The sequence below is a fragment of the Betta splendens genome, chromosome 9, assembly GCF_900634795.4.
Source record: "Betta splendens chromosome 9, fBetSpl5.4, whole genome shotgun sequence".
NCBI classification, from domain to species: Eukaryota; Metazoa; Chordata; class Actinopteri; order Anabantiformes; family Osphronemidae; genus Betta; species Betta splendens.
In genome coordinates this window covers 1948893-2020981 of record NC_040889.2, presented here as the reverse complement: position 1 = coordinate 2020981, position 72089 = coordinate 1948893, and the positions used below count along the sequence as shown (strand labels likewise).

Below are 72089 nucleotides of genomic sequence, written 5' to 3'. Positions count from 1 at the left end.
GCCGTGAGTCAACCTCGTTCAGTCTCCAGTTCAGCCGTGTTTTGCCCAGTCTCCAGTTCAGCCGTGTTTTGCCCAGTCTCCAGTTCAGCCGTGTTTTGCCCAGTCTCCAGTTCAGCCGTGTTTTGCCCAGTCTCCAGTTCAGCCGTGTTTTGCCCAGTCTCCAGTTCAGCCGTGTTTTGCCCAGTCTCCAGTTCAGCCGTGTTTTGCCCAGTCTCCAGTTCAGCCGTGTTTTGCCCAGTCTCCAGTTCAGCCGTGTTTTGCCCAGTCTCCAGTTCAGCCGTGTTTTGCCCAGTCTCCAGTTCAGCCGTGTTTTGCCCAGTCTCCAGTTCAGCCGTGTTTTGCCCAGTCCCCAGTCCAGCCGCGCGCTGTTCAGTCCCCAGTCCAGCCGCGCGCTGTTCAGTCCCCAGTCCAGCCGCGCGCTGTTCAGTCCCCAGTCCAGCCGCGCGCTGTTCAGTCCAGCCGCGCGCTGTTCAGTCCCCAGTCCAGCCGCGCGCTGTTCAGTCCCCAGTCCAGCCGCGCGCTGTTCAGTCCCCAGTCCAGCCGCGCGCTGTTCAGTCCCCAGTCCAGCCGCGCGCTGTTCAGTCCCCAGTCCAGCCGCGCGCTGTTCAGTCCCCAGTCCAGCCGCGCGCTGTTCAGTCCCCAGTCCAGCCGCGCGCTGTTCAGTCCCCAGTCCAGCCGCGCGCTGTTCAGTCTCTAGTCCACGTTCCAGCCCAGTCGAGTTCAGTCCAGGTTCCCGTCCAGTCGAGCCCCGTCCACGTTCCAGCCCAGTCGAGCCCAGTCCGGGTTCCCGTCCCAGTCCAGTCGAGTCCCGTCCCAGTCCAGTCGAGCCTAGTCCAGGGTTCCGTCCAGTCGAGTCTAGTCCAGGCCCCCGTCCAGTCGAGTCACGTCCAGACCCCAGTTCAGTCGAGTCCTGTCCCAGTACAGTCGAGTCCTGTCCCGGTCCAGCCCAGTCCCGCGCAGGTCTTGTCCCAGCCAGAGGTCATCACCTGTAGAACAAGTGCTATGCACACCCGATCAGGCCCGACGTCTGCTCCGTCGAGCTCGGCAGCGGCAAGTAGCCATGCCAGCTCCAGAGGAGACGCCGTTTCAGTCCCTGCCGGCTCCTGTGAGGAGCCCGAGGGCAGCGCCGCCGGCTCCTGTGAGGAGCCCGAGGGCAGCGCCGCCGGCTCCTGTGAGGAGCCCGAGGGCAGCGCCGCCGGCTCCTGTGAGGAGCCCGAGGGCAGCGCCGCCGGCTCCTGTGAGGAGCCCGAGGGCAGCGCCGCCGGCTCCTGTGAGGAGCCCGAGGGCAGCGCCGCCGGCTCTAGTATGGACGCCGTTCCTGTCCCTGTTCCGGTTCCTGTCGGCCATGTCGAGGCCGTTCCAGTCCCTGTCGGCCATGTCGAGGCCGTTCCAGTCCCTGTCGGCCATGTCGAGGCCGTTCCAGTCCCTGTCCCAGTCCCTGTCGGCCATGTCGAGGCCGTTCCAGTCCCTGTCCCAGTCCCTGTCGGCCATGTCGAGGCCGTTCCAGTCCCTGTCCCAGTCCCTGTCGGCCATGTCGCGGCCGTTCCAGTTCCTGTCCCTGTTCCTGTCGGCCATGTCGCGGCCGTTCCAGTTCCTGTCCCTGTTCCTGTCGGCCATGTCGCGGCCGTTCCAGTTCCTGTCCCTGTTCCTGTCGGCCATATCGCGGCCGTTCCAGTCAGTCTCGGAGTGGCAGTCCCGGCGGACCTCCAGGAGGGGGTCGCGCCAGCCGCAGTCCCGGCGGACCTCCAGGAGGGGGTCGCGCCAGCCGCAGTCCCGGCGGACCTCCAGGAGGGGGTCGCGCCCGTCGCAGTCCCGGCGGACCTCCAGGAGGGGGTCGCGCCCGTCGCAGTCCCGGCGGACCTCCAGGAGGGGGTCGCGCCCGTCGCAGTCCCGGCGGACCTCCAGGAGGGGGTCGTTCCCGTTGCAGCTCCCGCATCGGTTCCTGGCGGCCCGGCTCCGACCGCACCTGCATCGGTTCCTGGCGGCCCGGCTCCGGCCGCACCTGCATCGGTTCCTGGCGGCTCGGCTCCACGTCTGTCTTCGCCTCTGGTTCCTGCCTCGTCCCCACGTCTGTCTTCGTCTCTGGTTCCTGCCTCGTCTCTGTCTCTGCTGCCGGACTGGTGGCCTCGCCCTCGGCGCATCCTGCTGCTTGGATGGCGCTGCCTCCTGCGGCGCCGTCCACCTCGACTCCTCAACCGCCTGGATCAGCGTCCGCCAGGAGGACATCGCCGTTCGGGGGGATCCCCGTGGACGCTGGCCCAGCCCAAGGGCACTGGGTGTGCCCCTCTGCCTCAGCGGCGGCTGGGCAGGATCTCGCCGCGTCTCCACCCGCCTTAAGAGGGAGCAGCGAGACGTCGTTGTTGTTGTTGTTAATGCACCCTGGACTTACCTCATGGACAACCAATGCAGTTTTCTTTGATTGAGACTCGTTCTTTGTTTTTCTGGTCGGTCAGGTTCGGCGTGTGTTTTGTTTTGATGGGGGTTCCCGTTTTGCCCTCCCCCAGTCCGCCCTCCGCCCGCCCTGTCGGTGTTCCGTGCGGGTTGTTTTTGGTTCTTGCCCTCCGCCGGTCCTCCCTCCGCCCGCCCTGCTCGTTTTCCTTTTCTTTGTTGTGGTCGTCTGGAATCCGCCCTTGGGAGGGGGGTACTGTCACGATCTGAGGTTTTGTTTCTTGTTGTGTCCCGTTTTAGCACCGTAGTTCCTGTTTTATTTTGGTAATCTCCCGGTCTCTGTTTTTGGTTCTAGCTTCACCTTCCGGTTTACGTTACATCACAGCTGTTCCTGCTTCACCCGGTCATTGTACACACCTGCAGTTCATCAGTCATCACTCACTTTGTATTTAAGCACCACCTCTAAGCCCAGCACCTTGCCAGATCGTTGTTTCGTGTGTCATCGTTGTTCCCCCAGTTCATTGTTCCTGTCCGGCCGTGTTTTCATGTATCCTGGTTTTGCTGATCGATCGTGTATGAACCTTGCCTGTCCCTGCCGCTGTCTCTGCCTAAACCTGGAATAAACCACCCTTTTGATCACCGTCAACCTGTGTACGCTGTGCATTTGGGTCCTCACCCGAGCGTTCCTGACAAGGGTTCCTTATCTCTGGGGAATGGAAAGGACGTAGAGGCTCTTCAATGAGGGAGTTAGGTTCACATGTAGGTCAGGTTACCTCAGTCCAGACGTGGATTGCTACAGTCACCTTACCTTATTGTGTACATAATGTTGATAACCTGTGGAGTTCTAAGTTCTAATTTATAATAATTATTGTGCTATTATTATTATTTTGCAAATTATCATTTAACTTATATTGTGGCCAAGCCTAGGCAAATAAGTTAAATGAGTTCCATCCATCCATCCATTTTCATCCGCTTATCCGGGGCCGGGTCGCGGGGGCAGCAGTCTGAGCAGAGAGTTCCAGACTTCCCTCTCCCTGGACACTTCCTCCAGCTCTTCCGGTGGGACCCCAAGACGTTCCCAGGCCAGCCGAGAGACATAGTCTCTCCAGCGAGTCCTGGGTCTTCCTCTGGGCCTCCTACTGGTGGGACATGCCCGGAACACCTCCCCAGGGAGGCGTCCAGGAGGCATCCGAACCAGATGCCTGAGCCTCCTCAACTGGCTCCTCTCGATGTGGAGGAGCAGCGACTCTACTCCGAGCTTCTCCCGGGTAACAGAGCTCCTCACCTTATCTCTAAGGGAGCGCCCAGCCACCCTGCGGAGGAAGCTCATTTCAGCCGCTTGTATCCGTAACCTTGCCCTTTCGGTCATGACCCAAAGCTCATTACCATAGGTGAGGGTAGGAACGTAGATTGAAGTTAAATGAGTTTTTCAACACAATTTATTCTGCCCAGCCCCCAGTCTCCATCTACATGGCTCCCTCTTCACAACTCTACAGTCCAGGCGTCTCCTCCCAGCTGCAGTTGTTCACACCTCAGCACCACGCAGCTCACTCTGCCCTTCCTCCGACCACAACAAGGTTAACTCCCTCTGCCTCTACTACCTATACTAATAATTTTGACTTATGCTTTAATTCTGAAAGGATTTGGGGCATGTGTGTGCTTAACTGCTAAAGTTAAAACTGTCACAGTCTGGGTGCTTTGTCACACATTTCCTGTTCTATTTTGTAGTCACTTCCGGTTCCTGTTCAGTCATGACCTTTTTCCTGCTTTACGTTTTAGTCACGTGATCACACAGTTGTTTTCAATCCGGTCGTTAGTTTAGTATATAGCCAACAACATTTTTTTTGTTCCCTGCCATATCATGAGTTTTGTAAGAGTTCCATTCCAGCACTTTGATTACTTGCCTGCCTGTCATTGTTTTTGCCTGTCTGACTGTGGTGAGTGAGCTCTGCTGCTCACTCGAGACGTGGAACGCCGTGCAAAAAACAACCAAAACAAAGATGGCTTGCTCGCAGATGGTGAGTTTATTCAGTCCAAAAGTATAGTGCAGAAAAGAATTAGGTGCAGTATTTACAGTTGCTCCAAAAACCCCGCGGGTGCAACAGACAAAAAAAAAAAAACAGAATGATAAGGACAACTATGGATGAGGAAATCAACCTGAAAAAAAAAACCTGCTCAAATAAAAGGAATGTCTCTTCTCTTCGTCAACACTCTCTCACCAACCAACTCGCTCTCCGTCCAGTCCACTCTCCCCCACAAGGGAGTTTGGCCACTCTTCTTAAAGGCCTGGCCCCGCCCCCTTCAACTGGGTGGAACCATTCTCCAGAACGTTCTGGAAACTAAATATTTATAATCCCAATATTCACCTTTAAACAAGTATAAATCAATCACCCATATTCCCACAATAATTCTCAGATTCATAACACAAGAATACCCCACAAATAATGACTAGGACCAAATAATAACAACAAACAAAAGTGGTTTCGTCTGACCCGCGCCTCGCGCCGAGGCGACACTGCAATGACGTCAAAAGTGAGCGTCGCCCAGCTGTCCGGTCTTGCCGGCGCGACGCGGGAGTCCGACTACTCGACACGTAAGTACGGACACAAGAAACCAAAACCAACAAAAGTGACAAGTGTATGTGGTTAGTCTAACGGCGTAACAAGATGTAATGGTGGTGAAATGTCCAAATGGCCGCACGATTGCGTGTGCACCCGCTCTCTGCGGCCAATCAGCTGGTGCGTGTGTTGTGTGTGTTTGTGTGTGCGCACAGTCCGGGGCTGCTCAGTGGGAAACAAACTGGCGGTTTGTCACACCACCTTCCCCCTCTCCTAGCAGAGTGCCTGTCGGGTTCCTTGACAGGTAGTCTGCTACCACATTCAGGCGTCCAGGTCTGTGCCGAATTTTAAAGTTGAACGGCTGCAACGACAGGTACCATCTCATGACCCTGGCATTGTGTTCCTTTGTGGAATGCAGCCAAGTCAACGCTCTGTGGTCCGTTTCAAGGTCGAATGTCCTTCCCAAGAGGTAGTACCTCAAGCTTTCCAAGGCCCACTTGATGGCCAGGCACTCCTTCTCTACCGCTGAATAGCGGGTCTCTCTCTGTAATAGCTTGCGACTGAGGTAAGCTATCGGTTTTTCTTCTCCCTTGGGCCCCTGGACCAACACGGCTCCTAGACCCACCGCTGACGCGTCTACTTGGACCAGGAAACCTTGGGAGAAGTCCGGGCTCTGCAACACTGGCCTGGAGCACATCTTCTCCTTCAGGGCCCTAAATGCTGCCTCGCAGTTCTCAGTCCACCGAATGGGGTTTGGTACCCCCTTACCCAGCAGATCTGTTAGGGGTGCTGCTATGGAGGCGAAGTCTGGGATGAACCTCCGGTACCATCCCACCAGGCCCAGAAATGACCTCACCTCCTTCTTGGTCTTCGGCCTTGGGCTCTGGCAGATGGATTCCACCTTATTGACCTGGGGTCGTAGCTGTCCATTGCCCAGATGGTACCCCAGGTATTGTGCCTCCTGTTTTGCCCATTCACATTTCCCCATGTTTAGGGTCAGGCCAGCCTCAGCAATCTTCTGCAGCACTTGTTGCAGGTCATCTACCCGTGGCATCGGGTAGGCGTCGAACTGGGATTGGGTGTTGATCTTCCGAAAGTCGATGCAGACACGGATAGACCCGTCTTTCTTCGGGACAATCACCACTGGGCTGCACCACTCGCTTGTAGATGGCTCAATCACTCCCAGCTCCTTCATCATCCTAATTTCTTCCTTCAATGGAGCCACCAAACGTTCCGGTACCCGATACGGCCTCTGCCTGGACGGCGTGTTATCTGTGAGGTGGATGGCATGGTGGATCAGCGCTGTTCGCCCCGGCCTCTGACGAAGCAACGCTGGAAACTGGTCTAATAGACCCTGCAACTCCTGGCACTTGATGTCGTCTAGGTGATTCAAATCCAACACAGACATCTTTCTTTCCGCAACTTCCACACTGTCCTCTTCCTCTTCACCCGTCACCTTCCGTACCAGCATGGCTGAGGTTTCTTCTCCGGTGACTCCTTCCACTCCTTCAAAAGATTGACATGATATGTCTGCTTTGCCTTTCCCTTGTCTGGGTGATGGACCTCGTATGTTACTGGCCCCATCTTGCGTACCACGGTATATGGGCCTTGCCATTTTGCCAGAAGTTTGCTCGTTGAGGTAGGTAGCAAAAGTAGCACTCTCTGGCCTGGTTGGTATTGCCGTAGTCGTGCATGCTGATCATACCACCGCTTCTGGTATCGTTGTGTTGCCTGCAGGTTCTCCCTTGCCTGGTCTCTGTACTGCTCGAGTCGCTCCCTCATCTCCAGTACATATTGCACGATGCCTCTCTCCTCTGGCTTGGCTGTCATACCCTCTTCCCAGCTTTCCCTCAGCAGATCCAGTGGTCCCCGTACCTGCCAACCATAGAGAAGCTCGAATGGTGAGAACCCGGTGGATGCTTGGGGGACTTCTCGGTAAGCGAAGAGGACAAATGGCAGCCATTTGTCCCAGTCTTTTCCAGTATCCACCACAAATTTCCGTAGCATGTTTTTCAGTGTCTGGTTGAACCTCTCTACTAGTCCGTCTGTCTGTGGATGGTATGGGGTTGTCTTGATGGCAGTGATGCCCAGTTGCCGGTACAACTGCCCCATCAGCCGCGATGTAAAGTTGGTGCCTTGGTCTGTCAGGATCTCTTCAGGTATTCCCACTCGGGAGAAAAGTTGTACCAGGGCAGGGACGATGTTTGGTGAAGTTGCTGTGCGCAGTGGAAAAGCTTCTGGATATCTTGTTGCGTAATCACTGATGACCAGGATGTAGCGATGTCCCGCACTGCTTTTCTCCAGCGGTCCCACAATGTCCATGGCGATCCGCCTAAAGGGCTCAGAGAGCACAGGGAGAGGGTGCAATGGGGCCCTGTGCTGCCGCGGCACAGCACTGGTCTTCTGACAGGTTGGGCAAGAGTTGCAGTAGGTGCGAACATCAGCATACAATGTTGGCCAATGAAACCGAGAGCTAACACGTGCAAATGTTTTCTGTTGGCCCAGGTGACCAGCCCACGGGACAGAGTGTGCTAGGTGTAAGACGAGTGGGTGGCAGCTAGCCGGGACAACAAGGCGAGATTTATCCCCAGCTTGTACATACAAAATGTCATTCTTAACCACACTTTTTTCTTCACACAGGTTAGAGGGTTGATCAGACATCGCTTTTTCAAACATAGCTTTTAACGTCACATCCCCTTTCTGTAGCTCCGCTATATTTTCTGGTTCTTGCCAACCAATACCCTCCGGGTGCTCTGCAGCAACCTCCGAGGTTGGTGTGCCCAGGTACTTCTCCAGACGTTTCAGTCTGCGCGATTTTTTTGGGCCTCTGTCTCCACCCTGCAACAGACTTTCATCCATGTCTGGTAGAGGTTGGAGTCCTGCCCTGGCTTGTGCCCGCGTAAAGGCCGGACATGACAGATGACCTGGTAACACAGAGTCAACATTTCCCGTGCTCCTCTCGGTGCTTTGTAATAAGTCACACAACACTGGCAAATCACGGCCCAAAATCATGTCTGTCGGTAGACTAGCCACTACAGCCACCTTTAGCAGGTATGTCTGCCCTTGTACTTCTAATAGTACTTCGGCCTGCGGATACCGCTTCACATCCCCGTGAACACACTGCACCCCAACTGTATTCACATAGTCTACATTTGACCCAAAACCTGATTTGACCATTGATAATGCACTCCCCGTGTCCAATAAAGCCTGTAGGCAGCATCCATTCACAGTCACATGACATGCTGAGAGACTCTCACGGCCCCTGCGCAGCTCGACATCCCCTTCTCTTGGGACATAGCAGTACCCCGACAGTTTAGCTTTGCGCGCTGGACACACAGATGCTTTATGCCCTGTCTGCTGACAGTAAAAGCACACCAGTTCTTTGGGCCTTCCTCCTGGCGGATTCCAGCCTGGTGCAGAGTCTGCTGGCATCGCACCTCTCCGTTCCACCCCCGGATGGGTGCGCCCAGTACCTGATGGTGGTTGAGTGCGAAGAGTCCCGCGATGAGCGTTCAGGTACTGTTGAGCCAGTTTCGCTGCCGCCACTCCTGCCGTTGGCTCATGCTCGCGAACCCAGGTGCGTGTCTCAACCGGAAGAACCCTTAGGAGCTGCTCCAGGATTATGGCCTCCTTGGAGTGTTCCCTCGGTCGAACCCAACGCTCGTACAGGTTCTTCAGGCGGTGGTAGGTCTCCGTCGGCGATTCCCCTGCCGGAAATGTGGCTGACCGGAACCTCTGTCGGTACGTCTCAGGTGAAATGTCGTACTTCTCAAGTAAAGCCTTCTTCAGCTCATCGTACACCTTTGCCTGCTCCTCGTCCATCGCCAGGTAAGCCTCCAATGCTCGTCCTGTTAGCAGTGGAACTAGCCGACAACTCCACTCCTCCTCAGGCCACCTCCAGGTCCTGGCTAGGCGCTCAAACCGTCGAAGGTAGTTCTCGATGTCATCGCCAGGTTGGAGAGATGGCATCGTTGGCTCCATCCGCTGGGGCGGCCCTCTCAGCACTGGCACACCTGGGGAGTCTCTGTGGTAGCCCGCTCTGCGCTGACTAGCTACCCTCGAAGCAGCTGGCGTTGGCAGCTCCAAACGTGGACTCTCTCCATCTGAGTTCGGCCTAGCTGCCTCCACAATGGACTCCCGTAGGCCCCGGAGCTCCAGCAGAAACCGCTCTTCTCTGCGCTGCTGTGCGTTCAAGAAGTGTTGCATCAAAGAGACCATTCCCTCCTCAGGTTTGGCACCAGGAATCACCGACTCTGCACTCCCGTCCGACTTCCAGTCCTCATCATCCTGCATCACAGCTGTCACCTTCCCCTGCGACCGCAGCCTAGGTCCAGGTTTTCTGCCTTTCGGTGCTGTCTTGCGAGTAGCCATCCCACTTCTGACACCAACTGTGGTGAGTGAGCTCTGCTGCTCACTCGAGACGTGGAACGCCGTGCAAAAAACAACCAAAAAAAAGATGGCTTGCTCGCAGATGGTGAGTTTATTCAGTCCAAAAGTATAGTGCAGAAAAGAATCAGGTGCAGTATTTACAGTTGCTCCAAAAACCCCGCGGGTGCAACAGACAAAAAAAAAAAGAAAAACAGAATGATAAGGACAACTATGGATGAGGAAATCAACCTGAAAAAAAAACTGCTCAAATAAAAGGAATGTCTCTTCTCTTCGTCAACACTCTCTCACCAACCAACTCGCTCTCCGTCCAGTCCACTCTCCCCCACAAGGGAGTTTGGCCACTCTTCTTAAAGGCCTGGCCCCGCCCCCTTCAACTGGGTGGAACCATTCTCCAGAACGTTCTGGAAACTAAACATTTATAATCCCAATATTCACCTTTAAACAAGTATAAATCAATCACCCATATTCCCACAATAATTCTCAGATTCATAACACAAGAATACCCCACAAATAATGACTAGGACCAAATAATAACAACAAACAAAAGTGGTTTCGTCGGACCCGCGCCTCGCGCCGAGGCGACACTGCACGACGTCAAAAGTGAGCGTCGCCCAGCTGTCCGGTTTTGCTGGCGCGACGCGGGAGTCCGACTACTCCCGACACGTAAGTACTGACACAAGAAACCAAAACCAACAAAAGTGACAAGTGTATGTGGTTAGTCTAACGGCGTAAAAAGATGTAATGGTGGTGAAATGTCCAAATGGCCGCACGATTGCGTGTGCACCCGCTCTCTGCGGCCAATCAGCTGGTGCGTGTGTGTGTGTTTGTGTGTGTGTGCGCACAGTCCGGGGCTGCTCAGTGGGAAACAAACTGGCGGTTTGTCACACTGACCTTGTTACCTTTTGGATCATCCCTGCTGGTACCGTAGCATACATACACCATACATGTATTGTAATCACATTGTATGCATTTATCCATTTTTGTATAAACGATGTAACATTTATTCTTTTTAAAAAAATAAAAGCTTGTGAATTTGTAAAAAAAAAAGGCTACTCATTACTGCAGCAAATGAATAAACTTATAACGCAGTAAAAAGTGTGCAGGGTGTTCAGAGTTGAGGTTTTTGGCAAAGAGAGAAGATGCCTCCTAAACTTGAAAACTTGATGAAGAAGATTTATTACAACCCGTCTCATCCGGGCAGTTATGGCAGTGTGGCTCCTTTACACAGAGCCGTAGAACAGGATTCTGGCAAGAAAATTAGTGTGGATCACATCAAAGACTTTTTAGCAAAACAAGATGCATACACGCTGCATAAGCCTGTAAGGATCAATTTCCCCAGAAATAGGGTGTTTGTGTCCAGACCTCTGAACCAATTTCAAGCCGATCTCTGCGACATGCAGTCCCTAGTGTCGACGGTTATAAATTCCTGCTGATCGTTATTGATGTATTCTCTAAAAAAGCGTACGTAAGGCCTTTTAAGAATAAGTGTGCAAAAGATGTGGCGACCGCTTTTGAGTCCGTTCTTGCTGAGAGTGTGTCAGGTTTTGGCCTTGGTTCCTGTTTTATTTTGGTAACACTTCCGGTTCTTGGTCATTATGTTAGTCTTAGTTTGTCATCCGTGTTTTGGGTTCCAGTTTTCGGTTTTATTTTGTAAGCACTTACGTTTCTTGTCACGCCACAGCAGTTCCCGCTCTACTTCCGGTTTTCAGTTACGCACCTGTGTCTCATCTGTCATTACTCACCAGGACATTTAAACACCACCTGTTTCCTTAGTTCTCCGCCAGATCGTTTGTGCATGTATGTCATCCGTCGTTCCAGCTATTTCCCTGTCTTGCTTACCTGGTGTTGATCCTGCTTCGTATCGCTGTAGTCCGACTCCTGCATACTCCCATACAGTACCGTAGCCTGATTATCTTCCGTTACCAAACCTTTGCCTGTTTTTGGAACCTGATCTAGCCTGCTCCCATTTACCGAAATCCTGAGACCTTCCGTGTATGATTTGGACTGACTGTGTTCCTGTGATAGCAGGTATCCCCGACAGCGTCACCCAGCGGATCCACCTCCACTGCTCCCCCCCGGTTGCGTTCCTCTGCCGATTCGGCAGCAGACCAGGGCACGAGGGAACAATTGTTTGAGGAGGCAGCCGCTCTCGTACTGAGGAAACCAGCCACACCCGCTCCCGCGTCTCAGTCAGGTCAGTCATGTCACGCTCAGGTTTCAGTCCAGCCATGTCATGCTCAGGGTCCAGTCCAGCCTTGTCACGCTCAGGGTACAGTCCAGCCGAGTCACGCTCAGGGTCCAGTCCAGTCGAGTCAAGCTCCGGTCCAGTCGAGTCACACTCGACAGGGGGCACCACCCGTCAGACAAGTGCTAGTCATACCCGGTCAGGCCCGACGTCTACTCCATCGAGCTCGGCAGCTGCAAGTAGCCATGCCTCCAGAGAGGACGCCGTCCCAATCCCTGCTGGCTCCGGGGAGGAGGCAGCGAGCAGCACCGCCGGCCCCCACGAGGAGGCCGCGAGCAGCCCTGCCAGCTTCAGCGAGGGAGCCACCCCCGTCCTAGCACTGCCGGCTCCATAGAGGAGTCCGAGGGCAGCACTGCCGGCTCCAGTCCCCGTCGACCCGGTAGAGGTCGTTCCCCTCGGCCCGGTAGAGGTCGTTCCCGTCGGCCCACTAGAGGTCGTTCCAGTTCCCGTCGGCCCGGTAGAGGTCGTTCTAGTTTCTGTTCCTGTCAGCTCCACGGTGGACGCCGTTCGAGTTTCTGTCAGCCTCGGAGGGGCCGTTCCCGCTGGCCCGAGTCCCGCCAACCTCCAGGAGGAGGTCGCGCCAGCTGGAGTTTCTGCCGGAGTCCCCGCCGACCTCCAGGAGGAGGTCGCGCCAGCTGGAGTTTCTGCCGCAGTCCCCGCCGACCTCCAGGAGGAGGTCGCGCCTTTTGCGGTTCCGGCCTCCAGCCGCATCTGCATCGGTTCCTGGCGGCTCGGCTCCGGCCGCATCTGCATCAGTTCCTGGCAGCTCTGCTCCGGCCGCATCCGCATCGGTTCCTGGCGGCTCGGCTCCGGCCGCATCTGCATCGGTTCCTGGCGGTCCGGCGCCGACCGCGTCTCCACGTCTGTCCTCGTCTCTGGTTCCACGTGTGCTCTCGCCTCGGCGTCCGGACTGGTGGCCTCGCCCTCGGCGCCTCCTGCCGTTTGGGTGGCGCTGCCTCCTGCGGCGTCGCCCGCCTCGGCTCCGCCGTCGTCATGGCCGCTCGTCGGGGAACGTCCCCTCCTGCCCCGACGATGGCGCGGCCTCTGCCGTCGTCGTCCGCCGTGACCCTGGGATCCCCAGAGCATCTCCGTCGGGAGGGGGCTGGACTCAGCTCTGCCCTCCCGGACCCCGCCAGCCATCGTGGCGGACTCCCCTACTACCACCCTCCCGTTGGGGACGAACTCCGTGGACTTTCTGTTTCTGCTTTGTGGACTCTTGATTCGGTCCCTCCTCCTGTGACCACCCTCCGCCCACCCTGCTTGTGTCCCCCCTGGGTGGGGGGGGGGGGGCTCCGTGGGCGCCGTGGTAGATGCCCTAGGGGGAGGGGTACTGTCAGGTTTTGGCCTTGGTTCCTGTATTATTTTGGTAACACTTCCGGTTCTTGGTCATTATGTTAGTTTCCGCTTTTGTTTTGATAGGTCTTAGTTTGTCATCCGTGTTTTGGGTTCCAGTTTTCGGTTTTATTTTGTAAGCACTTACGTTTCTTGTCACGTCACAGCAGTTCCCGCTTTACTTCCGGTTTTCAGTTAGATGAATCCTTGATCCTGCGTCGTATCACTGTACACCGACTCCTGCATACTCCCAGACGGTACAGTAGCCTGATGATAGGCTTCCTGTTTTTGGAACCTGATCTAGCCTGCTCCCATTTACCGAAATCCTGAGACCTTCCGTGTATGATTTGGACTCTTTTGTGACTTCGATTCTGGAATAAACCCCCATTTTTTCACCATATTCATCGTGTCCTGGCGCTGTGCATCCTCTCTCTGCCGTTCCGTGACAGAGTGGAATCCCTAAACGTATTCAGACAGATCATGGTAAAAAGTTTTACAACAAGCTATGTAAGGCTCTGATGAAAAAACATGAAATCACGCATTTCAGCACATCCAGTGAAGTTAAAGCGTCGGTCGTCGAGTGCTATAATAAAACTTTAAAACATAAACTGTACCGTTACTTTACGGGTAAAAACAACCTGAGATATGTGGAGGTTTTGCAGCAAATTATCAACAGCTACAATAATGCGTCTCACTCCAGAATTAAAATGAAGCCTGCTCAGGTGACGTCTGAAAATGCTTTAGGTGTCCTCCTTTGAAACACAAGAAGGCCTTAAAGATGAATTATAAAGTCAGGGACATTGTGTGAATATTAAAGCTGAGAGGCGTTTTTGACAAAAAATATTTCCGGGTTCACGGACAAGCTTTTTAAGATAACAGAATGCATTCCTAGGATACCTCCGGTCTACAAACTCTGTGATTACGATGATGAGCTCGTCGAAGGATCCTTTTATGAGGCAGAATTGCAAAAAGTAACAGTGTCCAGTGACAAGGCATTCAAGGTGGAAAAAAATCTGGGCAAACGCAAAATTGGAGGGGTGGAGCATGTTCTGCTTAAATGGTTGAACTGGCCCAAAAAGTTTAGCAGTTATATAAAGGCGTCAGAGATTGTAAACGTATAAGATATGGACGAGGATGGTTTTTACATCACCCTTCCATCCAACGCCAGTGGATGGCCCACAATACCTCAGGTGCTCGCCTATTTTAATTGGATGGATACGACCCTGTTTGAACTCTCAGAGCACCCCGCCACCGAGGACAAGGCAAAGCACAAGGTGCACCGAGAGTATTTTTGATATGGGTCCTACGATAAAGAGAGTCTTATGAGGAAGCTGAACAACAGGTTTAAAAAGCCTTAAAATGGACGTTGATCTCGGGTTTGAAACACATGTACATTATTTCGCATGGAACGGCAGCGGGCGCTATAAACTCCAGTTTTCTACCGGGCCTGGAAAACAACTGTCACAGCGTCCTGCTGATTTAATAGTATAGAATAGAATAGAATGCCTTTATTAGTCCCACAGCAGAGAAATTCCCATCAGCAGCCAGATTACCCAGCGCTAGTCCGACAGTGGAAGCAATTGCAGTACAAACAATAAAAAACACACACACATACAGTGGCACACAGTACAAGTGGAAACCTTGCTGGAGATTTTTCTTGGGTTCATCAGGACAGATAGATAAGGTTGGAGAGCAGACAGTGAGACTGTAAGGTGGGGTGGGAGGGGGTGTATCTGCATCAGTGTAGTGAAGTGTTGTTTATAGAAGTATGACCGAGGCCGACCAAGATGTTTACAGGTCAGTCCAACAGTTGTCCTTGAAGGGAGTCACAACAGGGGAAGAGGACAGATAGAGGCACAGCTGGTGAGCTAGATTGGACCCGGGAAGGGAGGGGTGAGAGAGAAGGGACAGAGTAATACACAGCCAATTCTAATACATTTTAACAATCCATGACTAATTTGTCTAGATCAATACTCCAATCGGTCAGAACTCAGGGCTTCATCGCCTCTTGTGGGACCATGGGTCACCCATGACATCTCCTCAAGCCTGTCAGACAAGGCTGTCACCATATTCACCAAGTGTTCAGTCTGTCTGCAGATGTTATCCCCCAGTCCCTTGTCTTCCTCCATCCCTCAATCCGGGTCATCCTCTGATGCAAATCATCCGAACGAGCTGAGATGTTAATTATCAGTCCTTCAATCCGGGCCATCCTCTGGTGTAATTCCGTCAGCCGAGTAACCATTGCCCCCATCGGCGTTTGCAGCTCCACGGCCGGTGGACATGACAATGAGCTGGCCGCAGATTTTCCAATCTTTCCAATCTTCCGATAAAGCAGGGCACCACCAAAGCCAATCATGAGTAGCCCTGTTATCAAAGTCCAAAATATGAATAGATCCTCTGTATCCTCAATGGACAGAGGCTCCAGACACACGGGGCACCAGGAATCCCACGCATCCCGCACGTACCCGGAGGCAAAAGTCCCCGAGGGGCAGAGTGGTTCTCCCGGAGATTCTTTCCTTTGTGAAAACATTTTGTCCAATGTGAACAGTTGATTAGCTCCATGTTCAAAAATTTTATTCCAGAATAGCAGATCAGGGTGCTCAGAAAAAGACAAGGACACTGCAAGCAAAAGCAGAGTGGGAGCAGAGAGAAAACACGTCTGCACTCCTCGAGAGGCGGAAGTACTGTAGAAGTCGGATTTTACCATTTATGGTTATTCGGCACCAGGTGGTTGGTGACTCGTTCGCTCCTCTGTGTCAAGTAACGACAGAGATCGGACCCACATGCACAGCGACCAGACGACAGACAGATGGTACAGTCCAAGGGTTTAATGCAGTTCTCGTAGTTACAGACGGTCCAGATCATGCACGGCAAAAACACGGGATAGAAGTACAGGAGGAGCAGGCGTGATCGGTTTCAATAACGGTAGTGGGTCAAAAAAACTCAGGGCTCAGATTTCCAGGCTTGAATCGGTAGGCTAAGACAGTTCCAGTAAACAGGCAGAGTTCGGCAACATAGACAACGAGTTTACACTACCGGTCAGGATCAGACGAGAGCGGTAATCAGGAACACGGAAACAGGTCGGCAACAGGGTAAGCTGAACGAGAGAATGCTGGACGGTGAAGTCATGGATTCAACGATCTGGCGGAGAACTAAGGAAACAGGTGGTGGTTAAATACAAGAGGTTGATTACTGATTTAAAACAGGTGTGTGTAATGAGGACCGGGAGTAAAGCGGGAACTGCTGTGGTGTGACCAGAAAAGGAAGTGCTTACAAAATAAAACCGGAAACTGGAACCAAAACCTGACAAGGTAAAACAGAAAAGTCCTTTCAAAATAAAACTGAGAACGAAAACCTGACACACTGCGTGACGGCTCAGGGTCAATACGGAGACGTTATCACAAAGACGTTCAATCCTCCGCATTACCTGCCACTGTCCAAGCATCATAGAGAGAACGTCTACATAGAGATTAAAAACGATCAAAACAAGCCCGTCAAATTTGCATACGGCAAGACGATACTCACGCTGCACTTTAGGCCCGTAAAAACATGATGCGCCGGAGATATAACCCGTATAGATTTGTCAGCTATTATGACGATCAGGTGGGGTCCGGCCTTTCAGGCTTTGCCGGAGCCCCCGCGCAGTATGGTAGAGGCATAGGTTCAATGTTTTCCAAACTTTTTCGTTTTGTAATGTCTCTGGTAAAAAGGGGATTTAAGCCGGACAGTCTTTTTTTTTCTTTTTGTTCTGTCCAGCAGTATAACAAGCAGCATATATTACGCTGAATGCCATATTGTATTGAGGAGTATATATAAAATATACATACTCTTCTTGATTTATGGTTTATTTAATGGTTTATTTAGCTAATCCCAAATATGTGAGATGTTGCTGTGTTGGTGGACAGGTTACGTTTCTGCTTTAGGGTGTGTGTGCGGGAGGGGGGTAGGGGTGCAACCAGCTGCTGAGACCAAGCAAATCTGTTAAGTAAACAATCGGTGCAAAATAAATAAGAAGCAGGCTTCACATTCATAACTAAACAACTGTTGTACTGTGGTTTACCTTGGAGATTAATACTAATACCAATAATAGTGTTAGGGTATGTGCACATACTCAATACAAACATATACATATCATATACATACACATATGCATTCTTATACATATCCCATACTACTTAATAAAAGTCATGACATACAAGAACTCACAATTTCCATATTCACACATTCTTGATATTGGTAGTGATAAGTATCAGTAATACTTACAGTTGGATTTGGAAAGCCTGTTTATCAGCTCAGGTGTTGAGTGTCCCACTACAAGGTTACTAAAGCTGTAGCTTACCATTATTCACCCAAAGGGTGAGGCAGACGTTGGTGCATGAACAATGCCACTTGTGGAAGCCAGGGTGATGTGAGGAGCTCGGCCACTACGCCCATCCAACAAGCAGAGGAGGCCAGTCTGAAGAGCCGCAGGAGGGCTCCGGTATTATAGTCTTAGCCCAAAGAGGCAGGAAATGTCCCCCCTGGGGCAGCGTCTACCGAGTCTCCAAAAGAAGATCCGCTCATAATAACAAATCAGTCATCCCGGGCGGGCAAAAAAAGCGGAGGTCCGCTGTAAAGAGCGGGGATATTTTTGTAATCATCATCACTCTTTTACACAAGAAGTCGTCGGAATGCGTCATGTCAGAGTTGGACTTGTTTTAGGGCCCGTTTTCACAGCTCACACAATATCTATGTTTGTATATGACAAACAATATGTGGAGAGTTCCCCAATCTCCTCCATAACAGACGGTGGTCCTTTTGAATTTTATGTACGGCGGAGGGGGAGCATTACCTAGATCTGAATGAGACGCTGCTGCTTTTAAGGCTGAAAATTACAACCGCGGATGGAACCGATCAGCATCATCAACTATTCTCTGAATACAAAATTCTACCGATGCGACGTGACTCTGGAGGATCGGCTGATCTCCCAGTCAAGCGCCACTCACGCTTACAGATCACTGATTAAGGCTTAGCTGAATTACTCCTCAGAATCTCTGAAAAGTCAGTTCAGTGCCAGCCTGTTTTATCAGGACACGGCTGGTGCCATGGACTCTCACGTGGTGAATCACGGGCCAAACAGCGGCTTTGTTCCGAGGGCCAGGTTCAGCGCTCAGTCGCGCGAATTCCATCTCCTGGGCCCCATACACACGAATATCTTTTTCTGCATAAGGCTGCTGTTAAATTCTATTGATTCAAGAATTAAACTCACAAGAGCCAGCAATGCCTTTTGCCTGATGCACGCGGCAAACGCTGATTTTAAGCTGCATGTGCTGGGCGCTTCTCTGTTTGTAAAGAAAGTGACTGTGTCCCCTGCCTTGCGCATAGGACACTCATCCGCACTGACCAAGGGCAACGCTTTGTATCCTTTCTCACGTGTCAATGTTAAAACATTCTCCATTCTGGTCAATTCCAAAATATGCACGCAGGAAAATATTTTTCTGGGCACTCTCCCGAAATATGTGGTTATAGGGTTGGTTAACCACAAGGCTTTTACAGGGCGGAGTACTATGAACCCTTTCAGGTTTATCCACGCCAATCTAGAGTTTCTAGCTTCATGCAGAGACGGGAGACAGATTGCAGGAAAAGCGCTGCAGCCTGATTTTGAGCACGGCTCCTCTATCAGAGAGTATTACATCTTAATCACCGCTACCGGGCGGCACCTGAAAGACTAGCCTCTGTGTTTTAATAGAAGAGATTATGAGCAGGATTATACACTTTACGCTTTCAACGTGGCCCCAGAGGAGGAGGGCGGAGTTTTTCCAGAATGTAGCCGGCCTTCTTTTGAAAATGAGGGTTAACGCCCATCACAACATCCTGCACAATTTTATCAAGGGGTTTCTTGTGAGAGGACCCCGCGTCATCGTCTGCCACAGCCGGCTCCACCTCCTTTGGCAGAGACAGCACAATCTCGCGAGAGGCGGCCCTCTTCTTTGCTTTTCTAAATTAAGGTAGCGATGTAACAGGAGAGTGTATTTTTTAATCTTTTTGTCGGGGGCTGAATTTTTCTGCTCTAAAACAACTCATCTGCTCTTCCAGGTCGCCCTTTGCCCTATCTCTGATATCACCACCGCCCCCTCCGGCGTCGTGAAGCCGGTTCAGCTGTTGGAGGGAGACCAGATACATTTTTCTGGAGGCCATCTAGCGGCGGCGCGTGAAACCACCTAGCGAAGGGCTTGTATTAGGCCGCTCACCAGATGACCTAGGATTGGTAGCACGGCCGTGGGTAGCGGAAACAGAAAGCCACCTTTTTGAATGAGCGTTCTCTTTTTTGCTAGAGCGGTGCGACTATCGCAGGATTCTAAAGCTGCGTTGCTGTCGTTTCAGCTTGGTGTACTGATTGCTGGACAGAGCGATGTTACTTTTGAGGAGGTTAAACGTTAGTTCGCAGATGGTTTTAACCAGATCGGGGAGCAGGCGGCCAATAGCGCTCGGCGCTGCCTTGGGGGACTGGAAACCAGTACCTTTAGGATGGGGGGATTGCGCCTGATACGTTCAGACATGGTGTTTTCTTCCGGGTAGATAGACGCAGGCGCTATCGTGTGGCAGCTCACCCGCCCTCAGCCTGAACTTGTCTGGGCAGACGGCTGTCAGATCAATCAAAAAATACCTGTGCGGCTGCCTGTTGGTGTCTTCAAAACTTTCCATAAAATACACCTTCTGCCCCGGGAAATATTTGCTGAGCCAGCGAGACATTTTGAGTTAAAGGTCCCTGCAAATGCAAAATTCACTTTTTGGACATTCTGGTACGTTTTTTCAACTCCCTGGGTCGCGTTAAGACATTCCTGGTGTATTAGAAGTACACCCCCTACTTATTTCAGATTTTTGAGAGTTTATCCAATCCTGTTCAAGAACCATCGTTTCAAATTTGGCGGCCTGGATACGTCTGCATTCGCGCTGACCAATCACAGAACCAGCTTCGCCCTCCCCAGACAACCCTGGACCCCTAAATGTACCTGAAACATTTCGTTTCAGTCCCTCCAGTCACAGACAAAAGAAGAAAAGGTCACTCACTGCGCAATCTACCATAGGAGGTGGCGCTAATGCACCTTTCAGTTGGTTACCACCCGCCATTTAAAAGACAAAAAGAAGAAGTCACTCAGGTTGAAGAAGCGCCCACTTGCTGCTTCTTCCCCAAATGTAAGTATATGCTTGATACTTATTTGATGTATGTACTCTAGAAGTTTCTCTGTAGCTTCCCTCCTGTGTAAGGAATGCTAATTGCTAGAACCGTTGAATCTAACAGCTACAGCGACAGCGAGAGAGACAGTGTTGCAAGGTGCTGACACGCAATTTGGATGAGTCCAAGCCTCTCCAGCATTTTTCCGGTTCGAATCGTGTGATATATGGTACTGAGGTCATTCACTCAGCTCACATTATAGCTGCTAGCGCGATGGTAGCGCAGCTTTAGCGGCTAGCGTTAGCGGCTAGCGCTAGTAAGTTGTGAGAGTCACCTGTGTTTCTAATTACTACCGAGCCTGTCGTGTGTATGTTGTAGCCCGAGTAGACCCGTGAATTTGGGTTATTGCAAGTTCCATCTAAGTCTAACGTGTGTTGTTGCTTATCTGGTCAGCTACTTTTGTTACGAACGAGGGTCAAACCGGACTGAACAAGATTCTAAAACACGCTCCTTGAGTGTGGAGACAAACTACAATGGCCACCAAACTGAACTGGGAGGACCCAAATGCACGACCCAGAGACAGGACTGACGACAAGTGGTTTAATAATAAAAAGAACATATAGACTGAGGACAATACAAACTAAGGACGCTGCAACTGCAGGATGAACCAGAAAACAAAACATGCAAACTAACACCTAAAACTCACAGGTAACTCAAAATCGCTGCAGAGCAGAAAACTAACTAACTATCCTAACACAAAACATGCAAACAACAGTATCAAACGTAATCAGCGAACAAACACACAAACCTGGACTGAACACGATGGCACGGTAACAAGTGACGAGTAACACATAACGAGTAGTGAGTAACAAGTAACAAGTAATACACCAACAAAGACTGTGCACAAACTGAGACCTTAAATACCAGACAAGACAGGTGAACCCAATCAAACTAATACAGGAAACACAAGACAGGAAACAAGGACACAAGAGCAAAAGGGTGAAACCAGGCTGCCCCTGGTGGCGTGGAAGCCGAGTCACAACAGAGCCCCCCTCTCAAAGCCGGCTCCCAGACGGCGAACTCGCACAAACTAGACGAGCCGGGCGGGCGGAGGGAGGCGAGGAGGAGGGCCAAACGAAAAGACAAAAACACAGACAGAAACGAGAACCCAACATGACAACCAGACAGTAAACACTCCAAACAAAAATAACCCATAACATCACAAACAGTTGTATGATCAAAACACAACCCCACTAACGTAACTCCCAAAAGTAACCAAGTCCAAAACAAACTGAGGAGTCCTCCACCAGTCTCATGGTGGGTGCCAACGAGGCAGGGTCCAACCCAGCAGCCGCTGGGAGTCGACTGGCACTCCTGGTGCCCCTGAACACAGGCCCAGCTCCCTGGGTGGGCGTCGACGGTAGAGGCAGAGCCAGCGTAGCAGCGGGTGATTACGGCGGCAAGGCGACCAGTCTGGTGGCCTAGCCCCCATGAGGCCCAAGGCCACTCGTGGACCACCGCGACGACGAACGGGAACCAGCGGCGTCCTCCTTGGACCACCGCGACGACGAACGGGAACCAGCGGCGTCCTCCTTGGACCACCGCGACGACGAACGGGAACCAGCGGCGTCCTCCTTGGACCACCGCGACGACAAACGGGAACCAGCGGCGTCCTCCTTGGACCACCGCGACGACAAACGGGAACCAGCGGCGTCCTCCTTGGACCACCGCGACGACAAACGGGAACCAGCGGCGTCCTCCCTGGACCACCGCGACGACGAACGGGAACCAGCGGCGTCCTCCTTGGACCACCGCGACAACGAACGGGAACCAGCGGCGTCCTCCTTGGACCACCGCGACGACAAACGGGAACCAGCGGCGTCCTCCTTGGACCACCGCGACGACAAACGGGAACCAGCGGCGTCCTCCTTGGACCACCGCGACGACAAACGGGAACCAGCGGCGTCCTCCTTGGACCACCGCGACGACAAACGGGAACCAGCGGCGTCTTCCATGGACCACCGCGACGACAAACGGGAACCAACGGCGTCCTCTTTGGACCACCGCGACGAAACGTGGCCTCCACTGGACCACCAGGAACCTCAAGGGTCAAACGTGGCTTGGCGACAGGAACCGTACGAGGTGCTGCCCTCGGGGAAACAAGAAGCAGCCCCACCATCAGAGAAGCGCCCTTCTTGGAGGGCAGACGTGGAGCCGGAACCGGAGACGAAACCAGACGTGGAGCCGGAACCGGAGACGAAGCCAGACGTGGAGCCGGAACCGGAGACGAAGCCAGACGTGGACGTGGAGCCGGAACCGGAGACGAAGCCAGACGTGGAGCCGGAACCGGAGACGAAGCCAGACGTGGACGTGGAGCCGGAACCGGAGACGAAGCCAGACGTGGAGCCGGAACCGGAGACGAAGCCAGACGTGGAGCCGGAACCGGAGACGAAGCCAGACGTGGACGTGGAGCCGGAACCGGAGACGAAGCCAGACGTGGAGCCGGAACCGGAGACGAAGCCAGACGTGGACGTGGAGCCGGAACCGGAGACGAAACCAGACGTGGACGTGGAGCCGGAACCGGAGACGAAACCAGACGTGGAGCCAGAGCCGGAGCCAGAGACGAAACTAGACGTGGAGCCGGAACCGGAGCCAAACATGAAGAGGTGAAGGCAACAGCTGATGTGCTGTCGCGCTGAATTGCACTGAAAGGCGCCGCCACCTTATGGCACCGTGGTGCAGGTACTGGGAAGTTCGGCTGCGGCGTTGACGTTCCACGCCGAGGGGCCGAAACCAGAACCAGATGTTGTGCAACGGGACTGCCCCGCTGTATTTCCACGCCCTGCGTCTCCTCCAAACGCTGGGGCCGTGGAGTTGGCACAGCAGTAGTGAACTGCCGATCTGCACCCGTCGACGCTTCCTCGTTGAAGTGCCTTGGTGCAGGTGTAGGAGTCTGAACAGCGGCATCCTCACGCTGTGACTCCCCATCCAGTGCTCCCTCCCAAGAGCACTGGGTAAGAGGGTCTCCCGCTGACACGGTTGCTGGCCGACGGCCAGCGGGCTCCGACACTTGGTCCTCCAAGTGCCGGTCTGGAGGAGCGAGAACAGCAGCCCTCCATTGCTGTCTCGTCGAGCGCAGCGTCCTCCGCCTTGAACGCTGACGTCTCGGGGGCTGTGCAACAGACGCAGTGAAGTTCGTTGTGCGAGCCGAATCAGGGACGCCCATCTTCGCGCCAACCCACGAGCTGGAGATGAGCGACTGTCCATGGAAGTCTGGGGGCCCGGTACAAAAACGAAACCCCGAGTCTGGAAGAGGGGGGCGAAATAGTGCGCGTTGTAGCTCATCGCGCATCGCACCCACCTCAACCCACAGCTTTGCCACACCCGGGAACTCAAACAACCAGGGTTCCTCCCACAAAATGTCATCCAGCAGCTCGACTGCTACTAACCTGGCCTCCGGCCTAGGAGCTTCAGTGGCTGCTTTCAAAATGACCCCGTAGCGCATCAAAAAGTGTGGGGACAGATCTGGTCTAGCTGGATCCATGGCACTGAACTCGAACTGGTTACACACACAGACAAACTAAACAAGTTGTACAAGCACGAAAACAAGACTAGCACCCAGTGAACACAAACACACAGCCTCACAAACAAGACAAGCTAACACGGACTAACACTTAGCTGGCTAGCTAACCTAAACCAAACACGAACTAAACAAACTATGGGTCGGCTGGGTCCAAATGGTTGGTGTATTCTGTTACGAACGAGGGTCAAACCGGACTGAACAAGATTTTAAAACACGCTCCTTGAGCGTGGAGACAAACTACAATGGCCACCAAACTGAACTGGGAGGACCCAAATGCACGACCCAGAGACAGGACTGACGACAAGTGGTTTAATAATAAAAAGAACATATAGACTGAGGACAATACAAACTAAGGACGCTGCGACTGCAGGATGAACCAGAAAACAAAACATGCAAACTAACACCTAAAACTCACAGGTAACTCAAAATCGCTGCAGAGCAGGAAACTAACTAACTATCCTAACACAAAACATGCAAACAACAGTATCAAACGTAATCAGCGAACAAACACACAAACCTGGACTGAACACGATGGCACGGCAACAAGTGACGAGTAACACATAACGAGTAGTGAGTAACAAGTAACAAGTAATACACCAACAAAGACTGTGCACAAACTGAGACCTTAAATACCAGACAAGACAGGTGAACCCAATCAAACTAATACAGGAAACACAAGACAGGAAACAAGGACACAAGAGCAAAAGGGTGAAACCAGGCTGCCCCTGGTGGCGTGGAAGCCGAGTCACAACAACTTTAGCTGTAAACGTGAAGTGTTTTTTTATACAGGCTGACGCATGCCAGCTACCGGAACGCGAGGAGGTTGCTTCTCAAACTGACACGCGGCTGGCTACCTTGTAGAAGAATATTAGAGTGCTCACCTCAGGAGCAAACGTATGTACATTTAACAGCAGTATATCATATCATTTGTTGGCCAATATGCAGTTTTATTTGACAGAGATTTTGCATTTCACATTTCAGTATTTTCGGTATTCATAATATGATCTATATTATTGTCTATGTATTTACTCTGTATGCAGTTGGTCAACTTATTTTGATATTTTAGTCTGTTGACGGGTAATTTGTAACTCTAGTGTTATGGTGCAGATTATGTGGAAAATGTAATGTGACCATCTTCAATAAAGTCCTGCTGGACTCAGGTTGTTCTATGGAGGATCTTGTAAACATCCCTGTCCCACCGGCCCTCTGGGCAGAATTTGAGCAACCTGACAGAAAGGAGGTCATTAATGTCATGCTAAGATTTAACAAACCAGCACTATAAAATAAGTTGAAAAGTCAAAAAGTATCCTCATATTAATAAAAGTAATAAACACATACAATATCTTGAAAGCAATATTTGCTGTCACACCATGCCTCTGTAGGCATTCACTGTTCCTACATTGGCACTTAATTACAGACAAATATGGCAAAATATAAGCTGCAGCTGAAGATCGCATTATAGAAAAAATATTTTTACACAGCAGCAGAACGAGAAATAAAAAAACATGTAAAAATAAGTTTATATTAGTTTATCAAGCTATGCTCCCAAACAAGCTGTAGTCGTGTTATGAATATTCTGTTGTATTAATTCAGGCTGCTAATTTGGAACCATTAGTATTAGCATTAGCAGCTAATCAAGTTGCGTATTATATAAATCAAATTCAATTAAACGTGAATCTGCCAGTTAGACGTACCTTGCGCCAGTTGAAGTGTAACCACTTCAACAGCCTCCCATTCCACTTCAGAGTCAGATTTTGGATCAAACGTATGGTTAAACTCCACTACGAGGATGAGCCAGTGTCACTGTTACAATGGATTCAGTGACCGTGACGTTTGATTCCCGCGGCGGATTACGGCTATGCGCTTCCTCAAAGGGGTGTGGCAATCAGTTTAGCTTCCGACACACTCCGAAAATAGAGCGTTGTGGACGAGAGCTTAAAACACACATTTTCAGACGGGCCATGTGGGCCATCTACAGAGCTTTTTGGCAAGAAAAGTTACAGACACCTTACTGAGACATCAAGGTTCAATTCTTTAGCAATGTGGAGCATGAAAAAAGCGTGTGCTTGGATCTTTAAAAACATAACGGACATGTTTCGATGATGTCTTTATTGGGTAAAGATTTTAACCACTTCAGGGTGCTCCAGAGCTTGAAACAACACATTGTCCAAAACGATTAAATGACTCTGCCCTCGCGGAAACAGCGTCTCGTTGTTGAAAGAATCAGGCAGTCCTTCCACAAATTTTATTCCTTTATTCATCCTCTGCAATTCCTCGTACATGGGTTGAAAAGACGTATATCCACATCCACATGATAACAGTTTTCCAAAAACTTTTTTACAAAAAATGTTTTACCTGCGCCACTAGGGCCCGCTATAAGACAGGAGAACAAAAAGGGACAAATCCTTCCCCCACTTCTTGCATAGCACTGATAGCCAAACAGACACTGGCCCACTCCGGGAAGCAGCCGGCGCTTGTCACCACTCTAAACTGCTTGTCGACCGAGACGTTTTTTTAAATCAAAAAAAAATCTTTTTGTCGCGGGGAATGTTGTTTTGAGGAGCCGTCAGGATTCCGCTCTCACCCGTTTTAATAAGTTCTCCACCAGGCTTTTAACAGAGTCTAAATTGATGCTCTTACAACACACTGTTGTCTGTGTGATGCCCTTGACTTTAACCGTCACTCTGCCTCCTCGCGTCTGATACTCGTAGCTTTTAGGTCCTGCGGAGACAAACTCTGTATTAGAATCAGACTTTAGCTCATCCGTCAAATCTCCCAGGTAATTACCCAGAGGGAGCTCGCCTCGCCAGGTTCAGTACAGAAGATTACGCTATCGGTGTTATAATACAGAACACGCCTCTCAAGCTGCTCCAGGCAGCTGTACAATTTCAGTCGGGCGTAACAGGTGGTCAAAGCGGTGACAAATACGTTTGACCGTTTGGGACGAGCTACGACACGCTCGCTGCTGCAATGTTGAATCAACGCCACCTTGTCGTTTAGAAAAGTAAAATACTTTACCTCCCTGTCTCCTGAAAACAGTAGCTTGAAAAAATATTCGGGCCTTTCCACTGTTTCAGTCTGAACAAAATTACACCTCTGACTCAGCTTCCCCCAAAAACTGTTCAGGCATAATTTTGCTACTTGTCTTTTAGCAGGGTTTAACACAATATTTGCTGGATCTAAGATGATCCCCTGATTTTTGGCATAGTCATCAATGTATTTTTGCCTGCTCTCTGCATCTGTAGCATTCGTCGGATAGCTGCTGGCTTCCTGCTTCCCCTTGAGAAAGGTTGAGATGTATTCTTTAAAGAGAGAGCTACTCTGCTTTTTGAAATGCCACAGTTCTATGACCCCCCGCTACTCTGTAACCCTTATAACCCTTGTAAGCCTTCAGAATCTCGGGGGAAGGAAAATCAGAAGCATCCTCTCTCAGAGCAATGCAGAGAAACTGATCCATGCATTTGTTACCTCTAGGCTGGACTACTGTAACTGCTTACTCATAGTATGTCCTAACAGCTCCTTAAAAAGCCTACATCTTATTCAAAATGCTGCAACCAGAGTTCTGACAGGACTTAGAAAGAGAGATCACATTTCTCCTACATTAGCTTCTCTGCACTGGCTGCCTGTAAAATGTAGGATAGAATTTAAAATTCTCCTACTCACATACAAAGTACTCAATGATTTCAATGGTTTCTTCCTCGTTGGAGAGGGAGTTTTTCCTCTCCACTGTTGCTGTCAAATTAAATGCTTGCTGTATGTGGGATTTGTTGGGTTTAGTTGTGTGAGGTCTTAAACCTTACTTTGTAAAGTGCCTTGAGATAACTTTGTTGTTATTTGGCGCTATATAAATAAAATTGAATTGAATTGAAGGCCAGACTCCTGTCAGAGCGTGCTCCCCATCGCTGCGGTCACAGGGGCCGTCCTGACAGTTCAGCTCAGCACAACTTCTGCATAGAGTAAACACGAGGCGCCCTTTGCCAGATCTGTAAGGGAGCACAGGGAAAAACAGGCCACGGGGAGGATACAACGTCGCCTTAATGAGCCCAAAATAAGATCCTAGCGACCGGAAATCTCTGAATATGATCTCCGGGTGTCCCAGAGGATAAGGACATGTGTAGTTGACATAAGGATACAGAGATGTAAAATCAATGTATCTCACGACCTCATCTTCTCCCGCAGAGTATCTCAGCGTCACGAGCCATGTGCGCCCCCCGTACAGAGCATCACGTGGGGCTAGAGGCTCAGGGGCCTTGTAAGCTTTCAGGAACGCTTTCACACCCTGGTGCGACTTTTTCAGCAAACCCCAGCAGTGCTCCTTCATGATAATCACATGGAGCCCATACTCTGACCTCAGCTTTGCTAATCTCTCATGCGTCTCGAAGTGTACTTTTTCAAAAGTTTTCCCTGTTAAGGCATGAACGCTGCTGCCTGAGAAACACTCTAAGCAACCGTGGTAGAAGCAGCCCAGAAATTCATACACTGTCATCATCCCGCCTGACTCACAATAGCCATCTACCCCCATGTGCCTAAAGCTCCGTTTACCTCAGTTTAGAGCTTGCTAGATAAACATTTGTCTCTGACCATCACCTATTCTGTGTGTGTGTGTGTGTGTGTGTGTGTGTGTGTGTGTGTGTGTGTGTGTGTGTGTGTGTGTGTGTGTGTTTGTGTGTGTGTGTGTGACACCGAGCTTCAAAGACAAGATGCACTAGATTTACGGCTTTGGTTCTGGTGAGGGATAAGATAGGAAGGAGCCAGAGACCAGAGGTAAAAGGCAGACCATAAACAATTGGTCAGTTAAACACAACGTTAGATGTCAGCACTTAATGTGCAACAGAACCTTGAGAGGGAGATAGATTGTTTGTCTAACAATGTTTAGTGCTGAGCCCAATCAAGTACAGAGCACATGGCTGCTATACGTAATGAGAAAAGAACACAAGAAGCATAAAAGTAGAATTTTTTCCATTACAGTGTGTGTATATGTGTGTGTGTGTGTGTGTGTGTGTGTGTGTGTGTGTGTGTGTGTGTGTGTGTGTGTGTGTGTGTGTGTGGGTGTGCGCCTAAATGCCATATGACTGCAGACCGAGAGGACCCCTGTGACCAACAGCAGAGGTCTATCAATGATGCAAGGGTATATGCTTTGCAAGTTGCGGATGTTGTTGTTGTACACCAACAGCGTACTCTAATACTACAATGCAAGAACCTTGTTTCAAAATCAGTGTTTTCCGACTTGACAACTAAACCCAGACGTAGGAAGGAGGTAGCGGATGGGCAGGACACCCCAGGCCTGCGAGCTCAGACGGCTAAACACACACACGGAGGAAGGCGTCGCCCCGGTGATACGGAGAGCACAGACTAAAGGAGGATATACAGAACGCACCGGCGGCTAAGCCCTTGTAGCAACGTCTTTATAAAACAGCATATATATTTGCATACATAGGGGCGTTCGGATGATCATGGCGCCTCTTAACACAGAGGATGAAAGATCAGCAGACCTTTGACATTCAGGGTCAAAGAGTAGATACGCTTTGACACTCTGGGTCAAAGAGCAGGTACACTTTGTCATTGCAAGGTCGAGGGTGAAAAGATCAAGTGACCTTTGACCTAGAGCTGTCAAAATATGAATTGATCAAAGGTTGTGTATTTTACTCTCTCATTTTCAACAATATAGCCTAAATATTTCCTGATGCTTCAGGTTTTTTTACTATATTAGACAATGATGAACATACAAACGCGCCTTGATGGCTAGTAGTGCTACATTCAGAACTGCACAGATGCATCAATGTACTGAATGTCATATGTGCAAGAGTTTGTGATCTGAACGTACTATCTTTGTCTTCATCCAGCTGATTCACTGCTTTTAATCCTCATGTCCACCCTGCTTCACACTCAATAGCACCTGTATAGACCAGAAGATTACTGAGATAAGTTATAGTTTATATGCTTATATGTAACTGTTGTTATGGTTGCTGGAACTGGTTTCGGTGGGAAGTATACTTTTACCACACGGGATGTGTTGATTTATGGGTCTGGACTAAAGCGACAAGAGTCTTACTTATGCAGCCTGGCTTAGTCATACACAATCTGGTACTTTTTACATGAATGAGGAGAGGACATGAGCTCAGGCAACCCTTGTCCTAATAAAATTAAAGTGCTGTTACTTTGACTGCAAAGTTGGTGCTTTATTTAGTCAAAAGCATAAGCTAACAGCAAGTAATAAAAATGATTAAAATCTCAAAATCATAATACAGTCAATAAACCATGTTCATTCTTTCCCTATGTCTACTCTTAGTCTACTCACAACCCCTTTGGCTCTGGAAGTTCAAGGCTGGCTGGAAAGTTGACGAGTCAAAACGTGTAGATGCTTGGTGGGGAGTCTCTTTCCAAAACAATCTCGGCTCTGAACTTGATTTTCTTTGTGATGCTTCACCCTGCTTGGATGAAGGGGCTTGGCTGCGCAGAGGCAGATATTTCCTCCAAAGACTTCATCCTTTCTTTGTTATTCCCCCATTTTCTGTGGCCTTTTTGCCGTTCTTTAGCTTGTACACAACATTTCAAAGTTGTAGCTTGAGCACACAAGATTGCACAACCTGCATCTGACTCCTGCCCTCAAACATTAAACTTTATTTCACCCTGATTACAAGCTCACAAAATGCATTAGAACATGTATTAAAAATGTTTCATCATTCAAACATAATCACATTACTATATTGGTAAAAATCATCTGAATCATCAAACATCATCTTATCGTTTGTTCACCTCAGCTCATTCTTCTGACTGCTTGCTCTTGCCTATGTTGAATGTCATTACCATCGATGTCTGTTATTCTGGGCTCTAAAATAGGTAAAAGGAACACTGATGAATTTATTTATTTTCAGATATTACAGTAAATTTGAGGAATCAGAAATTAAGATTAAAATTGAGCCAAGGCTGAGGAAAATGTTCAGAAGCAAATGGAGAGGGAAAAGAGACAATAGTTTCTTTATAATTATAATAAATCAGCGAGTCAGTAGAAGAAGGAGGAGAGATGAAACAGTAATATGACGATTCAGATTTGGAAACGGTGAACCAACGGTATTAGTCCCCACCAGTCGGTGGGGATACTTTACTAAGTTGTTGTTTGTCGACCGCCAATCAGAAACAAGAAGAAGAAGGAAAGCCTATTAGCGTTCACGTTAACATCATAAACCCGGAAATGAAAAGCTCAACGTAAAAAGAGCGCCTCAATCATAAGTGGAGACGTTACATGTGGTAGGTCCTGATAATGTTTAGGACGATTTACTCAAGTTAAACATTTCTAGTTGATACAGCTGTTTGTTTCTCTTGCTACGCACAAACACTTGCTGTTTTTGGTATTTTGAGGCGATGACTTTTAGCGCTTCTTCGTGACCTGTAAAGTTTTAGTGCTTAAGACTTAAACAAGACGCTACAGTCTTACCCAACTCGAAACAAGCGCTTGTCACGTACAAAATGGAGCTGCAGATGTCAGTTTTTTATCTTAATTGAATATTGACACTGTTCTACAATTGCTCACATTATACAGATACACATATAGTGTGCCTGGATGAGCTGCCTGAGTGAAATATATGTTTGTTCACATGCTCAATATTAACATTTGAACAATAATAAAAAAACAAGTTAACAATATTGGTCTAAAGGTAGAAAAGGTATTCACATATGCACACAGTTATACATTATAGATTCAGTGAAGTTTACTTAAAGCAGCTCTGATTTAAAAGTCTCAGCAGCAGGGAGAAATATCTGTAGACATGTTGCATTTCTTGCATCATTTGAGAGTATCCTAGTTGCACTGTTAAAGTCTATTCAAAGAGTTCACGCATTTAAACAATTTCATTGAGGAAGTTCTTGTTTGAGCAAAGATAAATTTTAAATAACTAAGTTGGCAGTAATTCAAATTATTTTTTTACTAGGTCTAAACAAACAGTCCCTCTTAACACTCTTTACATTTTTTCATAGAGTTTCATTTCTTTTTTGATTAAAGTGGGAATTGTCTTCTTGGTTTGTATGATATATATGTGATAGTCTGCACTTATCTTGTTACTGTGCCTGGTGTTGATGCAACAGGGCTTGCAACTAAGGGGCAGTGGGTTTCTGTACCCAATCATTGTCTGATGGTTTAAAAAGCACAGCAAAAGTATCTGGGAAGTCTTCTTCTCATACCAGACCATTTCTAGTCCATACATCTCCACCATGGTTTTCACTTACTTGGCTTTTGTTTTAGGCTCTTCTACGTATGTTTGACTGTGACTTTTTAACCTGTGACTTGCTGTATTATGCTATTGTTAGCCTGGATTACTGTATGAAAATAGTGCACCAAGTATATGTTGGGGTACAAGGACCACTTAGCACATGGCTGTGGTTCAACACAAAATTGAAATACAGAATTGTGAAACCATATACCTCTGAATAGCAGGCATATACAGTAGCAATCCTGTTTATCAAAATGCCATTTTTATTTTGCAGTATCCGTCACCCTATTGTTACCATGAATTGCAACCCTGGTCCACAGAGCAGTATTCAGCAGCAGAGGGAACACTGGAATAGAAACCACAGTACATCAGCCAGAAAATTGGTGCAGACTGAACAACTATACAACCATCAGCTTCAGCAGATCATCACTGTATGTACCGTAGCAATGATTTAATATGTGTTAAATTGTTTTGACATAGTTGTATAGCACTAAAAAGGTTTCTCAATAAATATGGTTAACAACATGTCAGTATAATATTTCGGTGTAAAATGGGAACCATATTCAGACTGAGTGTTGAATGGGCAAATGCTACATGGCTTTAGAAATGTCATAAAAATAAAAGTTTAAAACATACTCTACGGGTAACTATATGCCGTATGTAACCTACACAGTCGATATAGAATTCTTGGTTCTCTTTCTCCATGCAGAGGGAACTGACATCTACCACTGCAGCCTTATTTCTAAAGAATTACTTACCCCCAAATGATTATAGTTGTATGCCCAATGTAAATTCAAATGACTAATGTGCACTTTAAATTACTTATACAGTAGTTATCTGAATAGGTCTCTGTTTTGGTACATAATTTCTCTGCTCTTGTTGAGGTCAGCTTATTTGTGCCATGTGTAATACTTTATGATGTTAACAGACATTTTTTGCCCACATGCAAATCCTATATCATTCTCTTCTCATAGTACTTTGTGGATATCCTGAATGCCAAAGGAACCCTGAAGCAGGGCATAAGAGAAAGCATCTTTAGTTCAATCAAAGAAATTCATTCCATAAACCAGTAAGTATCAAGTACAGTTTTAAGAATATATCTGCTGTAGACATGGGAAACCATTTAAATGATTAGGTATAAGCAGGTTGTCTTGTGTTGTACTGCAGCCAGGAAAATCTTTGTTACTAGAAGATACTTTCTTTGACTTTTACTGTTGGTGAAAATAAGAATTTGTATTAGCAAACAATGTGTTTTCTTTCCGGAGCTACTGCATATCGGCTGCAATTACGCCGAAAGATATAACCAAAGCAAGAAAATATAATTATTATCTGAATTACCTGCTTGTTGTTGCTGTTGGGGAAGAATTAAAAGTCAAAGCTGAAGAAATCTGATCTTGGCATGATGTTACTTTCAAGGTGCTGCAAAACACAGAGAGGGGGAAAAAACAGAGGAGGCTTTCCTGCCTTTCGCTCTTGTTTGAATTCTTTTGACTGCTTCTGTATCTTATAAGTATAATTGTATAAATACAGTAGTTAGTTATTAAGTTATTCTGATCAATTTACCATACGCAGTACTCAAATTACCCACTTGAACCATTTTATTTTAGCGTATTGGCATTATCAGTGAGACAGTGGAAGTGTGGTTGCAGTAGTAATGGTTATATTTGTAGTCCCCACATGTATTAGTTGCATGATATGGTAAATGTCATCAACATGCCCTCACTCCAATACTCAGAGTTCAACTCCACAAGTCACACCGACATCAGATCAGACTCTTATAAACGTAGATTCGCACAATAGACAAATTTTAAAGATCAAAGCTGTAAAGGTATCCACATTCAAAAGAAACTCGGACAGATTAATGGCTTTCAAAAAGTTTGTCAACAGTTGAGAGAACAGTACAGAGATAGACAAAATGAATGATGGCTACATTTAATTTGCCTCATTCTTTTTCCTTCTTGTCTTTTTCTTGCATACACTTTCATTAATTAGCTATTTAGAGTTGAGAATTAATTGTATCTAAGGTGTTGTTTATGTGCCTTTCTGTTGTTTTTCAGGGTTCTTTTGGTCCATTTGGAGAGTGGCTGCATTGGCAGAGGCTTTGATCTGTTCTGTCCCAACCTGCAATACTACAACACATATGTGGACAACATCTATAATGCCAGTAAAGTACTCAGGGTAAGAACAGAGCGTTATGACATGGTGATTGCATCTGGGCCGGCTCACTGGGTGTCTTTTTTACATGGAGGACATAAATGTTGCTTTAGCTCTGTACAAGGGATTTGTTTACTATAGGCACATTTATATATTATTTCTTTTATATAAGTTACTTTAACTGTGTTAAGTAAAATGTAGATATTAAAGTGCTCTGATTCAGTATATTATGACTACTAAAATTCTATGAAAGCAGAACTAAGATACACTGTAGCCTACATTGTGCCAAGGAGGCGCAGCACGTGGCAGCAAAACTCAGCAGCTCTTTCCTTTTGTGTTCTTTTCTTTAGATTTTTTTTAACGTTTTCTTCTATCCTATTTGTGTTTCCTGTTTTTTTGTTGTTTTTTTTTAATAAATTGATATGGAGTCGTGCAACAAAAATTTCATTTCATTACTTTTACACTTTGTTTCATTATCTTTTGCCAACTTTTCGAAGCGGTTCCTGGGTGACCGTTTAAGAAGCGGCTCCATTTTTTACACTCTGGACCAGGTGTTAGCTAGGTAACTGTGGTCTCTGTCAACGGATTTATGCTGGTGCGGGCGGAGCAGATCGCGGCGCAGAGTGGCAAGAGGAAAGGTGGGGGACTGGCAGTGTTTGTGAACAACTGATCAACGGTTTACATCGCTAAAGAACAGCACTGTAGCAGGGACATTGAGCTGGTGGCAGTCAGCGCTCGGCTGTACTACCACTCACTGGAGTTCTACCTGATGTGCTGATAGGCACCGCTTACATCCCTCCGTCAGCCATCGCAAGCCAAGCACCAAAACGCCCTCATTGTCATCTCTGGGGACTTTAACCATGCCTGTCCAACCTCACCCAGTATGTTAACTGCCACACAAGGGAGAATACAACTCTGGCTGATCTACATGCTAATGACAAGAATGCATATACCCTGCCCCCCTTAGGACACTCTGATCACAACCTAGGTTATCTCTTTCTGCTTACACTCCAGTGGTGAAACAGCAGACACTGCAGGTGAAAACAGTCAAGAGCTGGACAGAGAAGGCAACAGAGCAACCCACAGCCAGGTTATGAGTGACTAAGCCTGGGCAAATGAGTTGAATCTGTTTTTTAATAGATATGATTCTGCCTGGCCCCCAGTCTCCAACCACACAGCCCTCTCTTCAGACCTCACCAGTTCAGATGTCTCTTCCCAGCTGCAGCTGTTCGCACCTCAGCACCACTTCGCCCTTCCTCTGAACAGAACAATGCCCCCCCCCCCCAACAACCTACAGATCCAGACCAGCCACCACCCATCCCCCTCTGCCTCACTCTGAACCAGGTAAGGAGGGAGTTAAGGAGGACAAGAGCCAGGAAGGCAAGAGGCCCTGATAACATCAGCTCCAGGGTCCTCAGTGTGTAGCCCAGCTCAATGAGGTGGTCCTCTACATTTTCAACCTGAACCTCAGGCTGGAGAGAGTATCAGTACTCTGGAGGACTTTCTGTCTGGTTCCTAAAGTACCCCGTCCTAAGGAGCCTTACCACTTCAGACCCGTTGCCTTAACCTCCACCTGATAAAGGCCATAGAGAGGATCGTCCTCAGTCACCTTCGTACCCAGGTGAGCTCAGCACTGGACCTGCTGCAATTTGCATATCGACCAGGTGTCGGGGTGGATGACATCATCATCTACCTGCAGCATCGGGTCCTGTCTCACCTGGAGTCTCCTGGTAGCACTGTGAGAGTCATGTTTTTTGATTTCTCCAGTACTTTTAATAGCACCCAGCCATCACTAATGTGGAGGAAGCTTGAGGTGGCAGGCGTGGACCAACATCTAGCTGGTGTGAGAACAACCACCTGATACTGAACACCAGCAATACAAAAGAGCTTGTTCTGTACTTCAGGAGCTCCCCTCCACCACACACACTGGTGAAAATCCAGGGCTCAGACATTGAGATTGTGGACACATTTAAATACCTGGGTGTCGGCCAGAGTCGACTCCGTCTACTGAGGAGACTGTGGTCTCTTGGTTTTGCACAGAACTGCTAAGGACTTCCTATGACACTGTGGTGGCCTTAGCAGTCTTGTATGGAGTTGTGCTGGGCGGGGGGCAGTGCAGGCAGAGACAGGAAGCGACTCAACAAGCTGCTTAAGAAAGCTGGCTCTGTCCTGGGCTGCACACAGGAGTCCATTGAGGAGGTGGCAGACAGAAGGATATTGGCCCAACTAACATCTATCTACTGCTGTACTGTTTAATGTCTCCTTGCTGAAGTAGAAAAAAGAATGTCCCCATTGTGGGATGAATAAAGTTGATCTTATCTTATTCAGCTAAAAAACTAGCATGATGAGAAAAGAAGAAAAAGAATTTATGCATTTAGTATATAAAACAGTGACACAGTGTACAGGAAATTTTCACAATAGAAAATGTGTGTAGCATATACATAGCCCAAAGTACTGCCATGTGTATGCTTAAAAATTACTGTTCTAAGCAAAAAGCTGCAGCTGGTAAATGTATCTGAGAAATGTCTTTTTTTGTTGTCATTGTTATAGATACTACTACTTATCTTTCGGCTTTTTCCATCGGAGGTCGCCACACCATGTCAGTCTGGCCTCTCTGACTTTGTTGCTGCACTCGCCTCTTTTCCACACTCCCCATCACACTGTGAACTGTTGACTTCAAGTACTTAAACACCTGCACCTTCTTCACCTCTGCCCCCTGTAACCTCACTGTTCTACCTTAACCCCTCTCATTTAGACACATGTATTCTGTCTTACTACGACTGACTTTCGTGCTTTTTCCCTCCAAAGCAAACCTCCACCTCTCCAGCTGTTCCACCACCTTTTCTCTACTCTCAGCTCACATTTTGCTCACTGCAAATCACAATGTCATCCGCAAACATCAGTGTCCAGGGAGATTGGTGTAGTCCCACCTTTCCCTTAAACTCCTCTGTCAGACCTACAGCACATCTCACCACCATCATACTCCTCTCATACATATCCTTGACTACTCTGACATATTTCTCTGCCACTCCCCACAACCTCATACAGTACCACAGCTCCTCCCTCGGCACCCTGTGATACACCTTCTCTAAATCCACAAAAACACAATGCAGCTCCCTCTGACCATCTTAGTACTTTTCCATTAACATTCCTCGAAGCAAAAATGTCATCAGTGCTCTTAGGGGGAATGAAACCTTACTGCTGCTTACAAATCTCCACCTGTTTGCTAAGCCTGGCTTCCACTACTTTTTCCAACTGCTTCATTCTGTGGCTCATCAACTTTATTCCTCTTTAGTTAATGCAGTTCTGCGTGTCGCCCTTGTTCTTAAGGAGCAGCGCCAGAATGCTTCTCTTCCATTCCCCAGGCCACTTCTCACTCTCTAGAATTCTGTTGAACAAACTGGTTAGAAACACCACTGTTGTCTCTCCTAGACACTTCTACAGGTACGTCATCAGGACCAACAGCCTTTCCATTCTTCATCTTTATCAGAGCCTTCCTCACCTCATCCATTCTAATCTCTGCTATTTCCTGCTCCAAAACATCCACACCTTCCTCCTTTATTTTCCTGTCATTCTCATTTATCAGCTCCTCTAAATACTCCTTCCATCTTCTCTGCACCCTCTCCTGAGTTGTTAGCACCTTTCCATCTCTGTACGTAATCATCTTTATCTGTTGTACAGGCTAGCCAGACAGAGAGATAGAGATGAGAAAGGTGTACAAGTCCTTCTCTCCTTCCTTCGTGTCTAACCTGTCATACAGCTCATCATAAGCTCTCTGTTTGGCCTTTGCCACCTCCCTCTTCACTCTGCACTGTGCTCCCCTGTACTCCTGTCTACTTTCCTCAGTCCTCTCTACACTCCACTTGCTTTTAGCCAACTTCTTCCTCTGGATGCAATCCTGTACTTACTGCCACCAAGTGTCTCTATCTTCTTTCCACCTTCCAGATAACACCCAGCACCTTCCTACCTGTTTCCCTGATAACCTCTGCTGTAGTTTCCCAGTCATCTGGAAGCTCTTCCTGATCACCCAGAGCCTGCCTCAACATCTGCCCATCTTGTTGTTGTTGTTTTAGATACAACTGAAGAAAAACAAAGCCTTCAGACGTTTTAAGAAACTGCAAGAAACCCGATCAGAGTTCAACAACCATAAACTTGAGGAATTACTTCAACTTCCCGTTCAGAGAATTGATCAGTAAGTCTGTGTTCTGTAACTCTGCAAATGAAAAGGCCACATGATTTGTTAAATTTCTCCTGCAGCAAAAGTTTGATTTTATGCCATAGGCTAGGTTAGTTAGTGCTTTGGCACAAAAAGTGCACTTTGTCAATAAATAAATGTAGTAAAACCAACCAATTATGATGGTTTGTACAGGACAAACCGCAGTGGTGTGAATATGCTTTGACCTTATTTTCCCCAGCTCACCTCTCCATTTGGTGCCCTTTTCTTTAATTTAAGTTTTAATTTGAGTAATTCTTTACTCCTTCACATTTACGAGGAGGGCAAGCTGCTGACTAGAAGCCTGAACGGGTAGGGCCCGTGGCCCTCCACAGCTGCCAAGGTAATTTCTTAGCGGGTAGTGATTAAGGCCACAGCTGGCCTCACTCTCTGGACCCTGTTGAAGACACCATCCCCCCAGGCCCCTGCAATGCAGGTATAACAGATAATTTAGCTCCAGTTTGAACACAGGGTGGGAATGCATTAGGTTGTCATATGTGTACGCAGATATTTTGGTAACTAATCAATCAGGTAAAATTTCAACAATATTTTAAGTTGAGTTTTTGTGTATAAAACCCTAAATATCCATAATGTAAATACACAAAAAGCATTAGGTTTTACTCATTACTGATGACATGAAGCAAATTTAACAGACTTAATTAAAATAAAAGGATAATATATGCATTAGTGCACGAAAGAATCAACTTTTGCTGACACTCAAATTCTCACAGGCTCTTGGGCATAAAAACACATTTTGCACAATAGCATTTTATTAAAGTATATTTAGATGATGACATAATTTTATCCATTAAAAATTTGATGTTGATGTTTTCTTTTATGTAGTGCAATAAATCTATCATCCACCACTTTTGAAACAACCTTCCTTTTGTGAAGGAAAAAAAGAAAAAAAGTGAGACTAGAAAAAGTGACACCTAACTTTACATTGTTGATTATAGAGGCTTCTCAGCGGTGTGTTTCAGAGTGGGAGAAGCAGTTGATGGAGAAATGTGGGTCTGCAAACCATAGAGGATCACTCAGCTCGTGAAGAAGTCTGTCCTTTTCAACCTCTGAACTCAGAGAATAAAGTTGCTGAATCGTGGAACCGCAACTTAGCCAGTGCACTTCTGAATGATAGAACGTTTGAAATTCTCTGTGGTAGAGTGCTCATATTCGAATTATGTTTACCGTTTCACAACAGTGATCACTGTTCAGAGCCTCTTGGTGGACGATACAGTGCATTTTAACAGCCTCACCTCCGTTCTCCTGCACCTTGGAGCACACAAGAGGCCACTCCTTTGCGCCTGTCATAGATGGTGCTCCATCCATTGTAACTCCACAACTTGTTCCAAGTCCTATCTTGTCAATTGCATGTGACAAAGCTTCAAAATGTCTCTTGCGTTTCTTTGGTGTTGTTATTTTCAGTGTGCTTTAGCAAACATTTTCTTTATTTCTTTTTGTTTTGTAGAGGAACTGCATTGATCCACTCAGCAGCTCCACCTAGAGTTCAAACCAAAAAATGCAATACCATCAGGGTTCACTTGCGGCCATATTCTGGTATATTTATGTTTATTTATATGTAGTACGGGCCAATTCAAAATGGATGGATGGGCCATAGTTTGGACATCCCTGATGTAGGACTATGCTTTATACAAGCGTGCACCTCCCAGTTGCGCAGGACCACCTGAGGGATGCCTAGCAGGACCTAAGCTAAGTCACTCTGGACTGGCTAAAGGGGCCTGACTACCTGTATTGTTTTCCCATATTGCAGCCAGAATTACATTTCAGTCAACCTTCTTCTCAGAACTGTTAATATCAACAAATACCATTATTATTTTCTAAGGAGGCAAACTAGAAGCTAAACATAAGAGACAAGGAGCAAGACAAACTACATGTAGGAGCGACAGGGAGACAGATTAGTCATACCTAACAGTTCAGTTAAAATGTTTCAGTAACAGCAAAGCCTCAGTAACAGGGTTTGGGCCCTGATAGGATTTTTACAGCTTGGCTGACAATCTGTCACATTCAGTCTGTGGTACACATATTTACTAACCAGAATTCATATTTTGTATTTCAGAACCATTGCTTTATTATATCATTTACACTGTGACAATGGAATGATGTTACTACAATATGTTTCACACTCGTCAGTCAAGCCAATAAATGGATCAGTAGCATACAGTCTGCCAGCAAACTAGTGGTCTCTCACAGTGGCACCTGATTGTCTCTAAATCAAGCCCAGACTGACAGACCAAGTGGAAATCAATGTCAGTTGTCAATGCTTGCAAGATCACATCATCCTAGTAAAAGGGGTAAAGATTTTTGAGTTGAGGTTCCTCACAACTAAGTTTCAATTTACCAGCAGTTGTCACACTTTCTTATTCACTATTAGGTCATATGTGTAACACAACCACTATGGAAATGCTTATGGGAAACCATAACACAACCAAACACTATTATAATTTTGTCACTCTTGCTTAGAGTCAAATATATATATATGAATTTTATGATATAAAACCAGTTGCAAATTAATTAAAAAAACATACCTCAGGTCCCCACAATTGCTTATTTAAATTTATATGATGATATGTATGTATATCATGGCTACAGGCTTCTCTCACAGACTGTCTCTGGAAAGCCTCTGTAGAACAAGCTGTTTAAGTTTAAGAGCTTTTGTTATGTATTGACTTCATTGTGTGTGACTTAAGTATCCCATGCAGCTCTCATTTACAAAGTTAAGGCACAGAGAGGGGCACTCCAATATTCAGTAGTGGTCAGTGAACAGGTTTCTGTTGTTTTTCTTTACAAGCTTGTAGCTTAAACTAGCTTACAGCGCCTTACAAACTATAAGGGCAAAAAGTCAAGGGCAGCAGTTGCTAATGCCTCGATAGTAGAGAAACTGAATTACTTTAAACCGTTTTGAGACTGGAACCCACTCACTAATTTTACAGGAAACCTTACAAAGCTGCAAAACCACATGTATTAATGGCTTAAATTCTGAAGTTCTGCCTGCCTGAAAAGCAGCCATGATATTTCCTTTGAAAACTGAATATGTATCACTGACCTCTGTAGTTATGAAGTGTTTTGTCGTAATATTAGCAACTGGGTTTTACTGCATGCAGTGGTTTGCCCGCCATTCTAGTTTTGTTCAATATAAAGAGCGAAGGACATGGGTGCTCAAGTCTCATACAGATGTTTTTATGACTCAATAAAATAAGGAGATATGTTTACATCTCCTTGTCCGTTTGATGGATGTATTGTTTCAGTTGCAATGCAAAAATGTATTGATCTTGTTTTATTTTATATTTGCTTACAGATACAAACATTTCCTACAAAATCTTATTGCCAACATAAGTCCAGACAATCCTGAGTTTCAACCGCTTTCAAGTAAGTAAAATTTTGCAACATTAAAAAAAAGAAAAAAATCTATAACAATAACAAAGATACAGATGGAGCAGCTTCACTAGACAGGAAGCGTGCTCCCCACCCCAATCTAATGTAGTTAAAATGTACTGTTGCTGCCTTTTGTAGCGGATTTAAATATAATAGTTTGATAATAATTAAGGAAACATTAATATTCCTCGAAGTTGGGGCACCAGGTTTGTTTTAATCCAGTCAACGCCAGACGTCAATTCAGTGAGTTACTAATTACGAACAACAATAACTACTTTCTTGTGGTAAAACCAAATCAGTCTCTAATGTTGGGGATTGTTGTCGCGGTTCAGGGACCTCTGCTTAAATCTGAAGAACAATGCACACAAAACAGATTCCTTTTAATGTTTTATTAATCTAATACTATTGAATATATAGGAATAAAATAACATGCAAATACTCAAATAAAAATACAGAACAGCAAATGATCAAACAATCGGCAACACCTAAGTGTGTGATGGCTTTGATCAGGCGAAAAGAGTATTTGTTTCTAAAAACCTAAGGATAACTAATAAATTTGGAATATTCAATCTTAGTGCTTTGAGAAACACCAGACTTCTCAGAGGATTAGAGATGTTTGTCTTGCCTTAGTTTGGAGCTGTAGGCCGCTGTACAGCGTCTCCCGTTACCAGCTTGGTTGAGCAAGGCGTGCCCTCTCTGATCCAGGTGCCACAGCCTCTGGGCCAGGAATCATCACCCGCATTGATGATGATGATGCCTCGGGGTCAGGAAGGTAACAGTCAGCCAAGTTGGACTTTCCAAGGTGTTTCTTGTGCTACTTAAACTAGCCCAAAAAGGAAACAGGCTGGAATCGAATTTAATTAGTTCAGTCAAGTCAGTCTAAGTCATCTCAAGAAACTCTCAACAGTCCTTAGTTGACTAACTATTTTTGATTGAAGTATCAAAATTTGCTTTATTACTTCACATTCTTGGATTTACAATCCAGATCTCCTGGGCTAGTGGGAGAGTCCATGAAATGAGTCTTGGTAGAGAAATTATGAGAAGAGTCTTAAGGTCTGGTTAGAGATAAGGCAGAGGAGGACCCTGCTGAGATTTAGGTGGTGTCACCTAAAAGTATCCATGGTCTTTTAATGTGCACTTAGCCATGTGCGTGTTGTTTATGTTAAACTCTCAGTTCTGTTGTGAGAGAAAACACTGTCCTGTGATATAGACAAGATTTCTGTGTATCCTTATCTTCTAGTGAATCACAGCTTTGTCTCTGTGGAAGGGAGTGAAGCTCCTGTCATTTACAGACTTGAGGTACTTGTGAGTATAAGTATGTGAAGAATATGACAGATTCCGATAGATAATTTTATTCAAAGGTGAGAGAACATGTCTGTTCCAAAGGCAGCACAGATAGAGGATGCTAGATACAGGCTTGGCAGGGGTTCATCCTTCTCAGCACTTTGTATACCTTAGCGGATGACACATTAGCTACATCATTTGCTGCTTTAAAATGCTGTAGTCTACTGTAGCGGCCTGGTGTCTCAATAGGTAGAGCATTAGCCTGGGAAGCAGATGATCCCTGTCTCTGGCATCAGCTGTGTCGTAGTGTGGCAGCTCGCTGCTCCCCCAGGGGATAGGTAAAATTTCATTTTTTTCCATCTCGAATTTCCATTCTGAGATAAATAAGGGAAGTTGTTGTTGTTGTTGTTGTTGTTGTTGTTGTTGTTGTTGTTGTTGTTGTTGTTAGATTTTGTTTAAAGGGTCTAGCTGAGAGTGTTTAGGGGAGGGGAGCAGCGAGGCATCTATCACACAATTTGTCCATCCTTTTTCATACAGAGAGGACAGACAGCTCTGGAAAGAAAATCTATTCCAGGGAGGAAACTGTCAGTAGAAAGTGTATTCTAGCCACAGATTCAATCATCTGTGTGCATTACCAGCATTCACATTCAACGTGTCAAATTAATTGATTTTCACTACAGTACAACCACTCATGCTAAACATAAAGTCTAGGATTTTTCTGTCCAAATCTGTAGGACTGTGTTGCACTAAATACCACTTATGCAGCATTTAACCTTTATCAAATACATTGCTTTTAGTTATTATGATTATATGATTACAGGTCTATATAATAACATTTACATAATTAAGTACCGGTAAATAAAAATGAAAATATTTATTTTAAGTGTTAGACTAGGCTACCAGGACATTTTGAATTTCTCTCTAGCTTGTATATGTGAATTTTTAAAAACTTCCTTTTCAGTTGCCCTGAGAGTGTAGTTCTGAAATCTCTCTCTCTGTGCCTCCCTTCATTGTTGCTAAGGAGTCAAAATGTAACAACTCAGTGAAACTGAGTGTAACATACAAAGAACAGAGTGGTCATGGATTTTATCATCTTATGCTAAATGCAATGTTTCATAAAACATCGAACAAATAACATTACTCATTGAATTACATATATAAGTTCTATCACAATAGAAAATACTTTCACATACATGACATTTTCATTACAGTGTTAATCCCTGTTAATACATTGTTTACATGTCCTTTCTGTTTTACTGGTTTAACTATGTAACAATGCATTTTGTTTGATTGTTATAGGGGCGCTGAATGTGGTGTGCACTGTGTCCCAGCGCATTGAGAACAATACCCGCTGCTATGAGAACCACCTACAGCTTTGTAGAGTGCAGAAACTGCTCAAAGGACAACAAATGAAGGTGTTGGCTGCAGGTTAGTCTTGAATCACATGGTGTAATCCACGGGTGTCAAACTCAAACCTGGCCCTTGCTGGTTTTCCAACTCTCCCTACCCAAGAGCCTGCCCATTACCTAGATCAGGTGTGTCAATCAGCAGCTGGATGAGCCAACCGCCACACCTGTTCAAGGTAATCAGCAGGGAGAGTTGGAAAATCAGCAGGGACACCGGCCCTCGAGGACCGCAGTTTGACACCTCTGGTGTAATCTTTTTTTATCAACAGTATTATAGATAAAGAAAAATTCAATTTGACAATTGACTTATACATTTACAATTAGAATTTATGTTTTTTTACGATTTTATGGGTATTTTATGGGATTTTATAAGGTAAGGTACACAGCACACTTCACTACAGCATGCACTGGTGACTCGAGTACTGCCACCACTGTGAACCAGGCCTCTGCTTCAGGTGTACAAAGACTAAACCCACCCCTTGACCCTATACTCAAACAGCACCATGCCTATTGCTATAAAGTGCTTTTTTTGTTTGTTTTGTTTTGTTTTTGTGTGTGTGCATAATCAAATCTGTGCGTGTGTAACCCGATCTGTGCGTGCCCAAACCAATCTGTTCGTGAGTAAACCGATCTGTGCGTGTGTAACCAGATATGTACTTGTAGACATAGTGGCGCTATACCATTTTTACACTTATAATTTGGTGCTTTAAAATTACGCGCAAATCGTGGCTAAATTTACAAGTAAAACAACATGACCCTCCTCGCCCTGATTGACTAATGAACAAGGAAGTTGTCGCAGTCCTTTGACGTGGCACAGCAGATCCTGAAATCTCCACAAGCAGTAGTGACTGTTTATCAGACCACAATAAACCTGTTTGCTTTAGGTGAGCACGTTTACTTTAACAATGCTTTTAAACAGCCTGATATGTAATGCAGTTGTTAGACAGGCTTGGACCTTTGTGCAGAATCACGGTGCTCCTTGCTGAACAACACCGGTCTACAAGGAGACACGTGCCCAGTGTTCCTGCAGAATGTCTCAAGATGTCACCAATACCAAAGACATGGGCAGAAAGCTTGGTCTAAGAAATCATGTAGTTCGCAGCATTCACTTTCAACTGTCAGCTGAGAACTGCAGCTGCACCGCTGTAACTCTGCTTCGCTTCATCCACAGTTTCTGTGGGTTATCTAAACCTGGAGTTCTCCTTGATCTGAACATCCCCTAGGACCAATTAGGCTCAGCTCACAACCCCACACATGGAAAGCCTAAGTGTGTTAATGTGAGTGTGTTTACTATATACAGCACAAGTACGCGTACTGTATGAGTGTGTGTTTGCGTGGATATGCAGGCTTACTTGCAGGCTTGTATGTGTGTATTTTATTTATTTTAAGTGTTAGACTAGGCTACCAGGACGTTTTGAATTTCTCTCTAGCTTGTATATGTGAATTTTTAAAAACTTCCTTTCCAAATTTCCAGACTCTTGCAAGTCTGTTAGCTTCCTTCTTTGCTAATACGCCTTCAGCCCAACCAGACATATCAGAGCACCAGCAAAACCAACTTCTCTAACTTTACCTCTAATCTAGTTAAAAGAAAATTAACTTTAACAGATCAGGAGTGTTAAACTACCTTAAACCTGTACTGGAAATGAAGAGGGTAATTATGAGACACAAAGCCTGAATCAACTCAGGTTAATCAATACAGCAGGCAACCTCTTACACTAGCTAGTCTCAGATTTTCTTTTTGTTATTTCGATTTATTATTTAATTCAGAAAATATCTCATCTTTTGACTGTTGCTGTGTGTTGTTTAATAAGCATTTTTATTTTTGCATCTAATTTCAACATATGTACCTGTACTATACATAAAACATTGGGTTGAATTTGACATTAGACCCAACAAACTGACCCTTACCCAGCAGACTGGAGGGGCAAATTGTCAAACAAATGCAACTTATATTTGTTTTATTTTTTATTTTTTAGTTTAAATTTGTCTTTCTGATAAGCAGTTGTCTATTAAATTTCACTTCTAAGCCAAATTCCGTTTTAAAGTTAGTGTCTATCAATTAAATTGAAAGATTGAAAACATCATACATTCCAATCAAAAGTTGTGTTTTTCAAGTCACAGAAGAATGCAACATCACCTGTGTAGTTTTTTTTTAGGATGTTAAAGAAAGACTCACAGGCAGCTCTTCAGACTTCAGATTTTAGCCTACAGTAGTTTTATTGTTATTGCTTATGTTGTAATAAAGGGTTATATACAATAAGGACACCCAAAGACGACTATCATCCTATTGATCTTGTATGCCTGTAAAGATGATTTAATTAAAGAAAAATGTTACTGCTGAAAGCAAGTTGTTAGAATAAGAATAAGAAAACCTTTAATAGTCCCGGAGTGGGGAAATTACTTCTCACAACAGCAGTACAGATGAGCGAGAATACAGGTACAGAACAGTTTGTGTTGGCACAGTACAAAGCAGTACAGTACAGTTAGAGTGAGTATGAGGTCATTGCAGGGTTATTGCACAGTAATGGGTATAAGATTTGTACCGGTAACAATATACATAATTGTTCACAGATTTACACAAATATTGTGCAGAGCAGGTTGCTATATAAACCACTGATGCAGTGGGTGAGTGACTGTGGTGGGACGTGGTCAACAGTTCTGATTGTACAGTCTGACAGCAGCAGGTAGGAAGGATCTACGATATCTCTCCTTCACACAGCGAGGGTGGATCAGTCTGCTACTGAAGCTGCTCTCCAGAGCAGACAGTGAGTTCTCCAGTGGGTGAGAGACCTGGTCCATGATGGATGTCAGTTTAGCCAGGACCCTTCTCTCACCCAAGTCCTGCACCTTGTCCAGAGTGCAGCCCAGGACAGAGCTGGACTTCTTGATGATCCTCTCCAGTCTCTTCCTGTCCCTCACTGTGATGCTGCTGCTCCAGCAGACCACACCGTACAAGATGGCCGATGCCACCACAGAGTCATAGAAGGTCTTCAGGAGTGGACCCCTCACTCCAAAAGACTGCAGTCTCCTCAGCAGGTAGAGTTTGCTCTGACCCTTCCTGTACAGTGCATCCGTGTTATGAGTCCAGTCCAGTTTATTGTTCAGATGCACTCCCAGGTACTTGTAAGAGCCCACTCTCTCTATGTCCCTTTCCTGGATGTGCATCGGTGGTATGGCAGCAGGCTGCTGTCTGCGGAGATCCACCACCATCTCCTTCGTTTTCCCTGCATTGATCAGGAGGTGATTCCGCTGGCACCAGTCCACAAAGTTCTGAGTGAGTCCTCTGTACTCTGCATCATCATCATCGGTGATCAGTCCGACGATCGCAGAGTCATCAGAGAACTTCTGCAGAACACAGCTGTCCGTGTTGTGCCTGAAGTCTGACGTGTAGAGGGTGAAAAGGAAGGGGGCCAGTACAGTCCCCTGTGGGGCCCCCACACTGCAGGTCAGAGTGTCAGACACACAGTCCCTTGCTCTCACAAACTGAGGCCTGTTTGTGAGATAGTCCATAATCCACTCCGTCAGATGAAGGTCCACACCAGCCTCCTCCAGTTTGTGTTTCAGAAGCATCGGCTGGATGATGTTGAAGGCACTGGAGAAGTCAAAGAACATGATCCACACAGTGCTGCCAGGCTTCTCTAGGTGGGAAAGAGCTCGATGTAGGAGGAAGATGACGGCGTCGTCTACTCCTATGCCGTGTCGGTAGGCGAACTGCAGCGGGTCCAGGTAGGTTCCCACCGCAGAGCGGAGGTGACCCAGGACCAGTCTCTCCAGTGTCTTCATCAGGTGTGATGTCAGAGCCACTGGTCTGAAGCTGCTGAGGTCTTTGGCGTGCGGTGTCTTGGGCACTGGTACCACACAGGAGGTCTTCCAGAGCTGTGGTACCACCCTCAGCATGTTGAAGACATGCTCCATAACTCTACACAGTTCGCCTGCGCAGGACTTTAGGAGTCTGGAGCTGATGCCGTCTGGTCCAGCTGCTTTCCTGGCCTTGATCTTCCTGAGCTCACTTCTCACCTGGGTGCTGGAGAAGGATAGGGGTTGAGGGAGTGTCTCAGTGTGGTGTGAAGTGAGGGGTTGAGGGAGTGTCTCAGTGTGGTGTGAAGTGAGGGGGTGTTGTTGGGTTGAGTCACCAGTTGTCAGGGCTGAGGGTAGAGGGCTTTGTGTAAAGGTGTGAAGGGCTGTGGGGGGTGGTAATGCAGTGGTATGAGGTGACAAAAGGTTTGGAGGCAGCTGCTGGGAGGTGCGAGTGGGTGCTTGGTCAAACCTATTGAAGTATGAGTTCAGCTCGTTGACCCAGCTCAGGTCCCCCTCAGCCTGTGGGTGTGGAGCTTTGAAGCCTGAGATGAATTTCAGGCTCCTCCACACCTCACTGACATTGTTCTGCTGCAGCTGCTCCTCCATCTTCCTCCTGTAGCTGGACTTCCCCTCAAGGATTTTCCTCCTCAGCTCCTTCTGCACCCTCCTCAGCTCCTACCTGTCCCCTGATTTAAATGCTCTCTTCTTCTCCTTTAGCAGAGCTTTAATATCAGGGGTGACCCACGGCTTGTTGTTGGTGAAACACTGAACCCGCCTGGAGGGAACAGTGTTTTCACAGCAGAAGTTGATGTAATCCTTACAGTCTGTTATTGCGTTAATGTCCTTCCCATGTGGGTCGCAGAGCTCTGTCCACACAGTGGTGTTAAAGCAGTCCCTGAGAGCCTCCTTGCTCTCAGCTGTCCACCTCTTCACTGTGCGGGGCACCACCGGCTGCCTGTGTACAACAGGTTTCATACACAGGCAGGAGATGCAGGATGTTGTGGTCAGCTCTGCCTAGCGGTGGGAGGGAGGATGCAGTGTAGGCCTCTTTGGTGTTGGCGTGGAATAAGTCCAGTGGTTTATTGTCTCTGGTGGGGCAGGTCACATACGTACATATGTAGGCAGAGCAGCTGAAGGAGGTGCATGGTTAAAGTCCCCAGAGATCAGGAAAAGGGCCTGTGGGTGCTGTGTTTGCAGCCTGCTGGTGACTGAGAGCAGGGTCTCAGAAGCTGTGTCAGCGTTAGCGGAGGGTGGGACGTACACAGCAATTATTATAACGTGTGTGAACTCCCTTGGCAGGTAGAATGGCCTCATGCCCATCGCTAACAGCTCAATGTCTCTGTTACCCAGCTTCATTTTGACAGTGCAATGTCGTGGCATACACCACCTGATGTTCATAAACACAGCCAGACCCCCTTCCCTTCCTCTTACCGCTGTTCTCCGTTCTGTCCGCACGTAGCAGATGAAAATTGTCCAGTGCGACAGTCGAGTACGGGATGAGTGACGTCAGCCAGGTCTCCGTGAACAGCAGGACGCTGCTCGTTCTGTACTGCGGCTGGTACCGTGTGAGCGCTGCGAGCTTGTCGATCTTGTTGGGGAGAGATCTCACGTTCCCCATGATGACGGAGGGGACAGCGGGCCTGAAGCGTCCCATTTTCTCCCGTCTTAGTTTTCCGGCGCGACGCCCACCTCAGGTCTTCACCAGCACCTCAGCGGTGATCTCGTGTCTGTCTCTGGGCAGAACTACGGCGCTGCGCAGTGCGATCAGCTGCTCCGCGGTGTAAACAATGCGCGCTCTGACCCCAACGCACATCGTAACTTTAAAACAGCGTTTGTACTGCGCCAAACTTTAAAAAAAAAAACTAGATAAAAGCTGTGTACAGGTTGTGTACACTAATGTTACTAACAACACACTAGAAAGGTAAACTTAAATAAGTGAAGAAAGTAATAAATAGAAGTAAGAGGACAGGAGCTGTTGTGACCAGCAGCCAGCTCGACCGGCGCCGGATGAAAAAAAAAAAAACATTGGATATGTTATTAGACAAAGTGTGCAAAAATGTTTAACACTGATGGTCTGTGCCCAGAGAAAACAGGGAAAAGCGGCAGTTTTATGTGTTGTGGTTGAAAACAGTCATATCCTACAACACACAGAATGCATTGTGCTTCCGACCTGCAGTGATTGAACCTACCTGATCCTGCAGGGCGTTAGCCCTCCAGTTTACAGACAAACATTCGGACGATGTTTAAATATAACCTTTTGTTAAAAAGGTATAGCAGTGTGTTTGAATAAAAACATCATTTCTAGGTCGTTAAGCAGCCCTATATTTTGAATCAAACCAGACAGTTGTTAGAAAGTCTCAGATTCTTCATTTAGCCAAAACCCTCTTCTTTTTTTCATCTGCTGTTAGTGGCTGGCAAAACAAGATGGTTTTCCCTTCTAAATGTCTCTTTCAGCAGTCTGGCTCAGCCCCCCCTCTCAACCTGACTTGTAAGGGCAGGTACAGAGAAAACTAGGAAGCACTAGTTGTAGTCTGTGAGCACACAGCAAAAACTCCCCTGATGATGTCTCGGGGGACTTTTGCAAAGGAAAAAATGATAATTTCATGCACATAAAGTATGGAGAAATCTGTGTCCCTTCATTCTGAAATACTACCCACCATCATTTTAGTCAACCCCCACCAAGCATTATTTTAAGTTTTATGGGTCTGTCAGAAGAGTCCTTTTAGTATCAAACATTTTAACTGAGCTTTGATAGGACTAACTTAGTGATGGTCATATGAAAACTTTAACTTGTACCACCAGAGCATTTAATGAGATGCATAATTTTTCTAATATTTCTCCTTATTGAACCTGGGATTGTGTGTCTTTACCATTTCCCAACATCAATGATATTTTAAAATCAATTTACCCCTGTCTGACCCTGCCAATTAATTACAGTGGACTTGGCTGTAGCTTAAAATATTCATTCTAAGCCCCAGAGGCTAGTTGTGATCACAGGCCACAGGTTGGAGCAATTACCCAAACACCTAGTATTTAGGCTGAATGTTCATTTTATCTATCCAACGTCTTGCTTATTAGCTATCAGCCTGCGTCTACCAGTCAGTCTCATGAGCCACACCTAGGAGGACTACTAAGGGCTTTTATTCAGTTTTACACAGTTTTAGTTTGTCTTATGAGGTGCTAGTCTTCAATTGCTATTAAAATTGGTACAGGCTTCTAAATTGGTCACAAGTTGGCAGGGAGTTGAAACAGCTGAGTATGGTGCAGTCAAAACAATCTGGAGCTGACTAAATAGAAAACAACACCCCTACAACAAGTAAGGAAGTTAAACTTCAACTTACTCCTTTTATATGAGCCACCTTCTCAAGTGCTTCAAAATCAGAAGCACTGTAAAAACCCTGCACAAAGCGGAGCCTTGAAAGTTATTTGCCCATGAAGTGCAAATGGTTTGGTGAAATAGTCAAGAGGCACAGTATCCAAGTTATTTGAAATGGTATTTCAAAGAAACCCGCTCTTCATTGCCTAAGCAATGTCACACATTGAATATATCTATAGCATGCCGCATTGTGGTAAGGGAGCCCTGAGAGGAGGGCCTGAGGACTTAAATACATAATAAAGTGCTTATATTAACATACATCCAAAGCTGGACATTTAGTGAACATGTAATAAATCCTAAACATACTGTACGTTGAGGATTTACTACATGTTAGCTCTCTGCAAAGACAGCTGTAGTCTCTTTGCTAAATTAGAACATAGACTTTTACCAACTTCTGTTAAAAAACATAATTTGGTTCTTTTAGGGCTGTTTTAAGCTGGCCTTATGGATTGATGCCAAATACTGCAGGTTATTTAGTCTTACTACTGCTGGTTTAACTGTTTTTTTTTAAACTGGGAGCATGTACACTGCTCAAAAAATAAAGGGAACACTTAACTTCTTAGGCCCCAATGCTTTTTTCTAATGGGTTTCTGAAAAATGGCATAGCTACATTCCAACAAATTTACCTCAGCAACCACAAAGTCTATTTGACTGCAAATAGTAATAGTAGTAATCATAATGTAGGAGACACTTGTGAGATGTGATATGAGGTGTAAAATTAGTGTAGGTGTTACTGATATGATGTTTATGAATAATAGAAAAGTGAAATGTTTCAGACAAAATTTTAGAATGAATATCTCGGTAAAGCAGAGGCTGCTGAAACGTCTAACCCCCATGAAATCATAGCACAATCAGTGAACATCAACTCAGCAAAAAGTTGGTTTCAATACAGTAAAGCAGGACCAAGTTAAAACTTTTTATGAAAACGGGCAAATGAGTTTAGGAGTTTCCTAGTGTAAATATTCTATATTTTTTCCACTACTATCCACCTAAAACAGCAATAAAAGTTATCAATATATCCAAATACCACTTACCTATACCAATCTAAACATACGTGAAGGTGTTCATTCGTTTCCACCATTTCCAATGGGGGGGGGCAGTTGTCTGTGCAGCCATATCTTTGTCTAGCAGTAACTGATTGTGACAAGTAATATGTCTTTTTACTTGTTATAAGCTATGGAATTGGCCTGGTAGTGGTAGCTAGTAAAAATGGCTGATTGTGTTTTATGGCCCTGGTGCAATGAAAAAATCTCACCAAATGATACCCCCTTTAAATCACTTCAGACAAGCTCTGTGGGATTGCTAGAGAGTAACAGTGAGGAAATAACCCCCCAGAAGGTAGAAATAATAGAGAATGGGATCAGTTCACCATTAATATGGACTTTGTGTGATGATATTTAAATGTGTATATTGTTTATTTAGCTAGTGATTAGCTTAGCGTATGTCATTCCTTGGCTCATAACTCACCACGTGATAGCTAGCATGCTTTGGTGCATATCCTTAGATTCCTTTAGATTAGAGCTTTCATTTGAGCCCTTGTTTGTGTGTTGCATAAAGTATCACAGTGGTAAACCTATGAGTGGGTTGCAAACTAGCCCAGGGCTGCCTATAATGCTAATTACATGCCAGCAGTTTATTGTATCTTATCTTCATCTGTGTTTGATGTAGGTGAAGGACTACAGTGTTGTAGCCCTCAGCCCTGCTGTTTAATTTGATGTTAGCTATGTCTATATTCATGCATTTGTTTATTCTGTAAAACACACTGTTTATCCTGTAACCCTGTCTGTTTTGCGTCTATTTACTCATAACATTGACTTGTACTAGACTGGAAGAAGGCAATAACCCAGTTTGTTACTTCTGGCTCTTACAGGGCGGTGGTACATCCGTGAGGGCTGGCTGAAGGTGGTTCCTCCTAAAGGGGCACAGACAAAGCCCATGATGTTCTTCCTGTTTTCTGACATGCTGCTGCAGGCCAAGCGCTGCAGCCCACTGTATCCTACTAATGGAAATAAGTTTGTCGGCCAACATGCCTACCCCCTGCAGGACTGCACAGTGGAGAAGGTATTCGGCCACACAAAAAGCCAGGGAGGCTTACTCAGTGTAAGTAGGCCTACCTAAAAAAAAATGTACCTCCAAAGCATAAGATGGACATAATTGGAGTGGGTGGGTTCGGCACCAGTCCAATCATGATCCAGAGAATATGATGAGAACACTTTACTTACTACTCAAGGGATTAATATATATTGGCAAACTAATGGTCAAAACTATTGACTCCTATTAACTAAACCTTTCTTTCAAATTCAGAAAACATAAACACAGGCATTAAAGTACCCACATGGAAATAAAGAAATAAAGTATATTTCCATTTCTATAAATATATAATTTCTATATAGTATAGAATTCAGAACAAAACAAACATCCTTGATTATAATAGAACTAAATCCACAGTAGGAAATTAAATATGGACAACCATAGGAAAACAACTCAATGGAAACTTGATCTTGGTTTACTTAAAAATAACCCAGTGTGTTACTTTTGGCATACATACTTAAGCCTGAGCATGGTTCTTACAACAAATGTGAAAACACGAATAAAGAAAGTTAGAGTTCCACAAATCTAACAAGCACATACTTGAAAACTGAATCCACCGGATGTGGTTGTGCCACAGCAGATAATTTGAAGTTACTGTGTTCATACAGGGGTATATAGACAACGGAGGAAGGCGCCATTTCTTGACCAACAAGAAATGCGTGTGAGGGCAGGCATAGGGTGTGGCTGGAGTGAGAAAGCAACAGAGCCTGCCTCTTTTTCTCCCCCACAAGCTTCTTTGAAGCACAGTAAGCTTGTCGCTACTAGAAAGTAGGTTTCAAAACAGCTACTGGCTGAGATTTTTTTATACAAAACGATAAAAGGAATAAGTCAAGTAAACAAAATGTTTATGCATCAAGGGTTTACTGCCACTGCTGCATGTCATCAATTTGTTTTATTTATTTTTGAGGATTTGTGCCTAACACCTAATGTTGTGCTGCTAGTGTTTCCTGGTATGCAGAAACTATTACTTATTAGAAGTTGTCAAAGATGCTGGTTTGATTTAAAAAAAGATAAGGATAACATATTTACTATTAGTATATACACTTAGTATAGTTAAAGTGTTCTTGATTAATCCACCTGACATTACAACGTACATTCAACACACTGCAAAGCAAGATAATCTTTGGTAGTTTCTGCCTTGCTACTACTGTAGATGTGTGTGACTTGATTTGTCAAGGGTGAATTAAAATATTTTTTTTACTGACTGAAGAATAGTCTGAATAGTGAATTTAGTCATGGTTTATGTATTGTATACATGATGACTGTCAGGACAAAATTGTTTAATTGTTGGATCAGATTATATTGTGGATCAATCTACATCCTTCTCAAGCCTGCTGTTACTCTACACCAGCCTGATGCACATTATCTAATAGCAGCAATGGCATTTTATTAGCCTCTTATCCTAGCAAGGCACACTCGATAACGTTACACTTAATTTCTCATAAGGACACTTTATTGATCCTGGTCCTCTACCTGAGCTCAAGGAAAAGGGCTGTCAGCACTCCAGGGCCTTCCTCATCTATAACCATGAAGAATTAAAGCCAAATTAAATTTGACAGCTGTAAATGCCATGGCAATATATATGCAAAGTCAGGTGGGAAAGATCATTTTTATTAAAAATCATTGGGGTTTTTTTCTAGTCACCCATGTTTGTAGAAACTGCCTTTTTATCTGTGGCTCTGCCTCTATTTTTTTCTCTTTAATCGTCCTCTGTCTGTTTTGACCTCTCCTGCTATTCCTCTTCTCTGCCACATTCCACCTGCTAATATCCTATCGCTATTTGAATATTTTCCCTCATCCATGACCAATATTCTGTCTTAATGTATAAATAATCAAGCCAAATTATGTGTGTTGAGGCTCTGTGCTCTGTCATTCTTATTATACAAAGTAATTTGTACCTACTGTAAAAGGGTCAGATTTCTTGCCAAATCTCTCTCATTACCACATTGCTATTGAGGTGGAATCAATTTTTACGTAAAGTGACAAGTGCCTAATATCATATGCCACTCAATAAAGCCTTGCTCCCTGAACTCTATAATTAGATAATACATTTGATAACAATATATTTGAAATCTTAATGCATTACTGTATAATTAGAGACACTCCCTTCTCACGGAGTAAAATATCATTGTTTAATGAGCCGTTCTCTTCTGTCTAGAAGGAGATGAGTTGTACATCATTAGTTACTTGTATAGTTGGTCCATGTACGTACACGTTATCGGGTGGGTTATGGTAGCACAGTATTTTTAAGTTGTTTATAGTAAGCAAGCTTCACACTAGCTCCCCGAGCGCCTCATGTGTGGCTGCTCACTGATACTCCTCGTGTGTGTATGGGTCAAATGCAGAGAAAAGAATCTTCCAAAGGGATCAATAAAGTATGACTTTACTCTAACGGACAAAGGAACTGAAACTGTAGTATTCCCAAGTCTCCTGTGATCGAAAGTAGGCAAACTGGCAAACAAATATGATTGGTGTGCCTCACAATCCAAAATCGAAATGCACTAAACTCCAGGAAAAAGCTATGTTTCAGCTGTGAAAGAAGGGCTAAAACAAACAAAGGCATATGGCATAACAATCCTGAGGAAATACAGTCAGGTCTATAAATATTGGGACAGTGACACAATTCCAACATTTTTGGGCTCTATACACCACCGCAATGGATTTGAAATAAAACGAACAAGACGTGCTTCAACTGCAGCCTGTCAGCTTTAATTTGAGGGTATTTACATCCAGATCAGGGGAATGGTGTAGGAATGACAACAGTTTGCGTATGCGCGTCCCACTTGTTAAGGAACCAAAAGTAATGGGCCAATTGGCTTCTCAGCTTTTCGATGGCCAAAGATGAGATCCAAACAGCTGTCAGTATCAGTGAAGCAAGACATCATTAGGCTGAAAAAACAAGAAAACCATCAGAGAGATAGCAAAAATATTAGGCGTGGCCAAAAAGACTGTTTGGAACATTCTTAGGAAAGAAGGAATGCACTGGTGAGCTCAGCAACATCAAACGACCCGGAAGACCATGAAAACAACTGTGGTGGATGATTGAAGAATTCTGTCCCTGGTGAAGAAAACACCCTCCACAACAGTTGGTCAGATCAAGAACACTCTCCAGGAGCTAGGTGTATGTGTGTCAACAATCAAGAGAAGACTTCACCAGAGTGAATACAGAGGGTTTATCACAAGATGTAAACCATTAGTGAGCCTCAAAAACAGGAAGGCCAGATTTAAAGTTTGCCAAACAACACCTAAAACAGTCTTCACAGTTCTGGAACAACATCCATGACCAAGATCAACTTACCAGAGTGATGGAAAGAGAAGAGTATGGAGAAGGAAAGGAACTGCTCATCATCCTAAGCATAAAACCTCATCAGTGAAGCATGGTGGTGGTAGTGTCATGGCGTGGGCATGTATGGCTGCTAATGGAACTGGTTCTCTTGTATTTATTGATGTGACTGCTGACAAAAGCAGCAGGATGAATTCCGGGCAATATCATCTGCTCATATTCAGCCAAATGTTTCAGCACTCATTAAACAGCGCTTCACAGTGCAAATGGACAATGACCCAAAGCATACTGCAACAGCAATTAAAGGCACATATGCAAACTGTTGTAATTCCTACACCTTTCACCTGATTTGTATGTAAATGCCATGAAATTGAAGCTGACAGACTGCACTTGAAGCACATATTGTTTGTTTCATTTCAAATCCATTGTGGTCGTGTATAGAGCCAAAAATCCTTTTGCACAAAAACAAAAGTAAGCAAGCGAAAGTTAAAATGTGACAATACTCACAGGCTTGAATTCTTCTTGGCATGAACAGAAAAAATGTTGTGGTTGTATATCTCTGGTAATGGCAGATAAACAGAGAACATGGTTGTTATAAAACAACAGGTGAACTTGATAAAGTATGTCTAATCTAATCTAATTACCTTGGTTAAGTAAAATGGAGAAATGGAAATTCAAAATAAAAGCACCAAAACAAGAAGTGGCATAGACAATGGGTAAATGTGAAAGGTCACCTAATTAAATTCTCCACACCTGTTATATATATATATATATATATATAATGTATTTTTTTAGTATAATTACACTTCATTGAAACCTATTTGTTTGCTGGTATTTACAATCTTAGGCTAGTTTTATCAATGTGCAGCTAGATGGGGTAAGACTACCATTAACTCAAACCAAGAAGGACACAGGTCCTTAACCCTTTGCCTGTCGCCAGGGTGCGTCCCTTGCTGCACTATACTACAGTATGTGACGTCACATTCATTTGTTTTAAAGTGTGCATATGTCTGAAACTTTTTTGCCACTGCAATTTTTATTTTAATGTTTCACTTATTCTCAACTATATTACTCCCCCTTCAACCATTACAATGTTGTCAAACATGCCCTTCCTGGAGGACTTGTGAAGTTGTCTTGATCTTGATGGAAAAAGATGAAAGGGCAGCATGAAAAATATGAGAAAGGGTTGTGTCTGACGTTAAGAGAGAGTGGATTTACCTGTACAGACAAGGCTTCTCTGATATCTCTTTCAAACCACTTGTTTTTTCTGTCAGAATATGAACAATGTTATCCTCAAACAAGTGAGCTCTGTATTTTAAAATGAGATACACTGTAGATACTGGACCTTATCTATTATTTCTTCTGTGCTGGGTCGTTCTCTTGTGTAATGGATATGAATCTTTTTAACTCTAGAAGAAAGACTTGAGACTTTCAACAATTTTTAGACATCATCTGGATGACTAAGAATCTTCACCACCATATTGGGCTTTAAACTGCTTTTAATCTGTCTATTCTTTTTCTACTGTGCAATGGACTGGGAAAGGACAACATGCTATATGGATGTTAGTCCCATTATAACAATCAAGGATCCCTATGTTAACTGTATTGCTGTCAGTGCAACATTAATCCAAACAGTTATCATTTCACATTGCCATTAAATCTCCTAACTACTACCCTCTATCTCTTCAGTTATCCTTTCCTAAAGCCAAACTTCTATTGATGTCCAGTAACCAAGTGGATCTTAATGAATGGTACAAAAGCCTGACATCAGCAATCAGGTATGCACCTGCTACACTTATACAGTATTTTAGGTAAATACATAGTTCGAGATTTGTGAATTTTGGCACTCTCTGCTTAGACTGCTGTACCTGCAACCTGGCTCCAGATAAGTGGCTGAAAATGGATGGATGGAGATTTGTGTTTCAATTTTCTGTGCTCTATTAGGAAAGATAAATTTTGACTACTCATGTGCAACATAACATCAGGTTTCACTGCACAGGTAGCAGGACCTCAAGTCAATCAACTTGACATTAAAAGCAGTATATACCTTTGTATTCTGAAAGGTTCTTTCCATTAAAGTTTTCTTTTAGTAATTGGAAACTACAGTAATACTTTTTTCAGCTTTACAAATGGAATGATCTTCCATTTTTACGGCTCTCCTGCATTGTGTATGTAGCAGACATTCTCAATGGAAAACAGTCCTAGGCCAGTCAAATGCACACACTATAAAGGCAAACCAAGTTTTGCTTTCTCTCTTTGGAAGGAAACTGTTCTGCTATAAACTGTTTTATATATTTATGGTTTCGTTAACATCTAGTATTCAAATGCAAAGTTCCATATATGTTAAATTTACTCTTGTGGCACAATATAAATTTGAAATTTAATTTTTAAAAATGATGTTTAAAGTGCACAAGTAAAAACATGTCCTATGTTATTGTCTTTTGACACATTTTGTATTAGCATGAGACAATATAAATTTAAAACTTAAATCTCATACCTTAATCTGGTCTTTTTTCCCTTCTAGATACAGACTAAAATGTAGAGGTGAAATAAGAAATATAAATATTTAGCAGTATTTATTCATAATATTAGTTTCCTGGATATGAGTGAAATTTATTAATAATCATAACATTATTGTGATGTGCATACTTTCTAACTTTCACCAGATATAAAAGGTGTCATAGTAAAGTTTCCACAATGTCCGATACTGTCCCTCAGGCCTGACTGTCTGAGAGACATCATTGATCAGCTAGGCCTCAATAAGTTTTCTCCCAGTTACCCTGGCTGCAGCTCCCTGGAGGTGGCTCAGAGTCAGCCCCATTGTGAGGGGACAGGCTATGCTAAACGCCCTGACCCATATGTCCCTGGCCAAGCTTATTAGTTTATCACTTTGGCAGGGAGGACAAAGAAGGCTGTACAAAAAGCCCAGACCACCCAACAGATGGGGGCTGTGGCTGCAGGGTGACAACTCTAATCTCAAGGCAGTGTCATTAGTGTTGGTGGAGGATTGGGGAGAATACAAGCTGGGAGGACCTGAGGTCAGCAGAGTGTAGAGCTGAGGGAGGGACTGTCCAGACTGACAACTTTGAATCAATCAGTTGATATCACTGATATGACATATGAGACTTGAAAAGTAAATGTCATTTTAATGTTTTAAGATTTCAATTACATAATACTAATTTGTAACACCATTAGGCTGTTTTCTTAATGCTTGTTTTATCTGTTATACGAATACAGTATTTATTTCCACATCCACGCCTCAGCCAGGCGACTTAATCAATGCGTAGCTCAATGTCTGAAGGTTTAGTCATATCCTTTAGTCAGTTAGACTGAAGAGGCCACCTGGTTTGGTGGTTAAACTTTCTACTGTCAAGAGGTCGTTCAGGTGACATGACTCATTCTTCCAATAATTTCACCTGGATGACTGAGAATCTTCAGCAATGCATGGCTCAATGCTGGGGATGGGACCACTGGGAATGGTAATGTAAAGAGTAATGGCAGGTTAACACTTACTTACCTTTGTATCTGCAGAACTCTGACCCTCTTCACTTTCTTATACATAGAAGATATTTAATTGATCAGCAAGTGGTTTTGTTTTGTTTTGGTTTATTTTTTGAGACAAATTTGGTCTTCTATGCGACAGTTCAATCAATCCAACACAGTTATTAAAAATAAATTTAAATAGAGTAAAAGAGTAAAGAAATTTACTCAAATACAACCAAAATCCTTTTTTTGTACCTGAACCTGATTGTTTGCTCAATAACTGTCTGGTGTGGTCATAGGAAATTGCATTCTACACAGACAGTGGTCCATCAAAGAGATGAGTTTTGCCCGAGAACTCTCCGTGAAGCTCCTGAGAACAATAGCACCAGCAATAGTACCACCACAACCGCCATCCCTCAAAGAAATAGAAACTTGGTGAGTTATATACTTACATAGAAACAGTTATATATAAATTCATACATCAGTACAATTAAAACAGGTACAGATATAGCAATTATACCTTTTTGTTACAATTGTTATACCATTTCTAAATCAGATTAACTACATTGTCCAAGGTTTATGATACCTGCACACATCATTTTACATAGATATGTGCCAATGAGCAAATCTAAACATGCTTGGATCAAACTTTATGGACACGGCAGTATATTCATGTTTATATTTTTAGCATGAGCTTTAACGTGTAAGGCATTGCTTGTAGTAAGAGTTGGAGTGTTGTATTTTCACATGAAAATCTGGGCTTAATTTAAAAACTTTAAATGTAAAGCTGTTGTTACACTGTTTGTGTTGGCAGACTTTTGTTGGTCACATCAGATTTAAGCAAATATTTTAGCGGATCTATAATTTAGGGGTGTTATTGTACAGTTAAAAGTGTCTAATGTTAAATGTTTCAGTGCCTGAAATTTAGCTAATTAAAATAACATTTCTCATTTATAGAAATACATATTTCAAAAATAGTTAAGCAAATCTCTTTTCAATCACAGCACAAAGCTGTCTTGCCTCTCTGTTTAGGGGAGCAGTGAGAATGATGTTAAAGTCCACAAGTCTTCAGTTGAGTGTAAGAGCAGCGCCCCCAAGAGGATGAAGCAATCTCAAACTCCAGAACAGAGGTTACATATTTTATTGTCTATATTGTTCTTTTTGCCATTTTCACTTTTATCCACTAAAGAAGGGACATATCTTCAATGTTTTTTAACCAATAACCAATTTGTGTCAGCCTTTTTTCTTTCTGTCCAGCAGGGTGGATACATTCTCATTTGGTTGTGTGATCCTCTGATGGACTACCTTTCTACTATAGACCCAAACAGGATGGATTCAGTTCAAACTGTGGATTTCACTTCAGGATGTTTTGAGTTTCATTTGATTTGGCAAAGTCTCTTCTGAAAATTATACTTTTTAATAAGTAAACACAAAGTCAGGAGCAGTTTGGCTTTATCCTAACATCTTTAGCTTTTGATCCTTCTGTGCAGTAAAAACTATTCTGAGCAAATATCTGAACGTTTAACCATCAACCAAAGATTAATGAATGTGGTTCAACAAGCCTTATAAAGTGGAGTTAATCTCTAGAAGTGCATCTTGCCCAGTCAGGACAAGTAGGAAGCCCTTCTGGATTTATGCATGGACCTATTTGATGGAGAGGTAATTATGTTGCCTTCACTTGCTACTAATCTAATATCTGAAATTTGTGTGCATTGCTCACATCCATGTTGCAATGTTATAGTGATGTCATGTGGTTTAGTGCAAATACCATGTCTGAAAATATCTGTAATATAAATATATTGACGGAATGGTCCTCACTAGGTACAAACAAAGAAACAATCAGTGTTGCAGTAATTCACTGCAAAGTAGAAACCTATTTTAAAATAGCTATTTAAAAAAGGGTAACGTCTAATATTTCGTAATAAGTTCACTAGTTTTCATAGGTTGCAAGCTCATTTTACTGTGATATAATTTGTTATTTATATCACATCATGCATTTTATTTTTGTATTATTTCTTATTCATATTACACTGTGAATTTTATTTTGGTATTGTTTCTTATTCATATCACACCATCTTTCCTTTACTGAACAGTTGAATCACATGCCTGCACATTTTCTGCATAGTACTTCACATATTTTACTAATAATATTATACTTTTTGAATTTTTAATATTCTATTGTATACCTCCTAAGATAAATGAATGCCTTTACACTGATCATAAAGGGACATAGGTAATAGAAATATGTATAAACATGAATCGATCAAAGCAAGTCATTGCATGTATTTTACAGCTGCCAGTAGTTTCACATGTCAGAAATTTATATACATACATAATAATCGATGGTAGTTTTAAAACTGTATGTCTGTAAAAACAGCTTCTCATTTTTACAACTCTTTATTAAATATTACACATGAATTGAAACTGTGGCTCTAATAATTCCTCATACTGGGTAAGATTGTCTGAGTAGGAAAGGCAAAATAATGAAATAAATCGTATCCACAGCAACAACAACAAAAACACTATAGGTTCAAAGGTAATTACAAACTGAAAGATGGAGGGAAAAAATATGGCTGTGGTTGAAAAGCCCAAGAACACATGAGTAACTAAATGTGGCAGGCTTTAACAGAAACACAACTCTGATTCAGGTGATTAGTTGCACTCCAGAGGCAGAGACTCTAATGCTGATGAAGATATTTTAAATATTTAACATATCTATAGATGGACTGCAGTGCTGAGAGTGATTGGGTTTCTATTTTAGAAGACAAATGATGGGTGGTCACCATAACTCCAGAGAATACCATTCCATGACATTGATCTGTTTCTATTCAATAAAGCATTATCAGTCAGACTATATTGGGCTTCTCTGAACCCTATGCTGGTTTTCTGCAGTACTGCTCTTTCAAGTGAATTTGGAGCTGGTTCCAGAGGAGCCTGAATAGTTAAAAGCTCTGCCTCTCATTCTACATTTGGCAGGACAAGTAGAAAAACACTAAAAGTAGACTGAAGTGTTCTTTTGGGATCAAATGGAACTATGAAGTTTTTAAGGTATGATTGAGCATAATCATTACAGTAAGTGCTTTGTATGTAACAAGAAGGATTTTAAATTCTATTCTAGTCAGTGGAAAGATGATGACGTAGGAGATATGTAATCTCTCTTTCAGAATTGTAGGGTTTTAACGAGAATTAGGACATACCATCAGTAAGGAGTTATAGATGTCCAGCCTCAAAGTAACAAATGTGTGGACTAATTTTTCAAAATCATTTTTAAAAAGCTCCTAATTTTAGCAATACTTCTAACATAAAACTTGGAAGATTTTCTTCCTTTATATAAAAGGTAAAGGAAATACTTTGGCTATGTGCTGGAAAGAGGCCAAAACACTGCTTTACATGTACCATCGCATCTCCTCGTGATTCACCATTACAGTAAAATATTATACAAATGTTACCCAAAGGAGACATGTAAGTGAAAAAGCCCAAGAAGATTGTTGAGAAAAAAAGATGTAAACTTTGGGGAAACTTCCCTTTGGATTTGCCTGAATTATTGGAATGCCACCTCCTTTCGAACTCTTAAGACTTCTGCTTTGAGGTGCGGATCTCTGAATCTTACTATGGAACTAACCTTCCAATTCACTGCCTTCTATTTTTTTTTAAAGGGCCACACTATCTAGCACTGTAGGCAGTGAAACTGCAGCATTAGAAACAAGATAATCAGAACTCATGCTGTCTGTTCTGTATTGTATGGGGTGCCAAATGTAAAAGGAGCACCTATAACTAGTTTTCTCACATTTAACTAAATGACACAACATGTTTTCTCACATTTAGTTAAATGTGCAAAAGTCTAAATGTAAATGTTAAATGTTAAATGTAAATGTTAAATGTTAAATGTAAATGTTAAATGTTAAATGTAAATGTTAAATGTAAATGTTAAATGCTAAATGTTAAATGTAAATGTTAAATGTAAATGTTAAATGTAAATGTTAAATGCTAAATGTTAAATGTAAATGTTAAATGCTAAATGTTAAATGTAAATGTTAAATGTAAATGTTAAATGTTAAATGTAAATGTTAAATGTAAATGTTAAATGTTGGCCGAGTGTAAAACTGAATATTCATGAATGGGCAAGTAGACTCCATCCCTACCCTCAAACAGCGCTGGTCTCAGATCAGAGACGCGAACTCAATCACCTCAAACTGTGCGCGCAAACCCCGCCCACATCTGATCTGGAAACTTTTGTTTTTAGCCTGGACGTAACTTCGGCTAGCTAGTATAGTTAGCCAACTAATTCTCCACCGGCGCCACAGAAATATTCTTTTTAAACCCACTTGACTCCTCATTAATGGTGTTTACGACAGAACGGCAGTTTGAAGCGGAGCCTCAGCCCGCACACCTGCCGTTACAGCCCGTTCAATCTCCCCCAACGGGAGGGAGTCGGAGCTGGCGGCCATGATGGCTTCGACTTCAGGCTTCTCTCCAGTATTTTCGTGCACCGATCCAGAGTCAGATGTGGGCGAAGCTATGCGTACTGTTTGACGTGTTTGAGTTCGCGTCTCTGATCTGAGACCAGCGCTGTTTGAGGGTAGGGATGGAGTCTTGCCCATTCATGAATATTCAGTTTTACACTCGGCCAACATTTAACATTTACATTTAACATTTAACATTTACATTTAACATTTAACATTTACATTTACATTTAACATTTAACATTTAGATTTAACATTTAACATTTAGATTTAACATTTAACATTTACATTTAACATTTATATTTAACATTTAACATTTACATTTAACATTTAACATTTACATTTAACATTTAACATTTAGATTTAACATTTAACATTTACATTTATATTTAACATTTACATTTATATTTAACATTTACATTTAGACTTTTGCACATTTAACTAAATGTGAGAAAACATGTTGTGTCATTTAGTTAAATGTGAGAAAACTAGTTATAGGTGCTACTTTTACATTTGGCACCCCATAGTATTGTATGTTTTCTGACTACCATGGATCTTGTCCTGGGTGTAGATTGTGGCCCCCAGCTGTGCCAGAGGCTTGGCCCTGTCCCAGAGGCCCAGCGTCGACGACCATTTAAACAAATGGATTTGGTGAAGAGCTGAAAAGATTGTAGTGCAGTGTCAATAGGAAATCCAAAACTGACGAGAATAGACAACTCTCTGGCTTATGCCCTTCTACTTGCTCTAGCTAACCAACTCTAGCAGAGTGTCCATGTGTTTATACTTGTTGTATATTATGTTACTGCATGCAAGATTGTATCACTAAACAGGAGTCAATATGCTGATTCCTGGGTGTTCCCTCTCTAGCTACTGCAGCCTGGAAAGCTCCCTGGAGGGCTGAGACTGGCTATCCGTGCAATTCATGGCCTCTGACCTACTGTAGACCTACTGGTTCTGGGGGTAGATACTGTAAAAGCCCCCATTGCAGGGTTTCTGCTGCTGAATCTACTGTAGTATGGGAAGGCAGGCCTTTCTGTCTATTCATTTGTATGCCCATTGTTTCATAATGACATTAAAATTCCAATAAACTGTTTATTAATATTTTCAAAGCCACATTTTATCATACTCAACATGGCCAACTGACACACATGTCTGGTCCTGTTTGCACTTCAAATTTTAGAAAATTTGTAAAACATTCAAGATATCTAATGCCTCACAGTAATAAGGCCCAGATCTGTTTTTGAGTTGAGTTTGCATCTTTTCCGCTTCGCCTGTATGCGTTTTCTCAGGGTACCCAGGTTTCCTCTAACAGTCCAAGACTGTGTACGTAGTTTGATTGGTCTTTCTAACTTACCTGAGTTTAGAGTGAATGATTGCATTATGTGGCCCTTTGACACACTGGTAACCCTTACAAGGACTGGAAACAAAAAGGAAAAGTGGTTAAGTGACATCCAACATATAAAGTTAAGCCCACAATTATTCATACCCCTGGCAAATAAAGTTACTTTTATTCAACTAGGAAAACGTTTCTTTGGTGTAAAAGAGGCATCATTGTGGACAAAAATATTACTCATCTTTTATTTAAGAGACCCTCCAACCTGAAACAGTTGGAGTTTATCACTAAAGATGAATGACCAAATATACCATTAGAGAGATGCAAAAAGATGGTCAGCAATTACAGGAAGCATTTTATTGCTGTAATAAATGATGAATAATGTAAAAATGACACTTTTTTTCAATAATAATTATAAAATACTTTTTTCTACAATGTACATTGTCTTATTATCTTTTGCCATTACCAGTCACACAAAAAATGCTGTTTGAATAAAGGAACTAAGTCAGAATTTGTCAGGGGCATGAATAATTTCAGCCTAGACCATATGTGACCAGCCATTAGCCACAGCCAGTTTTGAGGTTGCTCACAGTTTAACTGGTCTCAGACAGGTAAAGTTAGTGGTCAAATAACTTGGAGGTTTATGACGCAGAGCAGGAAAATAATTTATTTGATATTTTTTATTTCATACAGGACAATTTGTCCTCACAGCCATATAGCTACAATAATTAGTTGTAATCTGCGGTGTCCTGTGTCATGACATAAAGTTAACCAGTTACGATCTTTGATGAAGTTGCTTGAGTGGTCTCCAGGTATGTGCTCACGCTTTTTCTGCTTACGTACTATGTTATTTGTGTTAGGACGTCACTGCTGTTCTTGGGTGGATGGGGGTTTAGCGCCATGAACGCGGACTGACAGGTAGCGATTATGTTTGATTGGCGTGTTTTGCTTGCAGGCAACGTTACCGGTGGGAGTAATGACGTTCGTGTGACTGATGGACCTGAGAGGCTGGTGGGGATTTATTTGGGTGACCCTCCTATCTTAATGCTGCAGCATTAACGTAATTTTGGCTCTGCTCACTGTTTTCTTTACAAAGCCACTGCTGAAAAATGTGCACTGTGTATGCACGCTTTTTAGAGTTTTACCCACTCTCAAGCACAGGATGCACTCACTCATTCACTTCCTCAGCTTCTGCAACTGAGTCTTCCTCTGCCACCCGGTGGTGAATATATCAAAGTACCAAGTAAACGTTCCTGCTCTCTTTCTGGTTTCAGTTTAGATATTTTAAATATAACAATACACAATACAGTAAAAGCTTCCAGCATTCAAGGTATTGTTTTTCTAATCTTTATTATTATTATTATTATGTTTCTTCTGTACGTTTTTTTGTGAGGTCATTAGTCCCGCATACTTCAGCTACAGAAACCGTTCAAAAATCAAAATATTTTTTAAGGAGAAGTGTGTCTCCATTTAACTTTTTCATATCTTTTATACAGTATTTTTCAAGTTATTAAACTTTTTTCAACAATTTCTCCCCATTGAAATGAATGGAAAACCATTTTAAATATTCTTCAGCATTGTCTTCTTTCCGATTCAACTACTTTAGCATACTTTAAGCTACAGACACTGTTCAAACTTCAAACTATTTTTCACGTTCAACTATTAATCTTCCAGACATCTTTTAAACAATTTAATAGTTTCGGATTTAGAGCAGTTTAAATTTTTGGTGGTTTTTGGTTTATTTTCAGCTTTTCCATTAGTGTGTATTGCATGAACTAGAGTGCGTGATGTAACAGCTAGTGTGCGAGGGCTCGTTTTTTTAAGCGAGAACTTTTTTCTTTAACTTTTTTTTTACACTTTTTTACAGCCACAGTTTTCACTCTACAAACATATTTTTTTCACTCGTTTGTAGTCATACTTAACTTCTTTCTAATGATGTGTCTGCTTAAACTCTTAGACATATACTTTATGTTATAACTTTGGTGAAATTAATTAAGCATCTTGTTCATTTATGGTTATAATGTATTCTTGTTGTTTTGTGTGGTATACCATGAGTGAGGAGATTGTGTGTGGGAATGACCCTCAGCGAGCAGTGATATGTTGTGTGGGATTTGCTCTACTAAGGGAGAACCCCAAGAGGGACCATCTTTTCATGTCTGTTTGCCTGCAAGATTAATCTGAATTCTTGCAGCATTTGAGACCTAGATAATTTCACCTTTAGTTAAGCACAGGAATTAACTTGACAGTCAGTTAATTGGCCTTGCTTCTTGCGTATCAAGAAGGACTCTCTCAGTATTTATTTTATTGAATGCTGCTACAGTCTGGAAAGTGTAAACCTAAGCCAAATGTGCATAGTTTAATACAAATCATGCATCAATATTTCTTTTCTACTGTATAAGGAGAAGGTCAAAGTGAACAAGCATTCTGTGATTTAAAGAAGAATTACATAAAACTTTGACAATTTTGACATACTTCAAAATATTGTAATTGAACATAAAGATTAATCTTTTATTTAAACATGAAGATCCAAAATCCAAAAACTCTTCATTAGTCATTGCAAGGGTCACTCCTATTAACACTAGCTTCTGTTATGGTGCATCAACCCACAACAATGCATTGTGCTTTAAATTTGCATATATTGCTGAATGCAGCTGATTGGATCTGCAAAACAAAATGTGCAAGCCACTGAGTGAAGCCAGTGAGCCACAGGATATCAGCTAAAAGACATAGCTGAAGAGCTGTCTCCACGTACGTGTGTGTGTGTGTGTGTGTGTGTGTGTATGTGTGTGTGTGAATTTAACATATTTATTGGTTCAAACAAAGACTAGAGAGTTGCAACATTCACAAAAGGGTAAACCTCAGCAAATGAGAACATTTTAATACAAAATCATGAGTCAATCATTGCAATTTCAATTTTAATATTGTAGTGGCCCACAGCGGTTAGTCCGGTCCTGAGCCGCTAAGGCTTATGGGTAAAACAACCGTACTTTTCTTTGTAGTGTTACAGTTAAAATGAGGATTCAAAAAATGTTATAACTTTGGTGAAATTAATTAAGTATCTTGTTAATTTATGGTTGTAATGTGTTTTTTTTTTGTGTGGTACACTGTAATGGAAAAATTGTGCCTTTGTGCTTTTTCTTATCCAACACACTCGTCATGTGCTGGTTTGGTGCAATACTGAACATTCTTACACAAACAACTAATCTCTTGTGCCCTATCGTAAGTCAAACTCAAATCTTAACTTGGCTCGGCCCGGTGAGAGAGATTTCTTTGTGGTGATTGATTTGATTTGGAAAAAACAAAAAGATTGGAACTTTTATTTTTAATTTGGCTAAAACATTTCAATTGGTTGAAAAAAAAAATCTTATTTGGTTGAAACACCAAATTTGATTAAGAAAATGAATTAGATCAAAAAAAAATATTAATCTCAATAATACATGTTCTTAATTAGGTCAAAGTCTGCTCTGGCTGGTGAGACGATAGTTGCTAAGGGTTGGCTCGTGGAACTGAGCTTTCGTCTGTACTGAGGATACAGACCAGTGCGCATATCTGAGCGCAGTCCACAACAGGAGTGGGCAAGAAAAAAGACGGCTTCTGAAATACGGAGCGCATTTGCAAAGGGAAGTTTGACGCTGAAGGATTACTTCCGCGAAAACTCTGTTGCTAGATTTGAGGGGTTCCCTTTCTATGGAGACGTCTGCAGCCATCACGTTCTGGGCTCATCAGACTCACCAGCTACTACAAGCCCTGCACCAGCATGAAAGAACTGTGTCTGAAGCTTCAGAGGCCGTGAAACTGTCATACAAGCCTTTGTGTCTGACACAAAGACCTGCTTATGACAATCAGCAAAGGAAAACAACGAAAGACAAACAGCAGAGTGAGCTCCATCTGAAAAGACGTGCTCTGACACAGACACTGGTTTTTTTTTTTTTTTGTTTGTTTTTTTTTTTTTTTTTTTTTTTTTTTTTTTTTTTCTTTTTTTTTTGTTCTGTCCAGCAGTTAAGCAAGCAGCATATATTACGCTGAATGCCATATTGTGATGGACAGCTTTGCTTTAACAAGAAGAGTATATATAGAATATATATACTCTTCCTGATTTATGGTTTATTTAATGGTTTATTTAGCTAATCCAAAATGTGTGTGATGTTGCTGTGTTGGTGGACAGGTTAGGTTTCTGCTTTAGGGTGTGTATGCGGGAGGGTGGGGGGGAGGGGGGGTAAGGGGTGCAACCAGCTGCTGAAACCAAGCAAATCTGTTAAGTAAACAATCGGAGCAAAAAAAAAAAAAATAAATAAAATAAATAAAATAAATAAGAAGCATGGATGTACCTTAGGCTAACACATTCATAACTAAACAATTTTTGTGCTGTGGTTTACCTTGGAGATTAATACTAATACCAATAATAGTGCTAAGGTATGTGCACATACTAATACAAACGAATACATACAATATACATACATATGTGCATTATTATACATATCCCATACTACTTAATAAAAGTCATGACATACAACACCACAAATTCCATATTCACACATTATTCATGTTGGTAGTGATAAGTATCAATAATACTTACAGTTGGATTTGGAAAGTGTCCCACTACAAGGTTAGTAAGGCTGTAGCTTAACATTATTCACCCAAAGGGTGAGGCAGACGTTGGTGCATGAACAATGCCACTTGTGGAAGCCAGGGTGATGTGAGGGGCTCCGCCACTACGCCCATCCAGCAAGCAGAGGAAGGAATCCTAGCAGCCAGGGAGCACACACACCTTCAGTTCCAGGAGGGCAGGTGTTGCGACCCAAGCCGCCCACACAGAGCCCCCCAGGCAGAGCTGCAGCAGCCACAGAGACAGCACCCGAGGCCAGAGTGGGCCACCGGGGGTCAACGCTGTCCGCCCCATGAGAACCAGGGGCAAACACTCCCCCCGGCGGGAGGGTCGGCCTGAAAGAGTAGAGCCCGAGGACCCACGGTCCGTAGGGAGCCCGCCAGAAGATGCCCCCGCGCCCAGAGTGGGGCCCGCCCCCAGTCCACCACCCCCACACGGGCGGAGCGGGGCCTACCCCATCGGCCCGACCTCATCCCCTGGCGCTACAGCGGCCTGCAGCACAAGGCCAGCAATTGGTGGGGTCAGCAGAAAAGAGACCACCCAGGCAGACGATCATCGTACCCCGGGCGAAAAAACCGGACCCCCCACACTTCAACCGCACCACACGCATACCAACTCACACAAACACAGATGCATACACCCACCCACATGTGCAACACACATCATCACATCAACACACACACACACCATAGACTCTCTCATAACAAACTAGTCAATCATACGTGAACCAATGCACTCTCAGATACATTCTCCCACCCACACCATTCGCTTGATCACATTCGTGGGGAGGGTAGGTCTCCGGCCTGCCGTCCATGTGGCCCCAGGCAGGGACCGCAGCTCCTCCCGAGCCCCGACCAACCCCCCCAACCCGGAGGGGGCAGAGGGCAGCAGAAAAAGGCACCCCAGAACCCTGCAACCCAGCTTGGACGTGAGTGTGTGGAACTAAAGTGCACTGAAGGTGGGTGACACCTCCAGGAGCACAACCGCTGGCTGACGGTGTGTCCCCCGGACAGTGCCCCCCCCGCGCCCTAAATGTCTTTTTGCAGTTAAAACTGGGTGGTGATCTCTCCATCAGGGCCAGTGGCCGAGGCCACAACTGGCCTCAGCCCCAGGCCCCAGTGAAAGAGCCCACCCCCGGCCCTAAATGTATGTGTATGTAGCTAAGTATGAGGAACTTTGGGAGATACCCAATTCTCCGGGGGGTCCAGCAGACAAAGCCATCAATGGGAAGTCTACTGGCCCCCCCGGAAGGAGCCCCCAGATTCCTGGACAAGTGTGTATGACTAATGCAATTAAAACTGCAGAGCATCCCACTTGGAAGGGACGGAACCACTTCCCAGTAGCCCTGGTC

The 72089-nt window shown here is 44.5% G+C and overlaps 2 protein-coding genes across 8 annotated transcripts; one reads left to right on the top strand and one right to left on the bottom strand.

Annotated features, from left to right (window-relative positions):
* Nucleotides 1–6398: 6398 nt before the first annotated feature.
* Nucleotides 6399–10539, bottom strand: LOC129604626 (uncharacterized). Its single transcript, XM_055511924.1, has one exon. It carries the CDS (start codon nt 9315–9317, stop codon nt 6399–6401), a length of 2919 nt encoding a protein of 972 aa, XP_055367899.1. The 5' UTR covers nt 9318–10539.
* A 20225-nt stretch (nt 10540–30764) lies between these two features.
* arhgef39 (Rho guanine nucleotide exchange factor (GEF) 39) lies at nt 30765–62754 on the top strand. Of its 7 annotated transcripts, none has more exons than XM_029160806.3 (12): nt 30765–30899; nt 32133–32289; nt 32833–32927; nt 33916–34036; nt 38086–38204; nt 41539–41609; nt 44199–44327; nt 53350–53540; nt 58543–58631; nt 60636–60771; nt 61369–61466; nt 61594–62754. In XM_029160806.3, exons 1-12 carry the CDS (start codon nt 30895–30897, stop codon nt 61631–61633), a joined length of 1251 nt encoding a protein of 416 aa, XP_029016639.1. In that variant the 5' UTR covers nt 30765–30894; the 3' UTR covers nt 61634–62754. The 7 variants fall into 7 exon arrangements, 5 of the variants coding, with proteins under 5 accessions (XP_029016639.1, XP_029016638.1, XP_029016637.1 ...); XR_003786813.3 differs by having other exon boundaries at nt 30766–30899; nt 53350–53579; nt 61341–61466; nt 61597–61647; XR_008695517.1 differs by having other exon boundaries at nt 30766–30899; nt 53350–53579; nt 61341–61466; nt 61594–61620.
* The last annotated feature ends 9335 nt before the right edge of the window (nt 62755–72089 follow it).

What these genes read in the sequence shown, in the direction of transcription:
- arhgef39 (XM_029160804.3), top strand. An exon ending in TGAGTTTCAACCGCTTTCAA is followed by an intron (nt 41,610 to 44,198) that starts GTAAGTAAAATT and finishes TGATTGTTATAG; the next exon opens with GGGCGCTGAATGTGGTGTGC. An exon ending in AGCCTGACATCAGCAATCAG is followed by an intron (nt 58,632 to 60,635) that starts GTATGCACCTGC and finishes GTGTGGTCATAG; the next exon opens with GAAATTGCATTCTACACAGA.
- LOC129604626 (XM_055511924.1), bottom strand. Translation starts at nt 9,317, where the DNA reads ATGGCTACTCGCAAGACAGCACCGAAAGGCAGAAAACCTGGACCTAGG.